We start from the raw sequence: 72,089 nt of genomic DNA on the forward strand, positions 1-72,089 counted from the left end.
ACTAAAATCTGAATTTATTTTCGCTCCTCAATTCAGAGAAAACGGGCAATTATTTAATCATGAGGGGAAAAAACATTCACTTTATTATTATTGTTATTATTTTAGGGATTCAATGACACCTATTTCATCTGACTGCGCTGATTTGTTTGTGTGTTTCTCTTTTGTTCTCAATTTAAGAAAATGTTGAATTGTGCGCGTGAAAAGCGGAAATCTGAATGATTCAAATTAATTTAAAATTAACTTGAAATTAAATCAATTCAGTGATTTTCAACAGTAGACCAAAAAAAAAAAAGAGAAAAAACCAAATGAAGTCTGGGTCCGTTTGCTCATAATAATAATAACAACAACAAAGAAATAACAGTGAAGCATCAGAATCTGAACACGATCATTCACCACAGTCACAAATTGTCACAACTCTCACGCTCGCGGACACACACACACACTTTTCCATTAAGGCCTATTGACGAGCGTGCACGATCATCTTTGACAGACCTGATCCGGTCCAGCTGCAGACACCAGGTGAGACCTGCTGGGGATGATGATGATGATGATGATGAAGAGTCACCACTGGTTCCGGTCTTCTCCGTTCCTTCCGGTGGGGGGGGGGGGGGGGGGGGGTCACTGGGTTTAACAGGAGTGAATAGAATATCATATTAGAATATTAATATCAGCATCATTTTACCGTTTCATTTCTAATGAAGCACCCAGAGACATTTTGACCCTCCGTGGCTTCCTTATCTAATAGACACCGCAGTGACATCTGTCCATCAAGCCCCAGGTTTATCATTCACGGGGGGGGGGGATTATTAAGCTACTTATTAACGTGTATCAGTGCGTGGACTTCAACTTGGGTGCATAAAAGTGCGGGATGGTACCGCACTGTCTGAGCTGAGCTGATAAGTTATATAATATTTTCATCATGTCAAAGTCTAGAGAGGCTGCAAGTTATGATCCAGAGAAGAAGAAGAAGAAGAAGAAGAAGAAGAAGAAGAAGAAGAAGAAGAAGAGGGAAGAGGAGGAGAAGATTTGAGGGAGGAAGCGGAACCGAAGGTGCGTTCACTGTCACTTCAACAAAAAGGCCAATTCGTGCGCAAAACAGCCGAACTTCGTGGTATTCGGGTCCCTGAGGAAGATCCGTCCCACAAACGGTATTCTCGGGCCAGATTGGACTCCTGACGCCCCCTCTGCTCCCTCCCTGCCTCCCTTTGTCTCTCCTCCCTTCTCTCCTCCCTCTATCAGTCAGTGCGCCCGTTGGCACGGTGAAGATTGGAAGTGACACAGTCCTGATTAGAGCCGGCTCCTCTGCTCTCTGCTCAGGTTTGTTGCTGTTTTTATCTGTTCTTTTCACGCGTTGCTTTTTGTTTCTTTATTTTATTTTATTTTATTTATTTTCGAGGTGGGGGGAGGAGGGCGTTTTTCTGTCTTCCGAGGATGAAGGAGGGAGGACTTTTGCCCTGAAGACGCTCTGCAGGCGGACAAAGCCGAAAAAAGAAAGAAAGAGAAGGAGGACTGGAGGAGAAAGCGCAGATTTGAGTGTGACCGGTCTGACAGGATCCTCAGGACCAGGACCAGGACCAGGACCAGACCAGGACCAGACCAGACCAGGACCAGACCTTCGCTGTCAAACTGTCTGTCGCATCCACCGTCCGGAGTCCGATCCTCGCTCCGCCGCTTTGCGCGCTGCCGTCGCTCCCTCACACGGTCCGGTCCGACCCCGAGTCCAGATTCAGCTCCAGTTACCAGACTGATCCGGGTCCAGGAGCCGAACCAAAGCCCAGCCCTGGATTCAATACTCCTGATCAATGGACAGAACCTCAGCGGCCAGCAGCGCTACAGGCACACCGTAAACAGTGAGTAGAAACACACACACACACACACACACACACACAGTGAACTTAACTTACTGTAAAACATTATGATGTATGCACAAAATAAAATCACTGATCAATCATCAAGTTTCCACTCTACACCAAAATAAATACCTCAATTCTATATTATTATGATCATTATTTTTAATTATTGAGGTTATTATTAGTATTGTTGGTATTATTATAGGACAGCAAAGAAATATTTAAAATGGCCACCTATTTGTGCATCACTGTATTTATGCTTACAATAATTAAAATGAGCTAAATTAAATTCCTTTAATAAACCGTGTTATTATTTGTTGTAGTTTTATAACACACATACACACACACACACACACTCAGTGTGTGCTCTGTGGTGCGTTCAGGTCACTGTTAGTATTTAGTTTTAGAACTATTTGTTTTCTAAAATCAGATATTAAAGGTGTAAAGATTTGTGAAATAAAAACGAGAACATTTATATTTAAATTAGTCTCCAAAAACTGAGAGCCGGTTATCATTTAGCTTAATTTATTTTTGTTATTTGAATTTTTGATAAAACAGAATAATTAACAGCAAAGCTGTAACCTGTGTGTGTGTGTGTGTGTGTGTGTGTAAATGCGTCACATCTCTTCAGTCCTTGTAACTTTGTAACTTTAAGAAAAATAATAATTAATGACCAATTACAGGGCGAGCTTTCGGTGACGTTACTAATTAACACGTGCACAGGTGAAACATCAGCGTCACGTTAAACCCGTTTCACCGCAGCAGGACCGGGACCTGCTGCCCGGGCCTTGAACCTCTGACACACTCTGATTCCGGTCCGACCGAGAGGCCTCGCCTCTGCTCCGGGACCTGACACCTGAGACCGGAGACAGACCTTCCTCCGGTCCTCAAATTTAAATCCTGCACTTTTTAACTAAATGGGGCTCTTAAAATGAACTCACAGAACTTTTAATCCTCGCGTTCACCCTCAGAATCTGGATCTGAGGCTCAGTCCTCCGGACCAGCACCGACACCGGCGAACTCATTTGATTCGGTTGTTGTGGCTGATTTCTCACCTGTGGAGGTGAAACAGGACCGCGGAAAAAAATATACATTTTAAAACATACCGGCTCATTTCTGTGGGATTATTACAATTTAAATTAGTCTAATAATGAATAAATAATAATTAAAACTAACAACAACACCGCGAGGCAAACACAAGCAGCGCGCGCAGTAAAGAACCGGATGTATAAATAAAATCTCTATAAATAGATTCTGGGTGAACCGGATCGGTCTCAGTCTGGGATGTTTGTGGATCCTCAACAAAGTTTCTCCACATGTTGGGAAAAAAAGGGGCCAGCAAAGTCTGACGGGACGTGAAGAGAGAGTTTGGAGGTTTTAGGGGTGAAACTCAAATTTTCTTTGGTTTTCACTGAACCTCAGTTTTTTTTTCTAACTGAGGATGAAGATGAGGAGGAGGATGAAGATGAGGAGAAGGAGGAGGAGGAGGAGGAGGAGGGGTGATGATGCTGAAACGATCTGTGGATGGTTCGGTTTGACTTTGTGCCCGAAGTTTATTTAGTTTTAATATCAACTCCATTGTGCCATTTATTTATTTATAAATTATTATTATTATTAATAATAATAATAATAATCCTAAAAATCTGGGATTAATCCAGATTAATAATCCGACCACAGACCTTCATCCTCCTCCTCTCTGTTATTAAACAGCTGATTAGAGACAGTTCATGATGCTCTGCACACTTACATCACTAACATCTCTTATTCAGCCTGTGTGTGTGTGTGTGTGTGTGTCTGTGTGTGTACCATGTCCATTCCCATTGTGGTGTGGCTGCTGAGCTGTGGTGGACTGGTTTGGACTCAGTTTGTGCGCGTGTGTGTAGCAAAGTTTAACATAACACCAGGCTGCATTTGTGTGTATGTGTAAGTGTTAGTGTGTGTACAAACTAAGTGAAAAGTTGTGTCCCACAGCTCCACAGTGATTGTGTTGCTGTGTGCTGCTCGTGCACGTGTGTGAGTCAGTGTGTGGTCCCTGGAAGTGTTAAAGCAGAGAGCCTGTGTAGCATGCTGGCTGTGGTTTGTGCGGCTTTGTGTCAGTCTGTGTGTGACGGTGTGTGTACGGATGAGGCGTTGTGTGTCTGTAGCTGGAGGGGCGAGGCTGTAAACTGTCCTTCTATCACACGAGTTGTTTTCCAGAGAGCAGGCCTCTGTGTGTGTTTGTGTGTGTGAGTCTGGAGCTACAAAAAAACTCACTTTTGTGTGTGTGTTTGTTGCAGTTACACATCTGACGGTCATAAATGACGAATTCCACACTAATGCCACCTTCCCTCAGAGCGATCATTTCTCATAAAGAGGCGTCTCGTTGTGTTTCCAGAAGAATTTCATCCCTCACACTTTCATCCCCCTGCACCTCCAGTGTTTCACAGGCCTTTTAATATCTCCCTCCCCCCTCCGCCCTCCTCCCCCTGCCTTCTTTTATCTGTGCTGCGGAGCCAAGCATTAACCAATAGCTTGATAACCCGGCTATAAAAGTGGATCTCGAACAGGAACAGCCGTATCTCTGGATATTTTCCTATAGGTGACGCATCCCGCTCTCCCCTGCTATCAGCCCTAATAATGCCCTCATAGGTCACTCTCTCTCTCTCGCTCTGCTGCTCTCCGTCTGGTTTGCATGTTAAAGGCACAAGCCTTTGCAGCGGACACGTATCGTAACGCTGAAGAACAGAGATACTGTGGAGGCCGGTGAGAGCAGAGCAGGCGATGGAAGTCTTCCCTCTCTGAGCGCCGCTCTGTCTTCGACTCTGCCGCGTTTGGAGGTCAGTTGGCGTTTCTTACTCACACTTTCAAACTCTGAGCGTCTGGCGGTGTAACCCGTGACCCCGGAACAGGGCGCTCGTATCCGAGCTGCACTTCTCTGCTCAGTTTGGGTTGTAAAACCTGCAGTGAGAGCTGCAGAGTTTACTCCTCTGCTTTCTGTGGGAGTCACACAATGACAATGAGGCAGTGTGTGTGTGTGTGTGTGTGGCTGGGAGTAAGCAGGGTTCTTCCTCATTGTATATTAAAAAGTGTGCTGATGTTTTGCATTTTTTGTGACTTTAAAACGGATTTGTGCGACTTTTTTTTTTTTTTTGACAAACTTTATCCCAAATGTGATACACACACACACACACACACACAAAGACACAAGAGAGTGACTGTGTGCAGTGTGCGTGTCTCCAGCCGTCTGATTTGTAGAGTTTAGACTGGCTTTGAATTACACGTTGGCCTGTTTGTGTGTGTTTACGTCTTTGAGCTGGACATATTGTTTATAGGTGTGTGTTCGTTGTCGTGTTCTATACTCTTCTATTTCTTCGGGTGTGTCTGCATTTTTTTTTTTTTTTTTTGCTCTGCAATCTTGTCTTTGGCCCTCGGTGTGTATTTGTTATGTCTAGAACGTGTAATAATGTGGAATTTGATAGTGGTTTATCATCAAAACAGCAGAATCAAACATTATGTGGGATAAGCACAGGGAGGAGGCTTTTCAACCGTTCACTGTAGGAATGGAGACTCTGCTTTTTTAGATTTCACTGAAACATGACGACGTGTTCAATGAGAATCTTTAATAATTAATTGCACCGTGCTGTGACAGCTGCCCAGAGAAGCAATAAATTGAGAAATGCCTCTCCTTATCAAAATGATATTAACATTGGATACTTGTTTTCAAAACAGATATGCAACAGCTCCTCTTATCACTTCATTAACTGCTCTGACTATCAGACCTTATCCAACAATGTGGATGAATTTAGGATGAAGCCGATAACGATCTTCCTCCTCGTTTGAAGCCAGATAGGTCCGCGATGTGTCACCAGCAGGCGTTTGTCAGAGCTCACGTCTGTTTCAGGACAGTCCTCACAACAAAAGGCTGTTGCTCAACATGGCCGTAATAATTGCATAAAGCAGATTGTTTATCAGTGAGTGGCAGTGGATGTTTGTGTGTCGGGGTGATATCTACACACGCACACTCAGTCTCTGCAAAGCTGAAATGTGACAATTTGTGCAAAGAATTTTTCCAATCAATCAATCACGCTGAAATTCGGACTCTGATCTGCTGCATCTTTACACTCGATGTATTACTCTGCTCTAAAACTATCTCTCTGTGATTTCATGTGGAAAAACGACAAGTTACTTCATCACTTTCGGAGTGAGTTTAGATGTTTGACATATAGTATAAAGTGTAAAGCACCAACTGCACTGAGGGCTGTATGAAGATTCACGGTACTGTTTTTTCCTTCCTTCTCTTGAGTTGAAACAAAAAAATAAAAAAATTAAATAAATAACCTAAAATCTGCAGCTGAGTGTTGTAATAAGAAAAGTCCTGTTTTGAAAAACCCAGATTGACCCCGAATCACCAGCAAAGTGAAATTAAAGTATGAGAAGAAAAAGCATTTGCTCCACAGCTGCTGATATTTCTCATTACTGAATCATTTGTCAAATATTATCTTCATTGTTGATGTAATCGTCACCCACACCGAAAAATTAAAGCCTTTCATGTATTATCGAAGTCGCGGGGTGAACTGACTAATTGTTTAATCAACTTAACATGTCGGTTATAATTCTGTTGACATTGGGCTCGTTTAGACGAGTTTAAATGCAGACAGCTGCGTTGAGCCTAATTTAGGGGCCGGGGCCCTCTTAGGGCTCCAAAGTTAAAGAAAAAGAAAATACAGAGCCCTCCTAATTCAATCTTTAACAATGGTTTGCGTTAAATATCAAACAACATTTGTATTCATTTTTATGTCAAATCTTAACGAAGAGATTCTTTCTGTCTGATTCACGCAGAGAAGGACGAGGAGGCCTCACTTCAATGGAAATGATCAAATAAACTACATTTACCATGAAGCTGAACTAAACCAGAGTCAGAGTAAATAAACTTAATTACTGTCCACCTCTGCTTGTCACTGCTCCGTTTAAAGCCTTTAATTAAGTGTTTCTAATATACTATAATGAAGCTCTAAACAAAAATAAAAACATATAATCTGTAGTAAAATTATTGGGAAAACAGAAAGATGCCTTTTTGGCTTAAGACTGAATAAATCCTGTGTTTTAGATCAACTATAATTAAAACAAAGAGAAGGGCGTTTGTTTTTATTGGATTAGACTTGAGGACAATAAGTTAGAAAGAAATGCACTTAAACTTTTGACAGTGCGTTGGTTGTTGTGTTTGTGCGTTTGTGCTGTTAGACTTTTATGTGTGTGAGTCACCTTAGGTCGCCTCTGGAGGGCTGGAGAGTACTGAAGCCAAACTGATATTTAAGTTTGTGTTACTACTGAAAATAACTATTATTGTTTGTCTGTTATTACAACGGTGATTTTATTATATGTTGGTCCATTAACACACGAGCCAAACGCTTCAACCTGCTGTCGAGCTCACGAGCTGCTTCTAGCTGCCAAACAGACGGGATCAAAGTCATTAGAATAAAAATAAAATGTGACCGTGTGTGACCTGGTAATGACTGGATGTGGCAATATTTACTGTTGCTGAGGTGGGACATCTTATCTGTGGGATGGCACTGGGGGGGTGGGGGGGGTGTGGGGGTAAAAAAAAAAAAAAAAATGCAGAGTGCGATAAAGTTCATCTTGGTCTCTTGGGGTAAATACCAAATGAAATGTAACTGAAGCAGGATGTGAGAGATTAGACCATGCTGGGAACCTGTGTGTGTGTGTGTGTGTGTGTCAGGTCAGATGGTGAGATGTCGGCGAGGGCAGGTCAGATAGGGATCATGGGGTTGGAGGGTGGGGGGGCAGGATGGGACATGTTGGTGATAAAGACAGATTCTCTGGAGGATCTTTTTTTTTAACAGGAGGTGAAAAATGTGAAATGAAAAGTGGTGCGTTCAGGTAACCAGTCGGCAGCTCGGTGGATTTCTGTGCCTTCTTCCGTTCAGTTGTTCTTTATTGCAGCTGCAGCATTGTTAGCGGTTGGGTTTATAAGCGAAGCCTCTTTTCTCACACTGAGCATCACAGCTTCCACTTGGCTCACATTTGAACCCGCGCTGAAACTCTTTTCTTTAACTTTTATTAAATTCTACCACTTGCTTTTTTCAGTCTTTGTCTCCCACACTTTTTAATCAGGCCAAAGCTAATGTTTTTAATTTATTATTCATTTTGAAATTTTGCCCGAGCTCTTAATACATCTCAGATTGCATTGTGTGTGTGTGTGTGTGTGTGTGTGTTTTTGTGGTGGAGAGTGTTTTTCAGACTATTGTTGCTGTTGTGTAAGAAAGAATGAGCTGCTATAGAAGGTAGAGAAGACGAAGAGGAGGAGGAGACATCACCACAACAGTTCAGATGCAGAAATATGAGTTTCACACTCCAACCCTAACGCATTCTTTGTTGGAGACTGTTTCCACAGATCTGCTCAGTCATTACAGACAGAAAGCCTGTGTGTGTCTTTCTGTGGACGTTGTTTCTAATCTCTGTCGCTCTCCTCTGTGGGTCACACATGCTGGTGGAGATCGTCCAGCAGCTCGTATGTAAATAAAAGCCGTCCATTTGGCTGCTCTTTGATACTTTGGCGTTCGTCCCCTCTCTGACCTGGCAGCGTTTCTAATGGCATTAGCTTGTATTAGACTTTTGGCTGATGGTCGGTTATCAGGGGACAACAACCCCGAGGAGTCACGTTCATATGGATGTGTGTGTGTGTGTATGAAACACAAAAGTGATCCAACACAAGAGCTCCTTCGTTTAAAGCTAATAAAGCTCCGCCCCTTTACCTCTGGTCCTTTTCTGCTGCGGCCCCGACACCCAGCGTCCTGTCGACCGGAAGCTGCTGCTCATCGGTGTTTCTTATTTTTAACAGACTCTGTAAAAAAGAACAAAAAAGCAACGAAGGGTCATGAACAATACAAACGGGACGGGAATCGAACTCAGCCTTCCTGTGTTTTGTTCTCCCGTCCAACCTCCCTCTGTAGCTCCATAAACGTTTCCGCTTGCCTCTGTCATTGTTGCTACAGCCACTAGAGGTCGCTTAGCAACAGAAACCAACTATGAGGTCATAAGAGCCTGCTGACGGGCGACCAATGGGATCAGACTTCCAGACTTTCTCTTGTTTGTTGGCATAAACCTTAAAATGTGTCACAGGTATGATTTTGCTGCAGTATTTATTCCTTTTTTGCTAAAAACTGAATCTTGGGGGGGGGACTGGACTATTTGCAGCCGGGGATGAATACACGCTTGGAGTTTCAGCGAGCATTTAGAGCTGAATCAAAATAAAATGTAACATCTGTGTTCTTTATGGGGAACGTTTCCTCCAAACCTCCAACTGCTGACAGAACCCTCACCCTCACCCTAACCCCACTTTTCATCCCTGCAGACTCGTTCTCTCTGGCTGGAGCTCCTCTGGGGGTCTGGAGGAGGATGGAGCGAGGAGGGGAGAGTCCCATCACCCAGGACAGTCCAGAGCGGAGGGGAGGCAGCCCAGACCTCAGCCTCAACCTCCCACCGCCAGGGAAGAAGGGCCGCTTGGAGCTGAACGGGAGCCCGACGGGGCCACGAGTTCGCCACAATGGAGCCCCACCGAGACCCCTCGGAGGTAAGACAGTCAAAGATTCAAAATGAGGACCGCGTGATCTTTTGTCTTTATGTTCTTATTGTATGAGGATCATTCCCTTGATTCCATCTAGACTTTTCCTCCATTAACACATGAAACTAACTGAAGTTAAAACACTGTTAGAAGACTCTGATCACGTTAAATCTACACACGTTGTGTTTTTGGATCATGCTCAAGGCGACAACACGTCCGCACACTGTTGCCGGTCAGTGTCGGCGATTTTCTTCCACACTGAACCAAGAGGCAGCGTTTGGCCGAGGAACAAGCCACATCCTGGCCATGAGTGGAGTTTGGCTCCGAGCTCTCTGTCGTAGTGAGGCAGCTCTGCACGCTGAGCTGCTTCCACACTGTTAATCTACAAGTCTGGGGGGAACTGTATAATGCAGGCTTTCTAAATAAAGGAGATTGGTCCATATAAACAAGATTTATAGAACTCACTCTGGGTTATCGATCCCTGCATTCATTCAGAAAGTTTCATGTTGGTGTGTGTGTGTAGGAGTAAATACGTATTGTCTGCAGCATCATAGATGTGTTGTGCTGTTGTTTCAACAATCATTTTTATAGTTTACATTAAATCCAAATCCAAGGGACAGTGAGTTTACAGCAGCGCAATCACAGCAAAAAGAAATATTCTTGTTATCTTAATTTATACACGTGTTCCTTTGAAGGGCCATATTTTGACATCTCTAGCATTTTATTTTGAAGGGTTGATGTCTATACGCTGTATTTGTGGTTTTAAGAACCAAAAACTATCTCAGGGTAGTTTAACTTTCTGAATCCAGGCTGTGAGACCTGTGATACTTTCACGACATCAATATAGAACCCAGACCTGATTTAGAACCAGACCACATGGAGGTCTACCTGTAGACTGTATGGATCTTTCATTTGTCTGCAGGGAAGCTTCTTTGGAATAACGATATACAATATTACAATATTAATATACAATAATGTTTGGACGGCGCGGTGTCGGACAGTTTTAGTTTGTAGGTGGCCTGAAGGAAGAATCAATGAGTTGATGTGTGAATGAATGAATGAATGTTTAAAGGTCACGAAAAGGAGGAACAAGAAAAACACTGTGAGAAAAAGTGAGGAGGAGGAGGGACGGAGGAAGGGGTTTCCTTTGCTGAATGGGTGGTTGGTCTGGATTAATGACGGGTTGTCTTTGAAGAAAGGAAACTCAACGTGTCTCCTCCAAACCACACTGCTGCCACGAGGAGGACACACACACACACACACACACACACACACAGATTTAGATACTCAAACTCACCATGTGTCCAGAGTCACAAATGTCTACGCTGTGGCGTTCACACCCAAGAGATGCTGCCAGAACACACTCCCACACACAAGATACTTTAATATCCCCGTTCACTCATCCCAATACATATTAGAGGGATTAGAGGTTTGAGGCAACATCACATCATCCAAACCAGATCACACAGCGTGCGGGCAAATCACAGGACACTGGATGTAAGAGAAGACAGAGGAGCGAGCGAGATAGAGCCACACAGAGGGGGAGAGAGAGAGGGAGAGAGAGGAGCGTTGGTCGGACGGAGCTGCTCTGTGTTGACAGTTATATTTCCCTGTTGGGGGAAATTCACTTACTTGAATTGGCACGGTGCTCCAGTGTGTAATTCACTCCATGAGAGCCTGGAGGACTGGGAGCAGAGTGATTAATGAGGAGGAAATAGAAATATAGGAATTGACTGATTAAAACAACGGGTGGGATGGATCTGTGTATGTGTGTGAGGGGGGTGTTTGCATGGGGCAGCATGTGCATGTGTGTGTGCTGGGAAAAGGAGGCATATGTGTGAGTATCCATGCAGTAAAACACATTGCCATGGCCTGTATTATTAGTGCTGGGACGCTGCCTAATGCTCACAGTCCATCATTTCTTCAGAGAGCTCTAATTAATTGCCAGTTGACAGGTGGCCCAAAACCAAAAGCCTTTTAGGAAAAAGGCTGATATTGGAGCGGTAGGATTGATATTAGTGCAGGGAGCCAAAGGCAGAGACAAGTTGGACACTGGACATTTACTCAAACCAGACACTGGGAAGAAATAAGTGCTGTCTCCATTTAAATGCTTTATTGCAACATGAGGGGACCGTAATGAACGAGCACTGACGCAGGTCAAGGTGTCTGGATACAAATAGGATGAAATATACAGCAAAAGGCCAAAAAAAAAAAAAAAAGTCCCTTCGCTCTCTTTGTCATTATTAAGATGACGACCACTTCTATAACTGTCCAAAACCAACACTCTGCTGATTATGGGATGTATTTTAAACTGTACTGTTCAGTCAACAGCAGATAGTGCTAACATTAGCTGTGTAGGAGAAGCTAAACTTCCAAACATCTCCTTTAATACTCTTTAATAAATGAGAGCAGCAGCTGCCTTCGGTGCAGTGTTCAGTTCATTTGTATACACTTTGCATGTCTGTTAGAGGAGCCATTGTTATGGCGGCGTATCTAATAGACTGTTAGGTAAAGTGTCTGGAAATCTCTAGAGGACAGTGAACAACACTGTTAGAGTTGACTTAGGAATGGATAGCATTTGTTTTACATCCTGGGTTGCGTGCGTAGCATATTGAGGGTTTCAGGTGTTGCAATACTCAACAGAGGGGTTGAAGTGATTACAGGCCGAGCCCACCAGAAACATGAGCCACATGTTTGGTGTTGTTGTGATCTCAGACGATGAAAAACAGACAGACGGAACCTTCCAGGTGTTTTCTTTCCTCCGCAGGTCTGATGATTCCCGTCTTCTGCGTGGTGGAGCAGTCGGACGGAGGGATCCAGACGGACGGGTGCGAGGGACGAGAGGAGCACGCCGAGTTCGTCCTGGTCAGGAAGGATATTCTCTTCTCTCAGCTGGTGGAGACGGCACTGCTCGCCCTCGGCTACTCCCACAGCTCGGCCGCACAAGCCCACGGTCAGTCGGAGACGCCACCTACGCCGTCACACCACAGCTGAAAGGCATTTCAAATTAGTCAGAGTCTTTCTTTAATTTAATTTCATGTGTAAACACAAACAAATACAGAGCAGGGCAGGAACGTATCGGTGAATCATGATTTAAAGAGTTGGGCAAGGACAAGGGCAAAGTGTTGAGAGTATAAATACACAAACATGAGACTATTTAATCCACCATGATGGTTGTGTCCTTAAATTAAAGCAAACTACAGGCCAGGCTTGGTTCCTACGGTGTCCTTAAAGGGATACTTCAGCATTTTGAGAAGTATCTGCTTCCTAAACAACTGTCACACATAAAGGAGGAAATTGATCGTCAACATGAAGCTACAGCCGGCAGTGTGTTTGTTCAGTGTGGCACAAAGACAAGAAAACAGCTTGTCTGTCCAAAGGTAAATAAATCCAAACGTTAGATCTGCTCAGTTTAATCTGGATAAAAACGACGAGGTCTGCTGTTCTAATCGTGGTGAAGGCAACATGATTTATTCTCCTTTTAAACAGAGAAATAAGATCTTAATTCATGACAGACTGTCTTTTGACAAAGCCAACACTAGCTGCTTCCAACCTGTTTTCAGTCCTTATGCTAAGCTAACTAGCTGCTGGTTTCAGCTACGTGTTTAACATGTGGACAGGAAAGCGACGCTGATTATCTCCATTTAACTCTTAGCGTGCATGTTTTCAAAAGAACGGGGTCGGCGGTGGTGTCACACTTAAAAGGCCGCTCAGTCTGTGGACTGTTGTCTATACTGTGTCTTTAAATTTATCTTTGGACACTCGTCATCTCCTGAAACGCAGAAACATTAAGCTTGAACTCACCTCATGAATGAAGATGATGATGAAGATGATGTCGGGTTGATGCGTCCAGAGGCGCCGGCCGTTGGGAAAATTAAAACTTGATGAGAAATGAGAAAGCCGAAGGAAAAAGAATCTAAGTGACTGATATGATTAGTCTGGCAGATATTGTTAGTTTAAATGGTTGTTTTTGCTACGGTGCTGCAGTGGTTTGCACAGCAAGAAGGTTCTGGGTTCAAACCCTCCTTCTTGTGTGGAGTTTGCATGTTCTCCCTTCAGGTTTTCAGCAGTCCAGAGACCTGCAGGTGACTCTAAATTTCCCGTAGGCCTGACCGTGAATGTCTCTGTTCACATCAATGTTGCAACACATTTGACCTTTATCAACAGCGTAAAAGGCGGCTGCTGTGATTTGGATATTGTGTCTGGTGGAGATGGAGCTACACACGAGAATAACTCCGACTTCAGCAGGTCAGCGTCACATCAGTGAACCCAACTGTTCAGGACAGCAGAGAAAAGTCTGGACTTAACAACGACCTCACTGCCAAAATCAATAAAACAGAGTCTCGTTAAGTAAACGTTAAGTCCTGCAGCATCATTTAAGACGCCTGAGGTCCAACTGCCTCTTTTCTTTAGTGTGACGACACTTTCATCAAAGACGTTATTAATACTCATGATTTTCCAGCCGCCGAGTGTCTGTCCCTGTGTAAACCACAGTGGGACTGACTCAGAGTGAAACACCCTGCAGCTCCAGGGTCAAGACCAGAGTCACCTCCCTCTAATCAGAGGCCTGGGAACAAAACTGACGTGAGGTTGTGTATTTAGAGCAGACACTGCGCTGTCACAGTGGTAATAAGAACAAGAATGTTTCAAAAAACACAACTAAGACACAGACAAAGCCTGTAAAACTCATTAGAGACACAACAAAGGAATGTCTCTGCAAGACAGAAATAAATTGTGTATGTGTGAGTCTACACTACGTGTGAGAATGTTTATGAAGCAGAGGAAAAGAAAAACTGTAATTTATTGTTGCACACATGTTAGTAATCTGCAGCAGGACAGTGTCATTTACTGCCGTCTCTTCTCAAGCGTGCAGAGCATCCCATGTTTCCTCACATCGATAGAAAACAACAACCAGGGCTGAACGATGGGAGATTCCCATCTGTTTGAGATCTCCACTGTGTTGATTCTCATTCAAAGGCCACAGACACGAGTGTGCGGGCATGGTTGTGTGTGTGTGTGTGTGTGTATGTGTGTGTGTGCGTTCTCACAGTCACAGGTAATCCCTTTACTGCCTCAAGGCCAGCAGCTCTTATCAGGCCTCCAGTGTACATGAAGCAGCCGTGTACTCTCGACCTCCTCAGTCTGTTTTCCCTCGACGTTCTTCTGGTAGACCCAAGAAAACACACTGAGGGTCAAGATTAACACAAAACAACTTTTAATTTATTATCTTTTTTAACTTACAACCACTTGACATGATCACGACCTCATCTGTCTTTCCATTCCTAATTTTAATCTTATTTATTTAGAGGAACAGCAGCTGACCAAAGTTCTTTACAAACAAGTAATAAAAAACAACAACAAAAACTATGTGGCACAAAGGAATTCAGCTCTGATTTCAATCAATCAGTCTTCATTTGCACAGCACTTTCCATACAAAAGTGTAACACAAAGTGCTACACAAAGTGCGCCTTAACACAGCAACAACAGAGACAGAGGACATCTGAACTTCGTGAATCTTAATTTGGAGGAAACGCTGAACACTAGGAAGTGATGAGAAAGAGAGAGATACAGATGAAATAATATAAAACAAAAGAAAAAAAAACAAAACCCAAAAAACAGGAATTGGAAAATAATAAAGCAGAAATAAAAGTAGGAGTAATATAAAAATAAAAATAACTGAATGGAACAAACTGCAAACTGGAGTCTTTCATACATTTAAAACTCTTTGATCAGATGTTTGTCTGTGAAGGTTTAGTATAAAAGATGATCTTGGTCTCAGTGAGACAACCTGATTACATAAAAGTTGAAAATCTAAATAAATAAACCTGAAGTCTGAGCTCATTTGCTCAGATGTGGCTGTTCGCTGTGGTCAAATACACACAAATGCAACATTGTGAAACCTGCAATTACTGATTTCTTTGATTTAGTATAATCACCCTCTAAAGGTGAAATGGTGAAATGGTAGACAAACAGTTTACCATTCACACAGCGAAGTGACGATGACTCACTGATTAGCTCTGTGTTTGGTCTCCACCAGCTGCTAAAAGCTGCAGAGTCAGGTGATCACATGAATGAATTCACCACTGAAGAGCAGAAGGTCTCTGCTGCAGCTTAGCAGCATGTACACAGTCAGTCAAACTGAGGGAATACCTGAGACTAAAAATATTTAACAGCTGTAAAACTCCTGAGAATATGACGTAATGAGTCATTTACCACGTTGTGTATGAACTCGTCCTCATCAGGTTGTGGTTCTGTCTTTGTTTTAGTGTCGTGGTTGTAAAATGCAGAGCTGCGACGGAAGCAGCCCGTCGAAGTGAGTTAAAAAGCAGGCAGCACGCAGAAGCACATTATCCTCCAGTGATGTTGAAACAGCCCAGCGGGCCGGACGGCGAGCGTTTGCAGATGAATGCCATTAGCGGCACTTTTAGCCTCCAATGTTTCTGCCAAGTATCAGGGGGGGTCTGCGTCTGCCCGTGTCATCAGTAAGTATAGAAAACAGCGACCCCCCCTCCATCTTTCCTCCTTCCTATGTCCACATCAATGCAAAAAAACAGAAAGACAACAGGCCACACCAGAGGCTGCAAAGGCTCGACAGCACAGGACGAGACTCGTAGCCACGTGCTCTTGTCGACTCTCTAACTCATGTGAAGGCGTATCTGCACCCGGAGATTCACACACACTCGTGCACCGTGTAGTATCACAGGCGCACACGCACGCACACACACACACACACACACACCCCCAAGCTTCTCTCAAATGAATACTTTTTGTTTTTTAAAACAAGCGTTTATGTTAAATGAATAATTTCTGGCTTAAATTATACATTTTTTCCCCTGCGGTCTACGACCAAAATTACACAGAGTCCCAGCTATTTTCTCCCTGTTTGAATTGTGTCCTGCATTCTTGTGTCCCAGCGGTGTATTTAAAGTGCCAGCCGAGGACCATGGCCTTTCTTTAATTAGCTGAGCCCAGTAATTAACTGGGAGATATTGTTTATTTCGATTATAAGGGTCTGAAGGCTTTTATAGAATGGATGGGAGTAGACCTGTACTTTACGGCTTTTAGTCAGTGAACAGTTAACAGTGGTCAGTGACAGAGGGAGGGAGAGAGAGCATTGTTGCAGTGCCACGTCTAACAGGCCACAAAGGGTCACTGCTGGAGAAAATGTCAGTTATTGGCCGGACTTCTGAGGGGAAGTGTAGTCCTGGTTCTGGTCTGGCCCTGTCACTCGGTCTCTCATGAGTCGCTCTCCTCTCCTGAAGGCATTAATTCTTAATAAAAGACTTATCAAAACCTTATAAATAAGTCATTTCTGGTGAGTATGCTCAACTCTTTGTCTTAAAAAGAAAACACCCTGAGATAATAATTCAGTCCTGCGTACTCTGTTACTGTTTAGTTTTATACACAGAAACAAGGTAATTGAAGTTTGGGTGTTTTCGGAGCCAATTATGCATCTTCAGATTCCATAATTAAGGCTTCGGGGAAAAACTATTTATATTCCTAAATAATTTTTGTGTGAACGCAGCATCTGACTCCTTCAGCTGAAGCTCCGGCAGAGAAAAGCCCATCTGACGGAGGAGACGTGTGCAAAGAGGGGCGGCTGTCACTGTGTTGTTTCACTTTGAGTCCGGTAGTTCAGCTAAATGGGGTCAGCTCCTGCTAAATCTCCCAGAGAGCAGTTAAACTGTTTCTGTCACTCATTCTGCTCAGTAATAAAACCGTAGAGAGGTCTGAGAACATGATGTCACCCACGTCGTCTGATAATCATAAAGCTTTTAAAGCTGCACCTGAAACAACAAACGGGTTCAATCACAATGCGACTTCTGATGTTTATTGTCCTCTGACAGGACAAGCCAAACTGTGCCGAACAGAAAACTGTCTGGATGAACCGTATGAACTGAACTCCTATCAGCTCATCATTGACCGACCACTTGCTGAGCATCTATCTGCTGCTTGACAGCCTGAATCCTCAGACATTCTCAGGCTCTTCAAAATGTGAATAAGTTGACAATTAGAGATTAAAGCAATCTGCGATGATGTTGAGTAAATAAAATACAAAAATGTGAAATATAAGCAGACTAAAGATTGTATGTGATAAATGGTAAAAAACACACTAAAGTATTTGAAGGTCAGTATGGGGACAGTTGGAATTGTTCATTAATGTCCGGAGTCAGTTAGCAATTACAACTTCTCCTTTAGTCCGTGAAGTTCGTCCTATAATATTATTATAGTTATAAACTGTTCCCATACTGTACTGCTCATAAATGTAAATACAGAAGGACACACTCTTAAAATTTGTTATTATTTAAGACAGCATGCCTAATTAACCGTTAAAGAAACTTCATTCAGGCTTGTTAGAAAGTTAGATATATTTTAAGTTAAACGATCTAACCTTTGCTGACATTTTGTTGTGTTTTTGTGTCCGAGGGCTGCAGTGTAAGAGAGAGAGAGAGCAGAAGAAAACTCCCAGGAATGAGTGAGTTTCTGAGGGTGGACTGGTGGAGGATAGCTGTGAGTCAGGCGCGTGAGGTTTCCCTCAGTGTGTACCTCTGGGCTGGAACCTGGAACCAGTTTGGAAGGAGCCCAGCACGCGGGTGCAGGCTGCTGCGACCATTACGTCTTATTCTAGCGTGGGACAATGGGATTACTGTGTTGTCGGTGGAGGTGGCGGTCACACAAAGGGCTGCGTGAGCGTCGACGAGAGGAGCCGGGGACATCGTTGGGTGTCTTGTGTATGGATTTGCGTTTGTGCGGATGGTACACACTCAGACATGAGCCAAGCCGCCAGCCGGCCACATGAAAGCTCGTCTCTGGGAGGTGGAATTTTAATGTGGAAATGGGAACAATGATTTCTACTTTTAAATGTGGAGGAGAAGCAGAACCCATTGAACACAAACCGAAAATGATGGATCAATTATTAATACATTTACCATCCCACTGTGAGCTGTGTGTGTGTGTGTTTGCATGCAAGCTGGTTCATGTATGTGTCCACTTCCCTGTGTGCTGTCATGTGTCCTCTGTGTGCGTTTGTGTTTGTCTGCTTATTCATGCGTTTGCTTCCACCCAACTTGGCATCAGTGAAATTGTTATGGCTTCCCTCTCAGACCTTCTGGATGCAGCGTGCAGGAAATAGCCAGCAGATACAATTTGTGTGTCTGTGTATGAAAAAGAGACAGACAGGAGGAGAGGAAGACGGTCTCAGAGTCATAAAATCATCGGAGTGTTTCGGACATGACAACTTCCCTCGCTGTAGCTGGTTCTGTTTGGGCTCTGAAATGCCTCCACGGTGGTCTTCGGTTCCTCTGGGGTTCTTCCCTGCCCCCCCGGGGCTGCAGTCCATTCACTGATGCTCCCCCTATGACCAAATAATTAAGAACACAGGCCGACGCAGCCTGAGTGGAATCAAAGATAGAGCTGAGCTGTAAACACAGAGCAGGGAAGAAAGAAATAAAGAAAGAGAGGGGGATGGGGAGCAGAGAGAAATATGAAGAAAGGAGGAGGAAAAGGGAGAGGAAGATATGGAGGGGGGAGAGAGAGAGAGAGACTTCTCGGGCCCCGTCTGGATCTCATTTAGAGGAGAGTAATGTGATTAGCTTTGTTTAGTTTTCACAGCTCCAGCCAGTCCCCATGAAAAACCTATGCGAGTGTGTGTCTGTGTGCGTTGGATTCTATGTGTGTCTGTAGGTCTGTATGTATTGTCTTGTGCCTCTTTGGATCCTTGAACTAGACTCAAATCCAAGAGAGTCCAAATTAACTCGTGATGACACTGAAGACACACAAACTCTGATTGAGTCATAAACACACAAACACACACACACACACAGACACACGGGGCTCTTCTCTGTGTGCGGTTTTGGAGAAAATGTTGCACTGACACACACCTCAAATTATACAAAAACATCAGATACAGCTAGAACACAATCCAACACAAAGACGTGTGGCACGATTCAGTTGTGGAACACAAAGCACCATGAAAATGGAAAAATCTGCAGACATTTTCCAATAATATTTACAATGTTTGTCTCCTTTAGAGTACGTGACCTATGAAGGTCTGCCCCACCTGAGACCACAAAGGCGTAAAGGAGAGGTTCTGGTCTGCAGCTGATTTTCATTTCAAACAAACAAACAAACAAAACGGAGGTTTGAAGGTCCTCAGTTTTAAGAGTTTTGTTGAACATATTTACATTCAACACTGTAATCTTCTCTATTGGGTTTGTTTGCTTTCATTACGGTCTCACCATGAATCTTGGGACATGAAGGAGTTTAGTCTGGACATGACCTGTCCATCTCAGGGACGGCACACAGAGACAACATGCACCATGGCGGACAATTCAAAGTCGGCAATTACATAGGAACTCTTGCTGTGAGGCAACAGTGCTAACCGCCGCAGCACCTGGAACCTAAACTGTAAACGGACTTCTACAGCTGGGAAATCTGTCCTCGCCCACTAACAGAAAATAAACACAACAATAACAAAAAACATCATGTCTGAGGGAAACACAGCCAAATCTAACATCTTTTTCTGACCCGACATGTAACAGAGGAGGCCATGCTGTTCTTACTTCTCTCCTGTTTGTATTTACGTAAAAAGTCAAGATGTGAGAACAAATAAAAGCGGAGTCTGTCCTGTCTCTGTCCAGGTATTATCAAGGTGGGGAGGTGGAACCCTCTGCCAATACACTTCCTGACCGACGCCCCCGAGGCCACGGTGGCCGACATGCTGATGGAGGTCTACCACATGGTCACACTCCGCATCCAGCTACAAAGGTCAGTCTACACTTTGACACTTCCACACGTTTATGACCCGAGAACGAGCGACGGTATGACCATATTTTAGGACTCTCCATCCTGCTGCATTGATTCCAGCAAACGGCTGATGTCACTGTCGCTTATTTTACCGCATTTATCACATTTGATGGCGGCAATATTGAAAGCCTGCAGCTGCAGCTGCGGCTGCGGCTGAAGGAGCCGGTGAGGATTTATCTCCTATCTGTCTCCGTCAGAGAGAGCCCGGGTGCCAGGAACTCCTCATTCCCAAGAATAAGTGAAGCAGGATCTTGATGGACAGATAAAAACTGATAAACTCCAGATGAGAGGGTTATTATTGTTATTGTCTTGGCAAATACCAGCCAGGTTGTTGTTTACATGTTTGTGTGTTTGTGTGTATATCCTTGGCAACAGCGGAGTGTTGCAGACTTTGTGTTTCAGTGTCAAAATGATTCACTTGAGGTTAAAATGGCATAAAAAGGGGATATAGATCTATAGGGGATGTTTAAGGGAACAGAGCTGTCAAAGGTAAATTTAAGTTTAGATTTTATGTCAGTGAAGCTACAGACAATAGCTGGTTAAAAAAAGTTAGCAGCATGAAGCTACTGCTAGCAGATGGCCAGTTAGCTCAGAATAAAGATGAGAGCATGCTGTCTGTTTAATTTGTTTAAAAACTGTTTCCAAGCCTCAGTAGCTATTTCAACCTTTCAGTGAAATGACTCCAACAAACAAGAAAACTTACCGATTATTCATTTGAATGATTTCCTATTAAATCTGTTCCATGTTAACGTAATAAACTTAATGAGAGAATGAAATGAAACTCGTTTTTTTCTTACAATTTATCAGTTACTAAAGAAAATAACAGCCAAACGTAATGATGATGATAATTGTTGGTTCTCCTGTTTTCTATTAATTGCTTGACACAGAAATAATTTGATTGAACAAAAAAAATGAAAGAAGGTTTGGAGACAGACTCCTCAGAACAGAATGGTACGGTGCAGTTTGCACTTTGATTTAAGTTAAGGTGGTGCTCCTGTGCTGGCTTGTCTCTGTAGTTTTTCGAAGCTGGAGGATTTGCCCTGTGAGCAGTGGAACCACGCCACGGTCAGGAATGCCCTGAAAGAGTTGCTGAAGGAGATGAACCAGAGTACTTTGGCCAAAGAGTGTCCTCTGTCTCAGGTAACTACTACAAGACAACACCTTTGGCTCATCCTTCTCAGACACACTGACATTCAGACTGAAAATTTGATTATTGATGCATTTGGATCAAACTCCCATAAACTGAAGCACAACCTCCTTATCCTGGTCTTATAATCACTTGTGCATGAGATTTATGTATGAGTGTGTGTGTGTGTGTGTGTACTGGAGCTCTGGTGGGGGTGTTGATCGCAGCATCAATTGCAAGCATATGTGTGTGTGGCTGGAGATTCCCTTTCTGCACTGGCTCAAGTTTCCATGGGTGGCTTCCAATCATGATTAATGTTTGTCTCTTTCTATTTTGTGAGTGTGAGTGTGTGTGTGCGTGCCATGTGGTTGTTGCGTGAGTGTAACAATTTCATACCATGCTGGTTGTTAATTATCTCCCCCTTCCTCTCTCCCTCCCTCAGAGTATGATTTCCTCCATAGTGAACAGTTCCTACTACGCCAACGTCTCCACTGCCAAATGCCAAGAGTTCGGCCGCTGGTACAAGAAGTACAAGAAGATCAAAGGTGAGCAGTGCAGGTGACACCCGGTCCAACGCCCCCACCTCCCAACCTCGTGCCGGTGCCTACATTACCCACAATGCAACCCGACCACTGAGGGTGCGGTTAGAGATTCAGGTGCACTCTGTTCGTTACAGCCGATGTGTCATGGCTGACTACAGAGGCCTGATAAACCAACTCCAGATTTACTTTTTGGAGCTTTTAAACTTTTAGTCTTCAGCCCCAGCAGACTGTGTCTCATGTGACATCACATCAGGTCAGTGGCCACACTTCCTGTGACTCCCTGAAGCAGCTTCAGAGTTTACACATGTTGTTACAGCCTGAAGTGGGGCCTCCCGCCCTTTTGTGCCCCTTTTTGAGTGACTGATGAAACCAAAGAGACGCAAAATGACTGTAGAGAAGAAACGACACAAACAAAAACAACCACAAACGATGTTTCTTTGAATCTGTGGCTCTTGCTGGTATGTCGGATGGATGGGGGCCCTTTTTGCATTTATGTGCTTGGGGTGGGTGGGGGGTTAATTGTGTCATTAAATAACAAGCTGCTCCTCAGAAACCAAATGACATGATGGAGAAACTGAGATAACAAGGGCAAGTGTTTTCTCCTCCAAATGTCTGATGCTGATGCCGATACAGTAGAATCAAGAGCAAAAACACAACAGCAGAAACCCGAAGGCGGATCTGCTGCATCAAAGCCGTCTCCATGGTAACCGGAGATAACACACTAACCGTAAACCAGGTGATGACATAGCTAGCTGTATCAGATAAGATAATCCTCTATTAGTCCCTCAGCAGGGAAATCTGCAAATCCACAAACCAACAGCTACACGGCTCACTGTCAATTTCTTCACCTGGAGCTGCTGCGCTGCGTTCAAGTGTCAACATGGACGCAGGATCTGCAGCGCAATGCAGCAAGATCAACATGCACCGTTCCAGCATCACCTCCTTTGGAAGTTGGTTCAGGGGGGTGATAATGGGGGAGGCTGCTGCTGACAGGGTGGGGGGGCAGTGTTCGGTTACAGCCGGTCTTTCCAGCATTAGTTCTACTCCTCGGCTGGCAGCAGGACCTGCACATGACTGTTCCAGATGTCAACACAAGCGTGCGCGCACACACACACACACACACACACACACACACACACACACACACACTCTGCTCTCTGATTGGCAGCTGCACACATCAGTTGCAGCCAGAAGATCCAGAACCAGCTGGACTTCTTGATCTGAATATGTTTCATGCACAAATTCGATGAAACTGTCTGAGGTCAAGGTCCATTTAGTGGCAGATTTGGAGATCTGGATCTCACAAATCTTGAAGGATCTGAAGGACTCCTGGTCCACGTTGAGCTTTAATTTCACTCTGTTTCTGTTTGTGTTGAGCAGTAGATTATCTGGAGAAGATGTGGTCTGGACGAGACACTGCTGACATAAAAAGTAAGAAGTCTAATTATTAGTGTGCTGATGGATGTTTAATGTGCTGTAAAGTACTTCAGTCATTTACGTAATTAGAAAATTTAAGGCCCTTGTACTGTGTTTCATTTTACTTTGAATCTACATGAAGATTTTACATTTAAAAACTTTAATTAATAAAACTAAATATAATGTAAAAGCAGTTATTACATCAGAGTTAATGAAACTTATTCATCTCTCTCCTCCTCTGCAGTAGAGAGAGACAACATGGCGGACTTCTGTGTGCTGGGCCAGAGACCGCCTCCTCACCTGGCTGGCCTGGCTCAGCTCGGTCACCTGGGAGCTGGTAGTCCACTTCTCAAACCTGGATCCGGAGATCCACAGACACCCACGCAGCCACCCCAGCAGCCTCCACCTCCCCAGCAGCAGCCCTCACCCCACGGCCCCCTCCACCACAGCCCTCCCCTCCGTAGTGGCCAGGTGCCCCCTCCGCCCCCGCCGCCTCCGCCTGGCGCCCTACAGCCCCTGCTGGGGCCAGGTGGGCTGCTCTCCCCTCAGCTCTCCCCACAGCTGGTGCGTCAACAGCTCGCCATGGCCCATCTCATCAACCAGCAACTGGCCGTTAGCCGGCTGCTGGCCCACCAGCACCCCCAGGCCCTCAACCAGCAGTTCCTCAACCACCCGCCCATCCCACGGGGTTCATCCAAAGCCGGCAGCGACCATCCTGGGAGCAACCCCTCGGCCGCCGAGGTCTCCTCTGAGATCTACCAGCAGGTCAGAGACGAGCTGAAGAGAGCTAGTGTCTCCCAGGCCGTGTTCGCCCGTGTGGCTTTCAACCGCACACAGGTAGGAAAACAGGACAGACTGTGGTCAAGAAGGTCAGGAGACCGGTGGGAAGGTGGTGGGGAGAAGAGCAGCAAGGCGGCCCGTCAGGGACAGGAGAGGATAGATAGAAGAAATGAGCCCAGGGTGGAAAATCTGACAGTAAATGTGGCGTCACCCAAGAATCTAAAACCCCTTCAGGCTTTACTAAAACGATCAGAGCTCCTGCTCCTCACAGCGTCTCAGGTGATTTTTAAACTTCTGTCCGATTTGATGGGAATAAAAAGCTGATTGACGTCACTGATAGACTGTAATTTTTCACACTGGCTTTGGCTAATTTTGCGTTCACCCACCTTGTAGTATTTTCAGTGGGATTAGCGGAAACATGGCAGGGTAGCTTGCTGGGTCATTGAGTCTCCTTTCCCGCCCTCGCAGCAGCACGAACAGCTGATGCTGGTTACCATATGCCCCATTAGATCAATGTAATAGGAGCTGGCTCATAGAACTACTGGTACAGAGGCCAGGTGTGCTTTAGTGAGTTGGAGTATCTGTGTGTGTGTGTGTGTGTGTGTGTGTGCGCCCATGTGCTCAAATTGTTTATAGCAACTTTATCAAACAATAGCAGGAGTATGACTACATATATTTTCTATACTGGTATTTTACAATTTTCTTTTCTTGTCCCATATCTATTTACTTTTTGCTTTAATTATTTGGTATATTTACCAGTTAAATTTAGTTTTGTTAAAATCTGATAAAATATGACTCAATGTGATAGATTAGAATATATATGATGAATGATAAGACAAAATCAATGTGCAACTCACATTTTGGGAATCATTTTATAAACATTTAATGTTTTAAATATTATTAAACGTCACATTCTCAAGATTTTAGGGCCCATATGGCCTGAATGTAGACCTCCATGTGGAGTGATTCACGACAATGCACACATCAGTTGAGGATTGTGAAGTAACAAGCTTTACTTCTGCAGATTTAAAGGTGTGTATGTGTGTTTGTGATACTCAGGGTTTGCTGTCAGAGATCCTGAGGAAGGAGGAGGACCCTCGTACGGCCTCACAGTCCCTGCTGGTGAACCTGAAAGCCATGCAGAACTTCCTCAACCTGCCTGAGAGCGAGCGAGACCGGATCTACCAGGAAGAGCGAGAGCGAACCATGAACCCTTCAGTCGGCCTCCCCGCTTCCAATTCGTCCAACCCCGGAACGCCACGTCTCTCACAGGTTGGTCTGGTGCTTTCAAAATGGCTGCCGTGTCACAACAAGTGAGAGAACAGTTTCTATAAACGATGGCTGGATCGAACAACTGATGGCAACACACCGTGTGTCCTGTATGTGTGTGTGTGTGTGTGCATAGAAAGTGTGGGAGAGGAGCTTGGATGACCAGATAACCCCTGATACCTGGGCCTCCATCTGGAAGAACAAGACTAAGATCTCCAACTCGGTGAGTTAGCTTCAATCTGTAACTTCCCTCACACAGATCGGCACATCATGTACTTTGTCTTACAGCCTCTGCAGAGAACTTAAAAGTTTTTATCTGCAAAAAATTCCATTTATGTACGTATTAAAAAAAGCCTCTTCAAAGCCACATACATTGGAGCATATTGTAAACATAAAGGACAATATAGAATTTGGGAATGTCTTTGCATGTGCACATAACAATTTAGCAGCATGGAAGATAAGAGCTCTTCCTGATGCCCATTCATGGCTCTGGGGTGAATGTGTGTGCGATCCTTATTATGTCTATGTAAAATTATCTCAGCATCGTTTACACTGAGGGAATGTAAGCTAGCTGGTCTGTACATGTCTTGTGGACGACTTCAAACACTGTGTATACAAGCTCTCTGAGAGCCAATACATGTTCATTCAAACAGAAACAACAAAGAATGACAAAAGAGAAGGACTTAATGACTTTGATCTGTAAACACAATTCATGTGGAGACGTGCACTGCAGATGTGCAGCTGATGCTCATACAGCGAACACAGTATGTCTGCTCTCAGAGCAGCTTGGCCTGATCGTCAGCTGATAATCTTCACTCATATGTATACACAAGATCTGCTTTCACAGACAGATATCTAGTTAGTCTGAGAATATAATATACAAATCCTTTGGGACAGTTTCAGGCTCCTCATAGCTGGTCCTCTGGAAATATTAAAGGTCTCATTGTATAGAAAGTCAGATACTCATGTGGTCTTTGATTCTAAATCAGGTCCAGGTTCTATATGAGTCCAGTGAGAGTATCAAAGGTCTCAGTTCACAGAGAAATGCACAGTCTGGATTCAGAGACTTTGTGATGCCACAACACAACCCTGAGCTGTCTCCTCAGCTTTACCCACCAAGTGTCCAGAATTGCAGGATTTGGGAAATCAGCTAAATGTTCTCTCTGTGATCCGAATGGTTGTTGCAAGAGCTCCAGAGAAGCAAAGTGAAACTGCACTGAGATGATTTTTGGCTCTCAGATATATCTTCTTATGGAGATAAACACTTGAGATAAAACAGAAGAAGAATAAACTACGGGACCTTTAACAGAGCAGAGTCCTTTCAGATTGTACTTACTGTGTATTAAAGCATGTGTCGGTCCTCTGTTCTCAGCCCAAACCGTCCGGACCTGCCCCAGACCTCCCGCTGAAGCTGGAGTCGCTGGTCAACATCACGTCAGGCATCTATGAGGAAATTCAGCAGGAGATGAAGAGGGCCAAGGTGTCGCAAGCTCTCTTCGCAAAGGTGGCCGCCAACAAGAGCCAGGTAAGGGAGGAGAGGGGATCACTGGGAAAGAACAGGAGAGAATATCAGGTCTGAGATCTGTGTCTGAATTAATGGGGATTTGGATTTAGGAATGAAGCACAAGTCAGGACAATAATATGTTCGGCGCTAGATGCCAAAACAACTGGAGGAAGTTGACGCCAAAAGCATTCACTTTGTCCTGCAGAAGTTTGTCATGTTGATTCAGGACAACATAGAGAACCACCGAACTGACACCAAATCAATCAACGTGCTCATTTTCCCAACAGGAAGTGTTGAAACAGGATTTAAACTGTCATTTTATTTGATTTCCCTTTTATGGCTCCATCAGTGGAAGGATCTGATGATTGATCAACAAGTCTAGTTTTAGTCACACTTTATGATAGAGAAATATTTTCTTCCCGTTCTTATCCATTTCAGAGAATATGACTAAACGATGGCCTGCATGTAATTATTATTTGTACATGAGGAAAAAGGTGATTTTTAAAGCCCTGAGTCATGTCTGCAGGTTATCCTCTACGGCTCACCAACATACATTAAACAGCATAATTACACTGATATTGATATATTGATTTTATATTTAGGGTTATAGGCTGGATGCTAGGGGAAATACAAAGCGCTGACATTCAATTTATTTTAGTGGAAAAACTGAATCGCTTCAATTACAGATTCAATTTGTTGTCATTCAAACACAGCGACGCCATCCTTCAGGACGGCAGCGTGCGGTCGAGGCAGCAGGTGTAGGCGTGAGAAAAACCTGTGTGTTATGTCCTATGCAGTATGTGCGTGCAGCCTTTTTTTTTTTTTTTTTTTTCTTGTGGCGAGGTCCCCCAGGTTGGCGGGTGTGGCGGTCGGCTTGGGGGTCACGGCTCAGTGCACCCATCTGCTGCAGCTGGCCACATAGACGGTGGCAGAGGAAGGGAGAGATGATCAGGCTATTAGCGGCACACGCTGCCCGAGGTGGCTGGTTGAACACAACAGCTGGTGCCACAAACTGAACCAGTCTAGCAGATATAATTGAATCTTCTCCGTCTCTCCTTCCACCTCCCCCTGTTTTCCTCCCCCACATTTACCTCACGCCCTTCCAACTTTTCTTATTTGGCTAAATTTGATTCTTTTTTCTCCTTATTTTTGCCCTGTTCTTTAACTTTTTCTGTTCTCTCATGGTGTTTATGTACTGAACCAGAGTAGCATCAAAAAGTGAAAACGTGGACATGTTCCATTAATTCCTACCTTCTCCCTGCGTCCGTCGGCCAGGGCTGGCTGTGCGAGCTGCTCCGGTGGAAGGAGAACCCCAGCCCGGAGAACCGCACGCTGTGGGAGAACCTGTGCACCATCCGGAGGTTCCTGACTCTGCCGCAGGCCGACCGGGACCAGGCCTACGAGGAGGAGTCCAGGCACCATCATTCCGAGAGGCTGCACACTGTCCTCCACCTGCCACAGGACACACAGGTAAGAACCAGGAGTCACTAACATGCAGATGTGCTCGGCCTGAATGGGCTGAAGTAACATCTGGAATCATCTCAAGTACTGGGCTGATGTACACATGCACACACGTTTATGACTTCAATAAACTGTTATTTAAGGTACTTGTACCTTAGTGAAGTCTTTTCTTTTGACTTCATATTTTCACGCCACAAGAATAATTTGACGACAGATATGTGAAAAGTTAAATCAAACAGAAATGACAAGCAGAGCTGAAACAATTAGTCAATTAATAGATCATCATCAATTAATCTCTTCATCTACCAGCCTGAAAATATATAACATACTGATACGAGATCAGCGGATCAGTTTTGTGCACTAAAGCAGCTTCATGAAAATATTTGTATCTACATAATTTTATCCAGCCTCGTCTCCTGATCGCGTCCCCGGGTGTTGAGGGTGATGTCCTCTGCACCTCCGCATTTAAGTCAGATACCTACAACACCACGCCACCCTGAACACACACGTACAGTACCCATACAGACACACAGCTGTGCGTCCAGCTGTGCTGTAAATCCGCCGACTGGGTCAAAGAAGTATGAAACTGTACGTCTCCGCCCCCCCGGAGACCACACCTGTCATTATTATTTACTCATTATATTCATTTCGCGTAAGTGTTGTACTCCGCCGTTTGATCTTGTTGTGTGTGCACATGTGTTTGTGTGTCTGTGTGTGCCCCAGTGGAGCGAAGAGTAAACAGTGTTGCTGGGTGGTGTGGCACTGGAGGAAATGCCCCATTAGTTTTTTTGGGGGGGCTGAAGGCGGGAGGACAGGAGGAGGGAGATCGATGCAGGAAACTCACTGATGTGTTGTCGTCTTTCATTAGCTGTTCATGATGAACCCGCCCTGTCTGTCTGTTGCTGCAGATAAACGCCTCATCTGCTGGTGATTTAAAGACACCGCAGAAATAAAAACATGAAAGGGATGAAAAACAACAACATTTCTTCGAGTAGTTTTTCCCCGATGCAGGAAATTTCTGATGTTCAGTTCTCTGTTATGGATGTGAATGTTTGTATTGTCTATGAACACAACACAAATTCTAATATCAGGGATGAAATTGACAAACATTAATAATTGCACTTGATGTTCAATATTTAGCTGTAAACACTTTAACTCTAGATATGGTTTCTTCTGTATTAAAGAAAAAAGAAAAACTAAATGCAGACAAAACAAAAAGTTTCCAAAACTTTTGGAAACACTGTGTGACATCACAGTGGGTTGACACTTGTTTGACACACAAACCAACATAAAGCATTGTGTGGTGCCTTTTAATCAAAGTTAAGCTGACTGAGACAGAAATGTTCTTGTCACTTATTTAAAAAAAAAAAAAAAGGTTTCTGAAACTGTGAAATCTTTTTAAAGACTGGCCCCTGACGAAGTCAAAGATCAGGATGAAGCTTAGTTTTCGTTTACTGCAACAAGTTTAAGCCTGACGAATTTGAGAGACAGCCCCATCCATGCAAAGTAATTATGTACCACATATACCATAAACCATATGTCATAAATCAAAAACAGCCAAAAGATGAAACTTCCCGTTTTACATCCTGACACTAAACGTTGCACACACCGCACAGTTTCCTGTTCTCTTCTTGTTCAGAGCTGAGTGTTCAAGGAAAGATGAGGAAGGGGGGCTTTGGGAGCATCATTAACACATCCCCTGCTCCTCTCATACTCCACAACAACTCAAAATAAAGTCCCCTCACTCTCACAGACCACGTTTAACCCCCCTCACCACACACACACCTCAACAGGCCCAGGGAGATGAACTGTGGTGAGGCACTGCTGATTTATTAATGGGACTTGAGGCGTATGTCTGTCTATAAATGTGTATTCGTGTTGTTGTCTTCAGACCCCCCCGCCCCCCCAACTTCTCTGGTCCCAGATGAAGCCCCCACCAACCTCAGGCTCCAGCCAGCCTGCCACCACAGACCACACATGTGTCCCATCTGCCACACACACAAAATCTCACACCGATAGCTGGTAATGTGATCGCTCCTTTGTGTTTGGACAATAAGACGGTCTCTGAAAACTGTCCCAGCCAACCACACTGGACTCAGAGCTGTTCGCTAAATCATGCCCCACAATCTGTGAGTGTGGAGTGGATTGCATGTTTCTGCATGTTAGGGGCTCTGGGAGAACTCTGACCGGGTCTATTAAATGTGTAGGTGCTGTGTCGTGTGTGTGCGTTCATGTCAGCAGCATCACATTTCTTCATGACTGACACGGTCCTGGTGCTCGCTCCACAGCTCTTATTCATACGGTTTTAGCAGTTAAGTGCATCCCACAGCTAATTTGGCAAAGTCTGCCTGGCCTTATAAATTATTTCTTTATTGTTTTTGCTAAATTGATTCCTACTGCAAGTCGAGGTGTGTGGGTGTGCGTGTGTGTGACCACTTACTGTGGCTGAGACCCCAGCAGTGTTGGACTAGAACAAGAAGCAACAACTGCTGTGCCTCTCCTTCCTCCTCCTCCTCGTTTCTGTCCCATTTCAGTCAAAAGGTGCTTCACTGGCATCACATACGAAGATGCAGCAACAAATGGCTCCTGTCAAAACACAAAAATATTCCCTTTTAGGATATTATGTCATCAGTTTACTCAGATCACAGTTGGAGAAGATGGTCAGTTGGCCGTCGTGGTGTTTTGAAACCAGAAGAAACCACATTTGGAGGAGAAGAGCTCCATATTAAACCAGATCGGGATCAGGAGTCACCATCTTAACTCAGTGACGAGAGTCTGAACGGATCCATCAAAAGGGTTAACTGTGAATAATTCTAAAATATCCATCCCATCTCCAGAGACAAACGGTACAAACACGCCATCATGTCCCTTCATTACACTATGAAAACGCCATGCCCTGATGTGGTAGTGTAACGCCTGATCTGAGACATTACATCACTGATGACATCAGGATTTATGAAACATCCCTCCTTTCTCCAGCTCAGTCACTCATCCCATGACGAGTGAATCGATTTTGATGTGTAAAAACCAGCCACACAAACTTTAAAATCAGACGGAAAACAAACAAACAAACAAACAAAAAAAAAAACACCCTCGGAACACACCTCGACATGTCAAACACACGGCGGATGCTTCAGTTTCAGGATGGTGTTGGATCATTGTCTGTTTATTGAGGCTCTAACACAGAACAGATCCTGTCGGTGGTATTGGTGACACCTGTGACACCTACTCCTGCCAATTCAGCGTTCACTGTTGGATCAACATGGAGCTCAGGTTTCAGGTGTTTGTGCCACAGTGTCCTTGAGGACAACAGGCGGTCTGTCGTCGATCATCTTAAACACACACACCAAAGCCAAAGCTGAGCCATCAGGGTATAAATATAACACACATTTACAGGACGAGCCGCAACATAAACCCAAATGTGCATCAATCCTCACGTGAAAATAGTCCCACAGAACGAAGTTCTCCAGTTTAATCCAGTTTTAGTAACAAATACTAAAATCTCAAGTTCCCAGCTGTTTGAAGAGATTTGTCCATTTTATAAAGAAACTAATGGGCTTTTGTGAGGACCAAACAAACACACTGTTGGTTTTGATCTTTTGTTTGGATTCACTGACAAAAGCTCCAAAACACGTGAAACCCACTGATTACTGAGCCACAGGGGTTCTGGGTTCAAACCCCAAGCCTGGGTACTCCCACAGTCCATAGACCTGCAGGTTTACATTCACCGGTGATCTGTCCAGGGTGTACCCCGACACCCAGCTGGGATGGGCTCCAGCTTACCATCATATTCAACTTTAGCATCTTGAATCTGAAATCATCTGAAAGTGAATGTTCCTTCTCATAAATGGCAGATTTGCAGTTTTCTGTGAACAAAACACAACATTTGATGGTGATGATGATGATGTCTCATGTCAATCTATAGTGAATTAGAAAAGAATGAAGGTGAAACAATTAATACAGATATAGTGAAAATAAGAAAATGACCAAACTGCAGGAGCTGGGAGGCCTCACAGTCAGCACATCCTGTCCTCCAGAAATAAGTCATTATGTGAAAATGGACAAAAACAAGCATCAAGCATTCCAACTCAAACCAAATCACAATATGGATTATTTTTTTGCATATACAGCCCAAAACATGTGACATAGCTGTAAAAATGATTTATACATCAATATCAATAACTCCCCCATTAATTTGAGATTTGAGATGACTGCAGCTGCTGATGGGTGCTAAAATCTGTTGTAGGTGTTACTGAAGTCTTGCCTTAATATAAACTTATGTCATATTTGTTCCCTCAGAGTAAATATCTGCCTCCCCTGATTTCTCCAGATCATCCCGGTGGCCTCTTATTCACTGGAGCAGGGAGGAGTTTGGGCTTTTTGGCAAACCACAATTAAGTTAATTGTTTAATTGCAGATAAATGGATTGAATACCACCCACAGTCTGAATGAAAACACACACACTACACTACACCACAGCTAGCCTCAATAACATTACGTGTGTACGCTTTTTCGAGGAGGAAACATTATTTTACTTTTATTTGTTTAAAAAAAAAGGAAAAAAAAGGAAAATGAGCTGTGACTCATCTTCTCCCTCGGCCTGGATCACAACCACACACACTTCTTCAGATACAACAGGGCGAACGAGAGAGAGAGCGAGAGCGAGAGAGAGAGCGAGAGCGAGAGAGAGAGAGAGAAACAAGGAGGAAGTAAAAAAAAAAACAACCACACTGATTAACAGGAAAGGTGAAGTCATGCAAAAAACTAACAGAAAAGTGATTTTTGCTTCATTACAAATTTATCTCTGTGTTAATGGTGTCTCTGGTGGTCACACAAAGAGAGAAAGAACGGAGGAAGGGGAGAGAGAGACTTCGGGGCCCTGGAGGACCAGAGCTCATTAAGGAGAAGATGAATATTTCATGTTCTATAATTCTTTCATAGTTCTGTGTCGTAATTTGCCTTGATTTACGTTTAAAAGAAAACTTTTTCATTTTACTGCAGAGCACTCAGAGCGCTGCCAGGAGAGAAAGAGAGAGAGATGGAAAGAAAAAATGGGTGGGGGGGAAAAGCCGAAGTTTTTCAGGAATATTGAATCATGCCATGAGAAGAGCCGGTCTGGCCCCGGGGCTCCAGCGCTTGTGGTTTTTGGGAGAGCAGGGCTGCATTGTGTTGCTCTGAAGTGACACGCCGTCTCCTCCAAAGACGTGTAACAGCCAGAGAGGGGAGGAGATGAAGGTAGGAAGGCGATGAGGGCCAAACATACTGAGATTTTCTGTTTTTACGCTCAGCGCTCGAACATGCTGGGCAGATAAAGAGTCAGTCGAAAATGACGAGTTGTGAAATTAATGGAAAAAGTGAATAAGCGTAAATCAGTGTGAAGTCACTCCCGGGAAATTAGGTGCTGACAGAATTAGAGCCGCTCAAGTTTAAAAACAAAAAGTGCTTATTCTGCATAAAAGCCAGTTTGGGCCATATAGATAATAAACAGAAGGTAGTTTCTGAAACAACAATAACAAATTTAGATTTTTCTTCTGTGAAATTGAAACATTTCAAATTGCATCAAACTGCAATTGGAAAAACCTGCCGAGATGATCGCAACATGACATTTTTATGCAAATTGTGCAGCCGTAACTTTTACGTGTTGTTGATATATTTATTGACAGCAGCTGCAGTTCACTTATTGTGTGATTAATTATATTAAGCAATACATTTCATATTTAAAGTCCTAAGCAGCAAAGTAACCAGTGAAAGTAAAATGAGTTTGGCTGAGATATTATAATATAATGTGACATTATTAGACTGCTGAAGGCGGAGCTGCTGTTTGGTTCTCAATCTGGGGGGCAAGGCCCTCCAGAGGGACACAGTTGACTGTCAGGAGTCATTTCAAAGGAATTGATGATTATTTTTGGACCATGTGATGTTATTGATCATTGACTGAATGGATTTATAGACGTATGTGATGTGTTTTCTGTGGTAAGCTTAAGTAAATGTATTAGAGCAATTTCCCTCAGTACAAGTATAAAGTATCAGAAAAAGAAAACCTCTCAGTAAATGTCAGTTGTTTTTTTTTTGAAACCATGACCTCGATCTTTTTCCTAAAACCTTGACCAACCACTTTGGGTTTTTCATTTTTAGACTGTGATCCTTCCCTTCCATTAATAAATGTTTTGGTTTTTTCTTACTCAAACCATGATCTTTGCCGGTAACCCTAACCAAACCCCCAGACACCAACTCAACCTTAACCATTCAGAAATGTCATTTGACTCATTTTCTGTCATCGGATGAATTTCAGACTTGCTGTCCAGTGAACTGCAGGGTCATCCTGGAGTTTGAAAAGTCCAGAGCTGGAACACGTCACTTTCTGAAATATGACTAAGCTTTTTTTTTTTTATTCACATCCAACAGTTTAATGAATTTAACCTGGATATGATGTCATCTAATGGCAGACATTGTTGTGTGGTGGGAAAGTGCTTCAGGAAAAGGAAAAGGACCATCGTTATTATTGGACCCCCCCTCCAAAAAAAAAAACAAAAAAAACAACTCTGTCCTTGGAAGGTGTAAAAAGTGGGGGAGTTTCAGCAGTGAGGAGGGGGAGGAAGAGTAGGATGGAGGGAGGGAAGGAGGGGAGCTGCTGGCATCCACCAGTTCTGGGCTGATTTGGACTTGGAGTCATGTTGGCTTGGCAGGGGCCCACTTCATTAGTGTCCTGATGCATTAGACCTGAGTGGGGGGGTGGGAGCAAAAGAAGGGAACAGGCAGAAAAGGGGTTGAAGGCAGGAGAAGAAGGGAGAGAGAGAGAGAGAGGTTGAGGAAGGGGATCAGCCTCTGTGTGTTCGCCGCTGCGCTCTGACATCATCATTAGGATGTGAGCGAGACCAGGCCTCGCCATCGATGCCTGCGTGTGTGTCTGGCGATTGATCCAAGTCCTCGCTGTCAGACCGAATAACAGTAGAAATGATGAGGGTCTGTGGAGGGTGGTGGTGGGGGGTGGGGGGTTAGATGTGGGTGAGACTGGGAGGTTTCACAACCGCCCCCCTCCATGATTTACCCTCAATTTAGTTATTAAGTGTCTCAGTTAAGTTTGTATGGGGGATGTTTGTGGCTGTGTGGTCCTCATTAGAGCCGGCAGATATCTGCCTCTCCGTCAGTAACTCTCTGATGCCAGTTCCCAGAATTTAGAGCCTTTCCTCAATATCCTGAACCGTCACTTCGTGTGAAAGAAACTTAGGATTTAGGAGGGAGAGAGAAAAATGACAGAAAAAGGGGGCGGGGTGGGGGACCTACTGAATTCCTGTAAACTGGTCGGTCACCCCCCCACACCCCAAACCCCTGAAAATAAAGCCCCTGCGAATGAAATTGGAGCAATTTCATGGTCTGGCCTGCCCTCAATATTATTTAAGTAATACCCTGTTATTATTGAAGAGAGCGAGAGAAAAGCGAATGACTATTATCTTTATATGGGTCCTTTAATTTTAATGCGCCACAGATTTATAGCTGGGCATTCCAGTGGGGAGGCCCCTCCCTGCTCTTAAAGCGAACGGGCGGGACACGACCACAACGCTCTCACAACAGCCACCACCTCCTGACAAACAACCAGAGTTCCCACTTTCCCTCCCAACACTTCAGGCTGCCCTCTGGGCCTGGTCCTGAGACCAGAGGGTGAGGGTGTCAGGACCCTGACAGCTCCACATCGTCGTCTTCATTTACGTCCTCATACTGATCCTGTCCCCTGAGTTTAGCTTCCCAGAATGCATAAAAATGAGGTTTTCTCAAACACCAGTTAAATTTAACCACCTGTATAAAAAAAAAACAAAAACCCACACCATTCATTCAGTTTCTATTCAAACTAGGGGGGGTAATAGTTCGAATTTTAAAAATTGCTACAAGTGCATTTACTGTCCGTAATTTAAAGACACCAAATAATAGTGATCTAAAATAAAGGTTGAAAAAAACAAGAGCTTTTATTTTACTTACGAAACAAAGTACCTGAACATTTCTATATCTACCCAAAACTTAGTTAATAAAAGCAAATAAATGATCCTGTGTTTCACCATCAAACTGGAGCTAACTGACCCAAAAAGATGATGCCTCTGCTCCGCTCTGCCTCTTGATTGGACTGGTTAAAAAGTGATGGGCTGTTGTAAATTTGTAAATGAGAGACTTCCTGGCAGACAGCTGGTTGGTGTTTTACTGGAGCTAATCTTACACACATTAGGTCAAAGGTGTGCTGGACTCATGGAGGCTCAGTGGTGGCTCTGGAGCTGGTTTATGGACCGTGACACCCTCCGGGCTGTGATGTTCTTCTCACCCTCGGCTCACCCTGCAGCCCTGGCTACTGTTTGCTGGAGGCTGGAATAGATTACTGGTTCTTATATAAGATGTGTTGCGACACACAGAGTTACTGTCTGCTGTAGATTTTACTTAACATGTATAATATATTTATTTTGGGCAGAAAAAGCACTATAGACTAAGCTTTTCTGTGACAGATATATATATGTGGACAAATTCCTCCAGATGTTGAAATATCAAGGGATTTGTGTAAATGAACAAACAGATCGCATTTCATTTAGTTTTTTTCCCTGCCTGAATCTTGATCAGGGGTCACTGTGCCCCATTAATCAGCTCTATTGTCTGTCTCGTCAGGCCCTTCACAGGCCCCCGCCGACCCCCATGAAGGAGCACCGCCTGTCTCCGATGCATGAGGAGCCATTGTCGGCCCCGGGCAGCGAGGAGGGCTCACAGACAGTGGGAGCAGGAGCTGGCGGTGGCTGTCCACCTGGGACTGGGAGCAACGCTGGGAGCAACAAGAAGCCCCGATCACGCACTAAGGTAGAGTCTGTCCTCATCTTTTCTCTGCTCAGATGATTATGCATCTATATGGTCTATCTGTCCTCTCTGAACCTTAACCCCGGTTCTGTGCACTCTAGATTTCCCTGGAGGCCTTGGGTATCCTGCAGAGCTTCATCCAGGATGTGGGCCTGTACCCTGACCAGGAGGCCATCCACACCTTGTCAGCGCAGCTCGACCTGCCCAAACACACCATCATCAAGTTTTTCCAGAACCAGCGCTACCACGTCAAGCACCACGGCCGCCTCAAAGAGCTGGGGGAGGGTGCTGCTGCCAGCGGTGGCGTGGACGTCAGCGAATACAGAGAAGAAGAGCTGCTCTCGGGTTCAGAGGACCCGGAGTCCAGCGAGGATGGAGCTGAGGAGATCTACCAGTCCACAGATGGGAGCAGCGGGGGCACGACGGGGTTGAACCAGGCTCCGCCCTCTGCCAGCTCCAACTCCAGCCAGTCCTCCTCAGGAGCCAATGTGCCTCAGGAGGAGGGAAAGGACAAGGGGCATGGCCGGCCTAGTGGGGCCATGGCCCCCGGGAGCTCCTCATCCAGTCCCCGAGAGCAAGCTGATTACCAGAGGTAGAGACTGAAAAAAAAAAAAAAAATAAGAAGAAGGGGGGAAAGACAGAGAGACAGAAAGACAGAGGGAAGAAGAAACAAAACAAAGAAACGGTCTCTGATCAAGAAACGTCGATGTAGGCACGGAACCCCCGAGACTGAAATACTGTACATCACTCAAACGACCAGACAGACTCTTTTCAGCGACAATCTCTGACAGACATCTGTGAAAACCTGATTTGTGGAGTGAAATTACCTCAGAGAGAGACAGCAGGTTTGCAGTGCGCCGTGACACGGCAGCAGTTGTGTAACTGTGAAACAGTTTTCCAAGAAACGCTCCAATAATTCACTCCAGGCTTCATTAGCAGATAAATTGCAAACACACACAAAGACACAAAAAACGTAACTTTTTATCCTATCAGCCAATCAACAGGAGCGACACTCCACGGAGGTGGGATCTCATCGTTTTATCCCCACGCCTCCTCTTTAAAAGCTGAGCACAGTCCCAAAGGACACGGTCCGTGAATGCTGGGTCTGATTTCCAGACCGGATCCTTGATAACTCTGTAAACCCTCAGGACACACACTGATGATGATAATGCTGTTGCCTGCCTGAGAACACGGACAAACAGGTCGACCTGTTCGTCCGTTCATAGCCGAGGAGAAAAAAAAGAAAAAAGAAAAAAGGAAACAATCAAGTTGTTGCCTCACCATCACGTTCCAAACTGAGCACTTATTGTTCACACAGACACCCGCCATTTTGTGGAAGCATTGACCTCTGACCTTTAGCCGTGCATCTCTGCTCTTAGGGACTCACGAAAACACTAGAGCTTCGGAGGAAAAGAAAAAGGTTAAAATAAAAAGACTCCAGAGGAGCACGGTGGACGGTCCTGCAGTAAGACAGTGGACGGACATGCAGAGGATGTGGCGTGGCTCTGAGCCAACACCCGAGTTTGTGTGTCGACAAAAAAAAAAAAAAAAAAAAAAAAAAAAAAAAAAAAACGACAATACAAAACAAACAAACAAAAAAAGTCAAGAAAAGAAGGACAGAGCGGAGATTCAGCAAACAATCAGTAACTTTATGTGCAGTAGTCCAGCCCTTCCACTCTCTCCTCCTTTTCCTCTCTAATTGGTGCCCACTGTCTTGTGTTTCACCACACCTACCCGCACTTAAACTTCACCAACCCTATTTATTGCTATCTTTATCCATGATTATTATTATCATTATTGTTATTATTGTTGTTATTATGGATAGAATTGCTGTCATCATGTGCTATTTTTAGTTTTTATTTCCATGGTTTTGCAATATTGGTCTGTCAGAACTGGGTGGTTGTTTGGGTAACAAGAGAAATACCGAAATACAAGGAGGATGAAGAAAAGGGAGCGGCGGGTGAAAGAAAAGAAAATAGAAGCAGTTACTGAGTGTTAAAGTCAGTCAAATTAAAGTCCTGTCCATGTTGTATTATGATAGTTTTTTTATAGTTATTTCCCAAAAGAACAAGTAAATAAAACTTGTTGAAAAGAGAGATAGTGAAAAGCCAAACTGCTTTTTGTGCTGCAGTTGATGACAATCGACTTGTTTTGAGCCATTAAAGAAAAGTGGCAGGTTTGAGTCTGTTCCTCACTTTTAATGTCTGTAAATACCCAACATGGGATTAATTATTACTGGTATACTTTTTTTTCCATTTTGTTGAGTAACTTTTCGTGTTTGAGCCAGTTTGGAGTGAGAGAAGAGGTTTTTATTTCTGCCTTTGGACAACTCAGTGAGATTCATTTCATGGTGCCAGGCAAATCAAATTAGAGTATTTAAAAAGAATTTTTTTTAAAATCTGACAGCTTCTTTTTTACTTTTTGTTTTGTTTTGTTGTTTTTTTTGTTGGATGTTTGGTGCAGTTGTGTTTAGATATACATTCTGAGAACGGATAGTGGGTTGTCTGACTATCCTGATCAGCTGCTACACTCGAAACAGACGACTCTGTCTTTCAGTTTTAACTCTGTATTGATAGAATTGTGCTTTTTTTCTGTATGACAGGAATCAGGGTTCAACTCAAATGCAGTTCTAATGAAATCTTAATTCATCCAGTGTTGAAGTCAATAAAAAATTTCGTGAATTCAGAGATCCGTGTGATTTTTATTTCACTCCTTCACACACACATGTATTTTGCAGCCCTGGCCAAATCATCCTCTGAGCCAATCAAATAAAGGTCTGTGTAAAACCACGGGGGCCGGGGATTCTAATAAGTGTGTGGGGAGGGACAGTAATTCACACAGGAACACAGCCAGAGCTTTCTCTCCCATATCAGATTAGAGCTACTGGAAGCAGCGTGGTCCCACTTCACCCAGCAGACTTCAGAGAACAATGAGTCTGTGCTGGGAACCGGCCCCACACTGCTGCACATGTTTACTTCCCTCATTGTTTCACATACAGAAACACTGCGGCACTGATGGATGAAGTATCCAGAGCCTTCGCCAAGCTTTCATTTTGAAGTGTTGATATTCATAAGAAGATGTTTTTATGGTTTTAGGAACCAAAACAACCACCTCAGTGTACTTTTGCATCCCCGCTCTCTGGAGCTTTAAAAACAAAAGGTCAAGACTGTTTTGATCTGATCCTACAAAGTTGGATGGAGGGTCCAGGTGGGCAGGGGCACGACAGAGGGCAGCGACTACTTTGTTGTGACATCACAAAGTGCCAGAAGTCCTGACGGCTGGTCTAAATGCTCATTTTCTGAATGCAGACTGTGAGCATTTCTCTGTGGACTGACTTTAACAGGATTAATACAAAACCTAGTCCGGATTTATAATTAAAGACCACATGGAGGTCTGCCTTTAGACCATATGGACCTTTAACATCTTCAGACCTTTAACTTAAGGCACCAACACAACTCCCATGAAAAATCTGACATTGAGAATCTTTTCCAGATAAAAAGCAGCTGAGACCTCACAGACCCCTGGCCCAGTGTCGGCTGGGATCAGCTCCAGACCCCCCTGACCTACTAACCCTGATGGATTAGTGGCACAGATAATGAATGATGTATTATACAATACAGTACATAATTAAATTTTTAAGACTGATGCAACAACTTGTGGGCCGCTCCAAACAGTCACCAGAGAAATTTGAGCGGTTTTAGAATTATTAATGTGTTGGAGAGAAAAAAAAAAGAAGCTCTGTTTAATATATTTACATATTTCCTGCCTCTCAGTACTTTCCTATCACACTTTCTCATCTGTGGCTCTCAGCCTGTAGCCCAATGGTTCCTACTGGAAACATAAATCTTAATGAGTAAAACATTTATATGTTAATGAGCATAGTATATTTAGTAAATGACAATCAGTTTCCAACCAATACAGTTTGTCTGTGATTATTTTCAACCAACAGATTTGGTGCAGTATCAGCAGGATGATGAATGTCAGATTAAAACTACACTCAATGAATCTTGGGAAAAGTTGGGCCGTGTCAGACCCGTTCATTGGAGCCCAGGAAAATGGGGACATATTTGAAGGACCATTTGAAATGAGACAGTCTGGTCGTGCAACTGTGACAAATTAGTCTTCAAATGCAGCGTCTGAAGGATGTGGCCCCTGCACAGAACCGCAGCTACAGTGTAAGAGGTTTTGGCTAAACACATAATTCTTGTAGGATCACTTCAGAGTTAGTTTTGTTGTAAGAGAAATACAAAATCTCACCAATCAAATAAAAAAACATGCCTTCTGGGGCTGTGGTTTCAAGCAGCTAAAACAAAAATAATGAAATGTTCTGTGTCTGCGCAGAGAGAAGAAGAAAAGGACAGAGTATTGTGACGGCTTTCTGTCGTCTTGTGGTAGTTTTTCCTCTTTTTTGCCATCATTACTCATCGATTAATGAAACACAGCTATTAGATCAGAGGAGCAGGGGGAGCAGGGTGACCAAGTCCAACATCAGAGCTCAGAAAACCAGACTATGGTCTAACGTAGTGCATTTCGTAAAAGCCAGTCCCACATTGTGGTTCCATCACTTAACGCTCATTTGCAGTGCATTCTGGGTAAATAATGACTCTTTTCCCAACTGATGCAGTAGATTTTTCTCTTGTTTCTTGCTCTGTGTTTTTATCAGCTGAGGACTACTTTTGTCCATTTTAGTTACACAATTCCTGACTTCAGAGAATCAACGGAATTACAACATTTATTGCGCAGAAAATCCAAAACCAGTATAATTTTATGACTTGCCTAACTTGCGTTGCAAAGCCGTGTAAAGGGATCGGCTGTCGTGCATCTGAACAGCAGGGTGGCGCAGTCGGGTGAGTTGGGAGTAGTGGGGGGGTTGAAACGCAACAATTTGCTGCACAAGTCATCCAGCAAAGGCTCCATCAGCTAATCAAGTACATCCAAGCACGCTGTGTTTCGGCTTTTTACCTTGGGATGTTTGTAAGAAAAGATAAAATAACTGCTGCATTGAAAACTATCGTTTCTGAGCCTGATGAACTTTTAACCACATGGGTGTGTTGCTCCAAATCCCGTCTGCATTATATTTCCTGCAGATGCCTCCATAGTTTAAACACAGAACTGTTGGAACGAACGATTAAGAAGCTACAAACTACGGAGACATGAGAGAATCAAGTCATGCCGTGTCTCAGACCTTCAGCAGGATATGAAATGCCTCGTCATCAGCACAGTTGATTTTAGTACGTGGCGTCGCTAAAATCAACCTGGGTAAATGAGTAAAATGAAATAGGCTAGCTCACGACAATCAGCCACACAAGCACAAGCACACACACACACACACACTTCAACAGCCTCTGTAATGAGTTTCAACCCTGATGAGGTGTGGCAGGTCAGAACAATCTTGATGTTTAACCCGCCACCAAGGGTCAACCATTTTGTGTGTGTATTTATGTGTGTATCAGTGGCTGCGCGCATGTGTGTGTGTGTGTGTGAGTCTGCTGGACTCCCTCAGTAAACAATAGAGCCTAAGTGTAGGTGATGAGCTGGAGGGTTGAGGTCTTCCTGCAGAAGCGTTTTCCACTCAGCTCCTCTCTCCTGCTGGAGGACAATCAGCTCACACTGGGATCCTGCCATTGTGGGGTAATTATCCCTGCTGAGATGCACTGGTGTTTCTGCATGCCCCTACACCCCCGCTGCCACCACCACCGTTACCCCTTCGGAATATCCTGCCTGTCTCCCTGCTTTATGCTTCACGGGGCTAACAGTGTTTTAGCTGCACTGCCTAAACTTCCTGAAGAATGAGATGATTAATCAGAGCTCCTTGATATGGAGCAGGTGTCCACATTGTCTTCTCCACTAACTTCAGTGGATGTTTTCATGAGCTGAGCTCCATCTTCTATTTCTTCTCAGCATGAACAGCTCATCTGAGAGTTTATGTTTCGCCGTCCAAGTTAACCTTGGAACGACTTGTTTCATGATGTTCAAAGGCTTCCAGACGGTTTCAGAGCGCCCTGTCTTTTGAACAATGTTGTGCATTGTGTATAAACTTAAACAGGGCTTGGCTTGAGGGAGCACACAGTGGTGGAGGAGGGTGGAGAGGAGAGGGGGGCAGGCTGGGCTGAGTCAACTACGTGGCCACAGGAACCAAATATTGCTTCATTTGTACATGTACGCAATCAAAGAAAACCAGGAATGGAAAAAAATACAACCCAAGAGGCTGTTTTGGGTGGAATTTACTGGAAATTGTGGATGACAATGCAGCTTCCTGTGTTTATATAGTAAGAGAATACACTGTTAAAGGCAATATTACTAAAGAAGGGTGCAATGGAAGTGCCAGGAAATTAACAAATAAAACCAGGACAAAGCGCTGCCTGGCCAACACACAGTTGATTTGCTGAGTTTTCATTTCGACGGCCCAAACTAATCAGAATCAAACTTCATAAAAGGAGAACATTATGCAAGATAAAGCTAATAAGTGGCCAACAACTCAATCTCAACGATGATGTTATTCAAACCTTCCAATTCTTCTGCAAACGCATTGGACCTGAAATTGCGTTACTGAGGAGGCCTCTATGGACGTTCTGGGAAATTAAAAAATAAACCTCATCAGACTGTCGCCGAGCCGCCGCGAAGCGATAAACACCAGAACGCACTTTTTCCTCTTAATGGTCCAAACTCATCGGGCTAAATATTATGCAACAACAACTTAATCTGAATGTAAATGCTCCTCTCACCCACGTGAACTTCTGCAAACGAGCAGGACTGAATGGTGCTGATGAAGACGTGATTTCCTCACACTGATGACATTTGCTCCAGTAATAATATCTGGTATCTTTCTCACGACGGCTACTAAAAGCATATTACATTGTGAGAGCAGAATGGGAATATCACAATGGCACCCGGGTTTCTCACCCCCCACCCCCCCCCCCCCCCCCAAACCACCGTTACACTCCAACACACAGCCTCGCTGCACTGTGGTAAGCACCTCTGGTTTTCATTCAGTACCACCCATTCCCTTTTTCCTTCCACCTCATCCCTAAATCTCCTAATTCAACTCATTATTCGCTCAATTGGTGGGTTTAACCCCCCTGCCTCAGGTCCTATAGAGCTGGTAGTCATTAGCAGACAGGATTTGTGACAGAGCGCAGCACGAGGTAGCAGGCCCAAACTCCCTCCCTCCTTCCCTCACACAGAGACACAGACACACACACTCACTCATATATAGATATATGCAGTGTCATAAAGCGCCTGAAGAGCCTGCGGGGTGTCGCTGCAGTTAAACACAAATCAGCCTCCCAGGGTTAAACAGCAGACCCGTCAAAAGTTGGATGGGAATCAGGTCTGCTTGGTCAGGACAGACAGACAGTAACACACTGCCAGACCACCCAGAGCTCTGTGGTTCTCAGAGATGCTCGCTGCATCTGTGTGCGCTCAGCATCCGCCCGGCTGATGGCTTCTGGGAAGTCTCGAGGGAAACTGGGGACGCTAATTCAACCATGTTCGGGAGATTTTTTAGCGGCAAAGCTCGAAACTGTACCAAAGACACACAAAATACACATATGAACACACACAGACACACACATATATTTTAGAGTGATTATCAGCCTAGGTGTCACAATATTCAGTAATCTAACAATTATCAAAACTATTTGTCCATTTTTTTAATCTATCCTGATTGGGTGGGACAAACTGTCAGTCACACAGTAGCCCTGCCCCCAACCTCTCCCCTCCTTCCTGGTCTATTTCCCTCTAAATAGAGCATCATTTAAAAAATTATCAGAATGTTGTATTGAAGACTGTAAACTAGAGACTGAGACCATAAACCAGGAAAACGTTTACTAAGGAGGAGGAGGAACATTTTCCCATAGACTTCAATATAGTTTGCCCTCTGTTTGTGGACAAAGGTTTGGGGACCTGTTTTAAAGTTATAAACTCAGCTTGGCAACACGTTAAACTCATAAATCTGGACTCAAACTGTGGCTTGGAGAATGTAATAAATTTCCAGAGGTTTATTTTTCCTGCGTGTGTGTGTGTGTGGGAGATTGACAGGTGTTGATACCCATGGCCCCTCAGACAGCTGTGAGGGCACCACTGCAGGGTATTAGAGCTGATAGAGGAATGATTAGAGAACATTAGAGGTGAAGGGGGGGCACAGCTGTTGCTTCTAATCATTATCACCCACAATGCAGCCTCAGAGGGGGGGTTCTCTGCAGAGCGAGCTCACACACCTGTGGCCTCCCACAGTGTTCAGGAGAGACAAGTAGTCAGTGTGTGTGTGGGTCAATAACACATATCAACTGACACACACACACTATATATAGACACTGACAGAACACACAATCACACTCATGCAGTAAGTTGTCATCACCTAAGTTCACCACACATAACCCAATAATGTCCTGTTAGCTGGGACAAGCGAAGGAAGTGAGAAGTGCATATGTGAGGACACTACAGAGGAAACATGGAGTGACCTCCCAAGAGGGCTTTGCCACAGGGCAACATGGGGTCGGGGCAGCTGGTTGGTTTGTGGCGCAGCGGCGCTGTACGTCAACTCTAATGCACTGAAGAAACAGAAGCCCGCGGTGGCAGTCACTCCAGGGGCAACATGGAAACAAAGAGTAAACAACAGCAGACATTCAATTAGCCAAAAGTTATGGTGAGATTAACGACCACTTGTCAGGACGAAGCCTTTCATCGAATCCTCGGCAAATATGAATTCTGACGTTAGCTGTTGATCAGAACACTTTCAGATGTTGCTCGACTGGAAACGGCTGTTGTGTTGGTCTGATTAGACACGTGTGTTTGAGTGAATGAATTAATTTGGTATGAAGCTCAGCCACCGAAAACTCTGAGTTTCGTCTGTGAAACGTCAAATCGCGTGTGAATAAAAATGACGTGGGTTATCCAGGGTCAGATTTGTCTCATCCAATCTGGGTCTTTGTCAGGCAAGATCTTCAATACGAGAAGGCAAACAGCTGCTGTGATTAAAAATAAATCACACTCAGCATTTCTCTAAACCCTGGAATAACTAATCTGGACTGGGACATGAAATATACATGAGGGCAAATGTAATGATTTCATCCATCAAAGGATTTACTTAAACACTTTAAACCAAAGTCTTGTCTCGAATACGCTCAGATAAAGCGCCGCCGCAGCTTCAATAGTGATGAAGACAATATTGGTCTGTGGTTGTTGGGACTCTGTCTTATGGAATTTTGGCAAAAGCAGGAATCTCTTTGAAAAGGTTACTGAACATGTAAGTTAATTCGCAGATTGTTTTCAATTAATTGCCTATCAAAAATATATGTATATATTATTTTGATATTTGATTATATGATTTAAATAAGTTTTTTTTTTTTTATATTTCATTTTAACTATGTTATATGGAATATCTTGCCTGCTTGTTTAGAAATAGAATGCGCTGAATCAATCTTGGAACTTCCTGTTCAAGTCAGTGTTTCCAATGTCTCATTTTCCCAAAGATCTCTAGTTTATCATTATGTGTGAAAAAGAATAGATTTTTAAACCTGAGAAGGCAGAAACAGAAAATATGAAGTATGAAGTTTAATGTCCTGAAAGTTTTGAAATGTAGCGTGGAGGAACTAAACACCTTCATCTATATCTATAATTCTTACAGAGTCCAGTCTATCACAGGGATGACACACAGACAAAGAAACAGTCACACCTTTTAGAGTCACTGATTAACCTAATGTGGATGCCTTTGGACTGAGGGAGGAACAAGGCGATTTAATTAGTTAAATAGAAAATCCACCATCAGAGTCATAAAGTGTACCACTGAACACGATGCTGCTTTTGAGGTCAGGGCCTGTTGAGTCCGGCACCAACAGCCAGTCGGTCCCCACGTTAAAACACAGCAGAAATGGACACGACTCCAGCCGGGTACAAAAACTGTTTAATTCCCTGAAGCTCAGTTCCTCCCACGTGACGGCTGTGGTGGAAAGTCTCCTCTTTACATTGTTTTAAGGCTTAAAGGGTTAGGGTTAGTGAGGGCGTGGCAACTTTGAGTGACAGCAGGGTGAGTGTATGTTCAAAGCAATATCTGTGTTCTTGCTGTTGGTAGAATTAGGTGGAGTCAGACTCTGCCAAGATGTCAACTGAAGATCAGATTCAGAAACCCGAATCTTCATTTATGGTTTACCTGCATCACCAGTGGGAGCAGCGACTGGACCTGATCGTTCTGACAAGGCCACGGATCGAACATGGAACATTAGGGGCCATAAGATCAGCCTTCAGTTACCCCCATTGGCCCGGGGCACTGCCCATTCTCCCCCAGGCAGCGGCGGAGGGTGGGCAGAGGGCCTGGCATGCTTAGCCAGCGTGGGCAGGGCAGGTGTGTGCAGAACGTAGCAGCCTGAGGCCGTCCCCCCGGCGCCGTCCTCTGCCTCACCCAGCGCTGATGTTTCCTGACAGAAAAGCTGGAACAACTGCAGTGATGAGAATATCAAAGCAGAGCTGGTGAGCCGAGACCGAGCGATAAAACAAACCTCAGTCAGAGTCTCCATCCTGCTGCGGATCTGGGGCGGCAAACAGAGCAGCACCTGTTGTTACTGTATAGTTACTGCAGTCACACTGGAAATGTGTGACCTGTCTCTAACTCTCGCTTGCCTCCAGGTGTGTCCTGTCTCCAATAACAGGTGATGTGAACATCACTTCAGCAAACATTGCAGCCTCCACACCTTCACCTTAGCTTTATGTTCACTAGCGTCTCCTTGATAATCTTTATTCTGAAATGAAAAACCCTGAAGGACAAGGGGACAAGGTCTCATAGGTCCTGATCTCAGGCGTTCACATCAAGGGGCCAGCATGACGGCCAACAGCGCTGTTGTCAGTCAGTAACCGGCCTCCTTGGCCACGTGTCAGTGTTGGCAGTAGATTCTCATTAGCCATTAACTGCATCAGTAGCCTATTGAACAGCATGGCCTGGTTGAATGGACATCTGTCACTGATTGCCTCTGTCTGTTTATCTTAATGTGTCCAGATCATTCAGTAGATTGGCAGACCATCGGTGTCCAATCGACACCGCTGCCTTCCAGCTATTCATTCAGAACAAAGACAAACAAAAATCATTCAAATATTTACTACTGTGAAAATAAGTAATGAGCACAGAGTGTGCATTAATGTCTGAGTGTATAGTCGATGTGTGTCCGTGCATGTGCTTGTTAATAAACTAAAATCAGGATGAACACGCAGCTTCTATATTGCATGTTTTCTCTCCTCCCTTAGAAATCATCGTTCAGAACTTATCACATATTTTAAAGATGCAACACACAAACGCAGGCATGCAAACACACATAAGCACACACTTGCAGAGATTAACACGGGCACACAGTGTATTCAATATTCATCACCACAAGCTGTCACATAATTGGCTCCTTCCGCTGAAATAGTTAAACAGCTGACAGAGCAGTAGTACACACAAACACACGGTAAATGACAAAATGAAAAGAGACAGTGATATGAGAAAAAAGAAGAAAACAGAAGGATCAAATGAGGCTAAAGCTCTACAGGCATGCTAGCAGCAGTTAGCATGCTAGCATTGCTCCTCCTCCTTGATTTATCAGCTCAGTAAACATTTTCCTGATTGGTTTATAGTCTCAGTCTCTATTTTATAGTCAACACAACATGATGTTGGTTTTTTTAAATGATGCTCCATTTAGAGGGAAACGGACCAGGAAGGAGGGGAGGGGTTAGGGGGCGGGGCTACTAGGTGATTGACAGACTGTTCCACTCAATCAGAGCAGGTCAGATCCACCTTCTCCTCCAATTGTGGATTCTTCTGGTTTCTAGAAAAACAATATGGCTGACAGCTAAATTACAAACTGTAGAATTCAGAACAGCAGCTCGCAAACCAATGAGCAACATCACAGTGGGCTGACATTTGCCTTCAATTATGCAGAACTTTACACATTTAAACAAGTGAGTTTCAGATGTGGTTCCCCTGAAAATGGAAATTAGCTTCAGAGAGCAAAGATGTTTTTAGTCCTGTAAGGCTGTACATATGTTGATTACCGTTTATTTCATTTATATTAAACACTCACTGTTAGACTCTGTTGGCCATTAGATGAACTGTTGGCCTCATTTTTAAGCCCTGAGGTTGCTGCTTTGTCTGGGCCAAAACAAAAAACAAACAACTGACAGACCAACATTATCATCCTGAGAACAACTCAGGTAGCACATCTGACAAAACAAAGTGCTGCTCTGGAGAAGGTTTCTGTGTACGTGTTCCCCCTCAGCTCGCATCTCCCCTTCAAAAAGGTGTATTAGCTCACCTGCCCGGTGACAATACCAGCCATCTCCGCTGTCACGCTAAATTAGCCATCATTGGGAATGTACACACACACACACACAGACGATACCAGTGATTGGGTGATGACAGTAGTGATATGACTACACTCCTGTCTGCCAGGTAACGATGCCTGTCTGTTGATGCCAGCATGGATAACATTCACAGCTCCACTTCTAAGTCTTTCATCCACTCTCATCTGGAACAGGACATACACACACACACACACACACACTGAATCCACAGATTTCCTCTCAGTTTGTTTGTGTACTTTTCGTTGCGTTGGTCCTTATCTCACATTATGAGATGATACAGGCCTGGAAATAAAACCAAAAGGAGCATACCAGTGCAGCTTTGCAGAGAGAACCAAGGAGACTACATATTCAAAATAACACTCCAGTATAGGCACCGAATGTCTATGAGTGAGTCATGGTGTCACATAGGAGGCCTGTGGGAGTGGGCCGCCCCACTGCCAGATGCTATCACGGGCTGGAGTGGCGTGTTGTGATCAGTGACTGCTGGAACTCAGCCACATGTGACATCGGATCCGAGCTGAAGGTGAGGAGGGCAGAGCTAAAGGAAAGGAACGACGACTGAGTGATGTGTTTTTAATATTTCCTCAATTTTCCTGGCCTCAGTAGCCAACCACCACCACCACCACCCCAGCAGTGCTGGTGGAAAAGTACATTTAATCAAATAATGTAATGACAGCCACTTTGTACTTCACTACAATTCACTGCAGCGGTTTGTTTTTATTTTTCAATAACAACATCACTGTTAAAAATGTTGTCTGTGCTTATGGACTGTTGGCATGCAACCCTTCAAAATAATAAAAGATAAAGACGCTGGTGGAGACCAAGCAGAAGCTAAAGAGAGGGAACATTAAACTGGCAGTCATCAGGTGACACAAACACCAATTCTAATATATAATTCTGTTACTCTTTAACAATTAAGCTCACCATATAAACTTTGTGTAAGTATTGTTACATAGCAAACATTAGCATTAGCAGCCGTTTACACAGACAAAAATGTAATTCCTTTATTTGGCAGAAGCCATCGCCACTGGTGGGAGCAAAGTCAACATTGTTAACTCTGGCTCCGCTTCCTTTTCCATCATTTATTTTTTCCTGCTTTTTCTCTCACTTTCCTATAGTTAGTCACAAAAAGCAAGACTGGTGAGTAAACAGTGTTAGCTAAAAAGTAACAGTAAAACTTGCAAATATCTTCTTTGAGACAATGACGATACTTTTTTTTGTTTACAACGTGTTTCGAAGAGGGAATTTCAATTCAACAAACCTCCTCAGGTACAAACACATCAGTGCTAACAGATTATCTTTATGAGTCCTCTCACTTTCCCCCAATTCACCAGGCTACTGCAGGTCAGCCAATTTGGTCACTAATGGGCAGCGTTTGAAGGCCGGTGAGTGAAGCGAATGAGGAAGTCCTCATTAGACCTCCACTCCTATTTCTTCTCCCTCACCATTCTCTGTGTTACCTGCCTCCATCTCCTCTCCTCCTCTGCTCTTTTCCTCCCCTCCCTCCCCTGTCTCTGTTTTCTTCCCTCCCTGTCTTTCCTTTAACTAGGCCGTGCCAGTCGGTGGGATCAGGCCCGGGCCTCCGAGCCTCGCCTCCCAGACAACTGCAAACAATTAGGGAAATTAGTGGCTCCAGCATCACCATCAGGAGGCCTGCTTGTTTATAATTTAATCGGGGCGCATGTCAAAACAGTCAGAGCTTGAGAGAAACAAGATGCGTCGGCTAGATGAAATTCAAACTGCCAGCCAGCTCAAAATATTAGGACTGTTTGCTTAATAGCGTGCGACCAACTGGGTAAGAGCAAAACGTCAAGGGTTGTGACGGGTGGGGGGGGCAGAAAAGGAAAATACTAATGAAGACATGAGGTATGAAAATAGCATGGGAAAAATGAAGACGCATTAATTTAGTTTTTTTTTTTTTTATCCATTCCACATTTTGTGAGTTAATGTGTTTTTATTTTTTATCCCTTGGCTGCCCCCCCGCCTCCACCACACTTCTTTCACTTAGCAGTGCTCTGGGAATTTCAAACGCTTGGATCTGTGCCGCCTTTCAAATTCATTATAAAAGCTTTTTGCTAACTAAATAGAGAGAGGGAGGGAGAAAAAAAAACTGCCACATTCATCTCTTAGCCCCTGCGCTCCCTCCTCCTCGCCCCCTGACAATATATAAATAAACTAGAGTGACCTGATTGAGATGTAAAAGGCAGGGAGTTAGCACTGGGACCCATACATTACTTCCCAACATTAACAGTAGTGTGCTCAGCCAACACATGGTGGTGGGAGTGTGGCCCCTGGGCAAATGGAGAGGTTAGAACTAATGCCCCCCGCCCCCCCCCCCTTCATCACCACTACTCTGCCCCTCCTGCTCTAACCGCTCGCCGGTGCCCACACCCTTGGAAAGTATGGGCTCCGGTTGGCAGCGCGATGATACTGACATATTTCACATCGAGGCTCCCGGCTGTGGGATCCATTAATGTAAAGAGTTATCATATTCAAACCACTTTCCCCCAACAGCTGCTGACTTCACCCCACAAAGGAAAACACTGAAGTCATGATTCACACAGACTCATGAAGAAAATCCTGAATTAGAAAAGGGCTTGTTAAACCGGACCACAGGTCTTCTGACACCTGCTGTGTCAGAAGACCTGTGGACTCGCAGGTCAGATCACGCCTGTAAGTTTCACTCAAAACGGCTTCTGTGAATCTACAGCTGTCATTTCCATGAAACCATATTCATAAAAAAAAAAAAAACATAAAAAAAAAAACAACTTTATTTAAGATCAGACAAACAACTGATGACTGTAAAAATGCTGACAATCACAGCCTGATGACACATTAACACACACAAGATGAAAACCATAAAGAATAAAACATTCATCTACTGTGCTCTGTAAACAAACTGTGGAATTTCAAAGTGTCTTGTAGTTGACAGGAAGGAAAAAAGCTGCTGCAACCTAAAGATGTTTGACAGAGATGATACTAAAAGTAATCAAAGAGATGGCATCAAATAAAAATGTTACCAATAAAACTTATCATGTGCTCGTTGAGTAACGGAGGTGAAAAAAGGGAACAGGAGAGTTAAATGTAAATAAATCAACCGTTAGCTTATTGTCAGCTTCCTCCAACTGCATCGGGCCTGAACTCCTGGAATAAAATCTTTCATTCTGCCTGTAATGTAACAGCAGTTTGCAAAGAAAGACAGCACTTGGTCGTCTTATCACGACAGAAGTAGATCACAGTGATTGGGATGTTTATTGTAACTTTCACCCACTGTTTACCAATCCCTTAATAGTGCAGATCAAGCAGGAACCTTTCATTTTTTCAAATCTATGCATTCAGCCAGATCAGACAGACCGTTGATTCCCATAATTATAGACCTCTTGGACCCCCCCAGTCTACACCCCCATAGTTCTTGTAGATCACTCTCTGCAAACTCTGAGGCAGAGAACGTGAGTATAGATGGAGGGCGAAGGGTGAGGCTGATAGAGCCCTGATGATGATGGTCTCAGTGGAGCATCATTAAGCTGATGAGAATCACAACAAGGCAGTAATTGGTGATAGGATGATGCATGGTGAAAGTGATCCCGAGCCAGGGATCATGAAACACACACACACTAACACACACCTCAGTGACAGACAACCCAGCGAGCAGACTGTGAGGCTGGCAGACATGCAGGATCCTGGTCAAAGAGCATTATTTAGAGTACACGGCTGCCTGCAGCGCGGCACCAAACGGCTTTCATTACGCCGGTCTGCTAGCCCTCTAATGCTCCCCCTCTCAGCCTCCCTCCCCCCAGTTACCTCGGCCGGCCACTCAGTCAGACACACAGGCCCTGACCATCAGCCGCCAGTCCACGCAATCAGCCGCCTGCTATCAGCTCTCTAATTGGATCAGTGGCACGAATGTGATTACAGCAGGCGTATTTATTTACATAATAATTATTACCGCCCTCCCCAGAGGAGCCAGGGGAGAACGCTAGGGTCCGGGCGAGAGATGAAGGGTGGGATAGAAGAGAGAGAGAGACGGGGGAGGACAGTGAAAAGAGCAGGAAGGGTGAAGAGTTTTCCTGTTGAGAAAAACAGATGGACTAGAAGACAAACAGGGGAAGACGCACACAAAACGTGTGTCCATTTAAAAGGAAACGTCACAACGGCATTGTGTTGCAGTGACATGACAAAATTATTAATTGTTTGATTTTATGATGAAGTGCGCACAGTTTTACCCTTTTAATCTAACTATTCATTTTGGATGAACCTTCACATGACTTTAGCTAAAATGGGCTAATTTAACTAATCTGTTATAATCCATAATATAAGCCACAAAGAGCCATAAAGAGATGGCTAAAGTGGGTCTGGCTTCACAAACATCCCACTGTTGTGTTCTTGACCAACAATTGATTTTACAGCCCTCCTGTGATGGAGCTGACTGCGTTTGTGTCTGAGTTTAGGCTCCCCAGATTAACCTGCATGTAAAAAAAAAAAAAAAAAAATGGAAGCAGGTTGGCCGTTAGCATGCTAACGAAGGAGACCTCCGCTATGAGTTTTGGCTGTTGACCCAGAATCTCTTCAAACGCATGCACAAACTCAAGGTCACATCATATCGCTGTTAATAATTTCACGGCGCGGGAGAGGGGTTTCAGATTTTTCCTCCAACACATGGATTTCTCATGTTGCCAACAGTTGGTGATGCTATACATCTTCACTGTTTGACCAACAGCGGCCCCCCAGGGAGTCCTCATCCAAACTCAATGTAAATACAACTTTGTGTTTCACTAACACAGGCCGACAGACGGCGAGAGAGACGCAGCGAGACACACAGAGAGGGATGGAGGGGCCCTGGGGACGTAGTCGCGTTTACGTTTGCTGCCATTGAAGTTGTCCAAAGCCTGGCTTTGCTCGCCGCTTAATGGTGCTTAATCACGGAGCTCCTAAAATAGGCCATTATATCAGCGCTGAGCTCTAGAATTACACCAAGCCCTCAGGGCCCGAACAACAGAGCTTTTGTTAATAAGCTGCCATTAATCAGATCCGTTACGGAAGCCACTGGTTCACCGGGCGGCACCGCGTTTGATAAATACCTCAAGAATAAAAAACAATTTACTCACCTAGACTAAACCGCAGCTGATATGCAAGTATGCGTGTGTGTGTGTGTGTGTTAGCAGCGGCTGGGTGGGACAGGAAGCACGCAGGCTGACTAAAGACACCCAGAGGACTGGTAGCAGAGCTGGTGTAAATACTCCTCCGTGTGCTACAGATAGAGATTAATACCGCGCGCTGATTACTGCCGAGCTGAAACAGCAAATATCTGCTAACTTCGTTTTGACTGAAGACAGCAAAGGGATGAAACTCTGTGCCGTAACTTACTGATGGACACCATCATAACCGCCACCTTCATCACGAAGACTTCTCTGTCGGGAGGGCAAACAATCTCTAAGGGGGGATAATCAAATATTTGGCAGCCCTGCTCTTGTTAACAGATTTGTTTTTGCACCCGTCTTCACCGATCTGCACTTTTCAGTACTTGTAATTAACTGGCCGCGAACACACCCGTCAAGTTGAAGGACAATCAAAACAGCTGATTGGAACGTGTGTTTGATTTGTGTTAAAATATTGAAGGACGCACAATTCTTCAGTTTACAGTTTTGTCACACAAACTTTTCACTTTGTCGATCAGTCAAAACGTCATGCACACACACACACACTCCACTCATTACTGCCACTCCTGTTAATCAGTTGTGTCTTTCCCATCAATCTCTCCCTCCTTCTCTCTTTCAACCCCTCTCCTCCCCATCATATCCCCACCCTATCTGTCTCTCTCCTCTCGGTCGGAGACAGACGCAGGGCTCTTCATAGCAGATAAAGCCGCTAATTTCATTAATTATGAACCAATATGTTACAGCGTGTGTGTATGTGTCTGGAGCGATGGGGGGATTGGAGAGTCTCTTGAACTGACATCTGGTCCACTCTGGCATCCAGGAGGGAATAGAAAGGAAGAAGGAAGAGACGGCAGCAGAAGGAGAGAATAAGAAAGAGAGGAAGTGGCTCAGTTTGAGGGAAAAGGAGAAGGGGCCGGAGTGGAGACGGAGGAGCCGACAGTTCAGTTCAGGAGTCACAAATATAAAGTAGTCTGTGTTTGTCAGGGAGTCTTTGAGTCTTTATGTGGTTTTATTGTTGTGCGGTGGCTGCTACAACTCTGTCTCCTACAATTTACTCATAAAATATAAAACTCCCCTTTAATTTACAGTTACATTCTGGCAGGAACATAAAAACCCCACATATATCTCCTCTGGGATATCAGCCCTTCAAAATAAAGTGTAAATATGTGACTTTTAGACACAATCAGACTCCTCATCCTCGCTACACCTTCACCTTGCAGGGTCACTGTGATGATCTCGCCTGTGAGATTGGATGCTGTGGATGTTTGAGTCTTACACTTTTTCTTCTGTGTGTCCCTAACAGGTGTGTCCCTCACGCTACACTGCCTCCTGCCTCTCTCTCCAACACACACTACACTGCTCACACACACACACACAAAGCAGCCCAATCAGTCGCGCTTCACATCCAAAAGATGGCACACGGTGTGAGCTGGGTAAATAACAGAGGCACATGTGTCTTTGGTATTATTAGTAATTGTGTGCGTAAACTGTTTCACATCAACCCACTCTATTACAACAGCTGCCCTCCAAATCACCACAGGCTGTGGCAGCTGATGACTTGTGAGTGCGTTTGAGTGTGTGTTGCATGGCGGGGAAAGCCTCCCTAAGCACATCCACATTCTAACAATTATGGACTCATGTGACACATGTGTATTTTATTTGACAAAGGTGACCAAGTGCACTTTTATCGGAGGATTATTGCCATTTCATTGGTTGATAAATAAAGGTTTAACCGCCCGGATATTGGACGGTATTGTATTGGATGGGTGTGTTGTGTGACTTCTACACCAGAGGACAGCCCAGGTTGTTAAATTGTGCTCATAAGTCAGCAGTTAAATGTTGGTTAATGATGCGCCCAGAAACACAGAAGGACAGAGCGCAGCGACCTTTGGACTCTGCAGAGTGTCCTCGGGATAATCCCTGGTCATAAATATCACCCGATTCCCTCCGCACGTACTCACAGCCACGCACTGGTACACTATAAAGGAGACAGAGAGTCCTTATGGTCCATAATGGTCAGCAGTGGTTGTCCCAGTCGTCGCCGCGCACAAACACAAACACCGTGTCCACCGCCACGGCCACAGACGCCTAGCCATGCCTCATGATTAGCATTGCTTTGCTCTCGCTTTTGTTTTTCTGCTTTGTTTGTTTGCCACTGTGCAGAAATATTTCAGTGGAATCTAGCGTGATTGCACCATAGGTTAGCGACACCCATCTATTACAGCAAAGGAGAGCCTTGTATTTAGACTTGCCTCAGCGGCAGCTATATTTATCAGCGCATGCCGAGCTGGGGCCAGACGCAGGCCCGGCCACTGCACTTTACTGCTCAGCTTTGGCCGCACATTCCAACAGCCGTCACGATACGCAGCTAAAACTGGACTGGAGATTAACAGCAAATCCACAAAATCGGTGTCTGTGTCGCTTAGCACATGGAAAAGAAACACTCATTCAAAGCTTAATCCAAGTGCACTGTAGAATGTGGGACTAGTTCTTTTCTAGTGCAGTCCGACTCTTCCATCTGTCCAATCACCTTCAGCGGCTGATACGTACAGAGTCAACAATCAGCACTTCCTCAGCTGCTTATGGAATCATATAGAGTCAATATTAGACCGTCCATTTTTCACCTCGTCAATAAAAAGCAGAACTGCAGCAGCGAAGATCGATTCACAGCTGTTCGTGGCTGTGGACTTGGTGGACTCATTCACCAGACTCTCTGTAATGAATGAATACTGAATCACTGATGTATAACTCATGGACACGTATCGCTCAAAGACATCACTAAGTGCTACTGACAGTTCTGTATAGTTGCTCTGCTGAAGCTTTGGATGCTTTACATGTTTATATGTGATCATGAACAGCAAGTCAGTCTTCAACGCCCCACTCCTGCTCATCTTTATTGTCTATAGTCACTTCCATGTCTGTTTTTAGTTGGTTTTCTTCTCATTTTTACTTATATTGTGTCTTTGTGGTTGTTTCAAGTCTCTGTAAGGTCGTTTTAAGGTCCTTTGCTGTTCATTTGTGTGTCTTGGTGGTTGTTTTAAGTCACTTTCAGGCTGTTTTGCGTCTTTTCGTGGTTTCTCTGGGTCTTTTGGTGGTTGTTTTGCATCAATTTGTTTTTGTCCATGTAGTCATGTTTGTATGTGTGTAGGCATTTTGCGTGTAGTCATGTTTGTTTAATGTCTGAGGCCACTGTGCATGCCTTGTACTTATTTCATTGCCCATACAGTTGTTTTGCACCTCTTCGCTTCATGTGTCTCTTTGGAGCTCTCACTGACCCAATAATATTAAAATAACAAAGTAACCTGCCTGTGGTGACGTGTACAGATGGGACAGTTGGAGGTGATGTTTGATCATGCCGGTAAAGAAGAAAGAGACTTTAGATTTTTGGCAGCTAAAGAATGGCTATGTTCCTGCGTGGCTCCAGTGCCCTCCCCCATTATTGCCTCACACAACCCAACACTCTTGTTTACCGTGTTTGCAGGCGCTGATTCTGTAAATAATGCAAGATGAGAAGGGAGCAAGGAGATGGCTCGTTGTGTGTATGTGAATCTGCATCTGTGTGAAGGTGAGTTTCTCTGAATGTGTAGGTGTTCAACATCTATGTAAAGTTGGCATGTGGGAGTATATTCAAAATCCAGGACGATGAAGTCTGAGTAAAGGGAGGCAGGAGGAGGAAAAAAAAATCAAAGAGGTGGGGAGAGAGAAGAGGTGAATCAAGCAAATCATCACTTTGACTTAAAAATGCACTCATTACGTGCAGTCATGAATAATTTTGTACCAAAACACTAATTTTGCATTAGACTTACAGTACGCTGATTCTGCAGCTCAGGAATATTCATACACTCGTGGGGATTTTTCGACCCACCACACTGTGTTTTTTTTCCCCATTTAGTGATGCTTTTCTGGCACCAAGAGCGTTGCGGTGAATATAGGTCATATACGGGTGGCACTACGGATGGCGCTGCAGGTCTCCAGGCGACAGAGACAGCACCAGGGGAGCCCCCTCTGCACTGGCTTGGCTTGTCTACACACACGCACGCACACACTCACACACCACATTGCTATTAATACAGCCACAGCCATTTTAATATTTAATTGCGTTGATGGACTGCATCTGTGCTGCTCTGTGATGCAAACATTATTATACATACTAAGTGGCTTAATTGTAATTAGAGCTGAAAATTTAATTAAACTCAACAATAAAGGAGATCACAGCTTTTTTTTTCCCCTCAGCAAACCCTTCCTTCCCCCTCGCTGCATTTTAACTCCTTCTGTGCCGCAGAGCTGCTCATGTCCAGATGCCTAGGCCCGGTTGGTTGGTTTCATTACAGACAGACAATGTTTTGAAGAGAGTTCATTTGAAACAAAGCAGGACTTGCTGAATGGTACAAGTAGTAGTGAAGTCTGAATCCCGTTTTTACTGTTTCTGTCAAACAGTGAGTTTATGTCCAACAGTGCTTGATTCTTTGGCCATCAAGCATTAAAAAAAAAAAAAAAAAGCCAAAAATGTTATTATTCTAACAATATATTTTCACGTTATGACATATTAACTTCAAACCCAAATTGGAATGAGGAAATAATGTGCTGAGAATAAACTGAATGCAGCTTATTTACAACAGCAGTTAAGTTCTACTTCATGCTCAAGTTGAGACATGAGAAGTTTCTGTTATGCCAAAAATGACCCCTCTGTTTTGCCGTAGTGAGATAGACAATGAGCTTAAATCTAGTTTTCATCTGAACTACCTACTGTCTGTGTGGGAGAATCAGCACTGCTCTCTGCATGCGGGCAGCTGACACCAGTGTACAGCGATTATCACGTTATAACATTATATATTTGACATTTTTACAACCAAAAATCAATGTATTATAATCACGACAAATGTATAGATCCAAATTATGTGAAAATTATTTCTGTCATGAAAACTATATTGTTAGGCCAAAACTTTGTAATAGCGCGAGGGTTTTTGTTTTGTTTTTTTAATGGTGCAGTAGTGTATGAGATACACATGTATTTGCATTTAAAGAAGGTTTGACAAGAGGATCAATACCCCTCAAATATCTAGTGAAGTATTTATTGTTGAGACAAGTGAATATTTTTTTAATTTCTCTGAATGTGTGTCCAAACTCGACATTTTCTGTCTGTAGGTTGCAGCTCTGAGGTCAAACAGAACGAGGCAGAAGAAGCAGAGAGGGAGGAGACGGAGGCGCCAGGTTTGCACCCACAGTGACCCGGACTATGAAGAGACTGAGCAGAATCACTTTTTCACTTTTCCATTCAAATTTTCACCATATTTATTAAAAAAAAAATAAAAATATGTGAGAATTTAGACAGACATCCTATCTACCATATTGGCAGCATCCAATGCTCAGGTCCGGTCTGTGGATGATTTCTACAAAGTAAACCACAAAAAAAAAAAAAAACGTAAAAGAGAAACATATACAACTGCAAATGTCCTGTGTCTCATATTTCCCCTTAAAACTGCCATTACAAACACACTCACGCACACACATGCATGCAGCAGTGGCCGTCTGGTGGTGTGTGTATTATTCATCAGGAGCGAGGCGTGTCGGTGTGGAGTGTTTGCGGCCTGGTGTGTAAACAGCTGTGTGTTGCTTGACATGCTTTTGCACTCTCAGCTCAGCGCTAACTGGGTCTGTTGGTCCTGATCGGACCAGAGCTGAGGCGACAGGACAGCCTGCCAAACAACAGCCAACCACCGGCCTGCCCCACCCCAACAAACACACACAAGGAAACAGGCACTTAAATTGTCACAGAAATTGACAGACCCTCACGCACAGATAAATATGAAACACACACACATAAACACACGAGCTGAGTCTCAGTAACAAATCAGCACGGCTTCACAGTAATACATAAATAAATGAAGAGAGCTCCAGTCTGTCGTGGTTTTTCTTTTAACTTACAAAACTTCAGTGAAGCCGCTGGCTCTGTGTCTGGAGGTAATAGTTGGGTGCACACCAGAGGAAATTTTCTACAATAAACTGAGAACAAAGACGCATTGACTCCCCCCCCCCCTACAAAAAAAAAACAAAAAAAAAAAAACAATGTGGCACCTGGAGAAGAGTCTGGAAACAGAGTGAAAAGGAAATCATGATCATCTGCAGATCATCTTCTTGGCTGCCTTTTCAACTCTGGCTCCTTCGCCTTTGGGGACATTAACCTTTTTAAGCCAACAGACGCAGACAAACTGTTTTTATTTCTTGAACTAGAAGATTTGACACTTCAATTCATAAACTGGTAGTTAGTCCAGATCTAGATCAGTCTGAGTCTGACTGGAGCTCTGCTGCTTTACTTCAGCGTGTGTATCCGTTCATTCTCATCCTCCATCTTTGATAGTGACATCTAGAGTCACGTCTCTATATCAGACGCTCCTATTGGCTCCGGTGGGTGATGTCACAGCCAATCAGAGCGTCTCTGGATCAGTCCTGTATGTTTCTGACTTTATTGTGTTGACAGAATAAAGATATTTAGAGCATTAGAGACTTTGGAGCAGATTTTTCATCATTACTGCTCCAAAGAATGAGCAGAACTCCTGATCAGATAATAAACAGAAACTTTTCTTTGGTTATTTTGGTTTATCCCAAAAAAATAAGGGAAAATGTAACATGTATTTGTTGTTATTTCTTGTTTTCTGAGCTACTATCCCCTTTTACAGTGAACAGTCTTTATGGAGTGTCGTATATAATGAACTGAGGTTTAACTTATTCTGAATATGATGAGACTTGGTGAAATTTTTTTTAAATGACAACTTTCTAAGGAAGAGAACAAAGAGATAAAACAAAACAGCCTGACTGTGATTCTAAAAGGGTTAAAAGCATACGAAGAGGAAAGGAAAAATGATCTGTTGGTTCTGTCTTTAGGTTGTCAACCAGCCTAAAGATGACGACATTGCTTTTTTAGCATGAGGGTATGTGTTGAATATTCAACCCACAGATATTGCTTTAGGCCAGTGATGGACCCCCCTACCCACACCTTCGTTTGATTACACTTCCAGGAATGTGTTTCCCACGGGCAGCAGTTAAAGCGAAGTGGCGAGCATGGCGGCCTTTGCGTATACAACACTTCAGGTACTTGAAGGAAAGAGTGAAAAGCAGCGAGGATGATTGACAGTGGAAGAAAAGGGGGGGGGGGGGGGGGGAGACAGGAGGGAGATGAAAAAGGGGAAAAGGTGGGAGGAGGGAGGTTAAATAGAGAGAGAGAGAGAGAGAGAGAGAGAGAGAGAGAGAGAGAGAGAATAAAGGCAGGGAGGGAGTGTTTGGAAGGAAAGGTTCAAATCGATGCAGTGACTAATGTATTCAATGCCCACTCTGTTTACAGAGCATGTAGCAGGCCTGATGATATCCAGACTTTTGGCTACGATCGAATGAAAACCTTCCACCAACTGCTCCTAATGCTCGTGTCTGAGCGGCCCGAGCCAGAAGCCTCAGCTCTGCAGACGTCATGTGAACGGGCTGTTTCTCCACAGCGTGCTACAGTGGGATTGTTCCCGCCGTTTTATGACAAGGTAGGAGGTGTTACAGAATCAGGCAGCCTCAACATGGTGGGGTAGATTCTGACTGGCTGGAAGGTGTTGATGAAGTCGTATTAGCCCGACAGTATAAACGGACACCTGAGGCATGAGTGTAAATGAGGACAGCAGCAGAGAGCATTTCTCAGTCCACCTGATTGTAATGTGCATTTTTAAACTTGAGTGGAAAAGATGAAAATTAAAAACATGAAAATGTTTTCCCCATGAGTTTATAGTCTCAGTTGCTAGTTTCAGGTCTTCAACACAACATGTTAATTTTTTAAATGATGCTCCATTTAGAGGAAAATAGACGAAGCAGGATATGGATTAGGGGGTGGGGCTACTGTGTGACTGACAGACTGGACCACCCAATCAAGTTAGAGTACAGATCTTCTTGTTCCGGTCTTATAAAACAAGATGTTGACAGCCAAGTGTGAAACTTTGGACTCCAAAACAACAGTTCATGAACTGATGGGTGACGATCGATGAGCTCAACAATTTACACACCAACACAAACCTTCAAACAGTCCACGATACAGACAAATATTTATTTTCAACGGATTTAAGTATCACCACTGTTGATGCTCACACACACAGGTCGAGGAGAATCAGTTTCACACCATGGCTTTGAGCCCAAAATCATCAAACTCTGTCGAATCTGATGCGGGTAACAAAAAGGAAAAAAGGAAATAAATAAAAGGGGAGCAGAACAGTCAAAGCAACATTTATCAAAAGGTATGTCGAGCAATGAACAGGTCCAGGAAGTACCTTTCAGCATCATTAGCTAATTGAATCCAGTATTGATTCTATATCAGTAATAAGTGATATATGGGGCTCATATTAGTTATATTAGGTTAAATAGGCACCCATAAGGTCATTTCGTATGCAGTCATAAATTGATCTGCCATGTTTTATTAGGCTGGTGTGTTGCAGTCGCCGTGTGGATTCTTATTAAAATCACAGTGTGGTTGATGCAGTGCAGATGCTGGGACTGGAGGCATTTTTATAGTAAATACACTTAAGACATATTTTCAGCTTTTATCACGTTTTATTTTGCAGACTATATTTTAATATTTCGTGGGGGTTTTCTGCTCTGTTATAAAATAAGGAAATAAATTTAATTTTGAAAAATTAAATTCTAAAGGGTTTTTTTTTTTTTCAAAGCCAGTGATTATTTGATTTAGTAAACAACAAAAATTTAATATGAAAGCATTTTGATCATTGTTTTATCATTTCTGTCATTTTCCAGGCAGACATGTCAAACATTGTTTGTTTTCAACTTCTATAAAGGGAGGACTGGCTGTTTTTACTTTAACAACCAGTTGAACATATTTAAGATTTGGCCTGTAAGAGATTGTAAATGACATTTCTTTTTTTACATTTCATAGATTCAATGATCATTGGACAATAAAAATAACTGTGCTTTTGTGCAGCAGCTCTATCTGCGATTGTGATCATAAAATTTTCATCTGACTTGGTTGTTTGAAGAACCTGTGGTCAGCACAAAAATCGTCAATTTTATTATTGGAGGCTGTTTAAAAAAGGGGGGGGCGGGGGGATCTCATAAAAAATTAGCTGGCTGATACTCTTCTTGTAATTTCATCCATTTTTATAGGCTGGTCAAGGTTTAAAGTGCATAATAACCACTGCAGCGATGTGTTTTCCATGTGTTTATGGCAGTTGAGTATGATGTATTGGCAAACAACGTTGTAGTTAATGACAGCACTGTTTTATGAGCGGTGTCACTTGTCAATGCAGTGCATAACCAAACCCACACTTTGACCCATGAGGGTGTGACACAAACATCGCTGAATTTGTGTGTATGTTTTTGTGTACATTGTTGTGTGTGTGCCCATTATGTTCGACGCTGCGCCTTAATAAACACTGCTCAATGTAATTTGACCATTTGTAAGCATTACCGGATTATCGTGGCCAATTATCTGCCATCCTCAGCACTGATATGAATAAATGCTGGGATCCATAATCTCAGTTTAATAGACGTATGTTGGGTTGATGTATCACACTGCTAATTTTGTGATTACATTTTCAGTGACCAGACCTTTTCCTGTTTGCTAATTGCTGCAGGTTAAGCAGCAAGGAAGGCAATACGAATCTATTGGGTCATGCTCGAGGCACAGAGGTCTGTTCTCTGGGTGTACTGGCCCCCATCAATCCTCAGTGGTGTGTGTGTGTGTGTGTGTGTTTGAGTGTGTGCGTGCGTGCTTGCACAACTACTCTGTGTGAACTCTCACCTCCTCCTATCAATGGTTCTCATATGACCACCACTCTATAAAGCAGCATCTCCATTAAAATGAAATACATGTTCAGCAGGTATTTTTTTTTTTTTTTTTTTTATAACTCCAGTAAAAATAAAAAGTGTTTTACAGCGTTTTGTTTTCAGGCAGGGGGTAATGATAGAGATGAGATATTTTATGGGTATTTTATGGGGGTCATCTTTATGGAGAATTTAGTTGTTATAGACATAATAAAGGGACTGATTCTCACGCCTATCTCATGACCTGGTGCAAACGATTACAAATTTTGTGTAACAAACTTGATCGACAGTCTCATTAATCACCAGCCAACTCCACCATTTAACTTCAGCTTATTGTGATATAAACTCAGACCAACTTCTCCTCACTGAGATCAGAAACATACAGGACTGATCCAGAGACTTTGACAGCTAGGCCTCTGAATGACCCAATCTGATTGGCTGTGACATCACCCACCGGAGCCAATAAGAGCATCCGATGTAGAGAGGTGACTCTAGAAGCTAATGTCAAAGATGGAGGATGAGAATGGACGGATAAAGACAAACAGAAACACTCCAGTCAGACAGTCAAACTGATCCAGATCTGAATTAACTAATTGACAAATCAGGGTTTGCTAGAAACAGCTGATCCTCTAGTTAAACGAGAAAAAACATCATCTCTGGATCAAACCATTGCAGAGTAATAATACTATGTATACACTTCAATGGGCTAAATATGACTGACAAATAAAATCTGGTTGCTGTCTGATAAATTCTACAGAACAGTCTTAACCTTACTTGTATTTTGCAGGTCTTTGGTGTGAATGTGGGCGGCATACAAACTTTTCCTCACCTCCACTCATTTCACAGGTATCTTTTAGAGAAAATGAGCTCTACTTTGGAGCCGTGAGCGTGTCGATAACTCCAGCGGCTGAGAGAGCGATTTCAAAAGGAATGGAGAACTGCAAATGCTTCTATTAATGCTTGTATGCATATTTTACAAAGAACATACAGTATTTAAATTAACGTAATTAATAAATGGCTCAGAATCGGCATGAATTAATGACAAGCATTGACGATCAAAAGGCAGATTCAAAGTGAATGCATTAATTGCTATTATTTAATTCATATTCATTTAGAATGTAGAAAACCAATAGATGATTATGAATGTCTATCATTAGCTGATGGATATTGAGGGATACATTGAAGACAAGCAAACTCCATCTCCAGACAGAACTAACTTGACTCTAAGATGAAGACAAGGTGGCTTTACAGCAACTTTTCTTTCTTGTTGTTTCTTTTTTTTTTTTTTTTTAAATAACACACAGTAGCTCTTTCAACGATTTTTATGTTCATTCAGTCATCTTTCAATTACATTTCTCTTTAAAAGCTTTCTTTATTATAGAACGCGTGATTATACAACGCCGTTTAAAAAATAAAGCAATTCAAATTCCATTTAAAACACTGAATGAAACCAATCACAATAAACGGGAACGATGGGTAAATGAATGATCATCATAGTGCAAGCTTAATTAAAGAAACAAAAAAATAAAAATAAAACACTGTGGAAGAGGCTAAACATTTGAACCTTATTTGAAGGAGTTTAGAAGACTAGAATAATCTAAACCAAAGGCTGATTCTTCACTGAATCGAGCATCAAATCTTTTTTTTTTTTTCCCCCCAGGCATTTGTTGTAAAAAGTAATAAGATATATAAAACTAATTTGACTGGAAATAAGTTCAACTAAATCTTAGTTTTTATTTCAAGTTTTCTTATTTAGAATTGTTTAATGCTGACCACGTCTAAATAATTGACCGCAGTTTGAGAGTGTCAATGTTCTCCAGTAAAAACTGTGAAGTGGAAGTGGAAATAAAACAGCTCTCGGTGTGACCTCCATCTGTTGGGGAGTTTTTCCAGTGAATCTGAGGGACTTTTCCTCAGCTGTGACCGAGCCTGTGAGCTAAAGTCGAGGTCAAATCATGAAAATGATGGCGGTAAATTTGTTTTAAGGCTTATTGGTGATTGGTACGTTCTCACCGAGTGGTGGATGCTCACGCATGTTTCTGTCTGGGGATGAGAGCACAAGCAAGATAATTCTGTGGTTGAACCCCCCCTCGTTCTCCTCCTCCTCGTCCTCCCCCTGCGTCCATGTTGTTGTCCGGTGTGTTTATGGCCCTCCATTGGCCCAGACTAAAGGCGCCTTTGTGGATCAGCTCTAGTTCCTGCCCCCACCTTCATCGTCTTGACCACAGCCTGCCTAGGCCAGTCCGGACACCACTGCAGGACTAAGTGACCGGAGCCTGGGAACAAAACTCCACAGTTCAACACATAAAAGCATCAGCAGAACAAGAAGGTGTCAGAGGCGTGGCGACGGTAAGTTAATCAGGCAGAGGAGAACACACGGAAGGTGAGGGGAAAGAAATGAAGGCTGCAAGACATCAAATGCCTGTTTTCAGTCAACAGTTTTTCTCTGTGGAGCATAAACTTCCTATTGAGACTGGCAGCCAGCCCAACCCGGCAGCACCGCACACGCACACAAACACACAAGGACACACACATACACAAACACACTGGATCCAAATCTGAATATGATTTAACACACAACTCAGGATAGCATTAGGAATATTTTGATCAGGTCACCACAAGTAGCACTTATCTAAAATTATATGATGACTGATATCACAATAAAATCTTGCTTTGATGCTTTTCTTTTGTACTTTTTAACTAGAATTTCTTCTGAGACATTTATTTGGAAACTACAGATATTTTTTATGGTTGATGAATTTATTTTTCTGCTCCATTTTTATGGTTTGGTACTTGAGTGCAAAATGGAAAATATTTGGTTTACGACACTACAAAATGATAAATAAAGCAAATTAAGCTGCAAAAAAAAATAAAAATTAAGTCTGACATTATTAGTTGCTTGGTAATTAAAAAGTATTTAATTCTGCATTTGATATCAATCAGCATTCTACAATGTGAATAACTGATCGATTCAATAAAAGTTTCAACACTTGTAAAAAGCACACTGGCTCTGAAAATTTAGAAATGACAGGGTCAGATTATCTCATTATCATGAAGGAATCTAAGACTTTCGATTCAAAATGTCCTTTAGTCTAAAATACATCAGTGGTATTGTTGAACTGCTGCTAATAGCAGTGATGACCGCATGAAGGATTAGATTTCCCACATTAAAAGGAATCGGTCAGGAGACTGTGGTATGCCAAGCAGGCCACCATGACATCCCCTCACGCTCGTCGCTCGGCCGATCAATTCCCACAGGACACATATTCTAACGCATACTAGTTATCATAAAACATTTGGCGGAGCGGAGCAGCGATCCTATACTTAGCAGAGTAATGACGGGTGCCGCTTCACATGGACATGTATTCTGATTAGGCTGTCATTTGGAGGGATGTCTGCGGCGGCCACAAGGCCAGCAGATACAGTTCACATGGAAAAACAACAGAAAAACAACGTGCATGCTCTGACTCAGACCTGCTCACTGTCACTCACTTTCTCTCTCTTTCACACACACACATCCATCTGTCACATTTTTTAAGCCGGAACTGTGTACGCAGTGTTGTTGAGAGATATTTCACAGCAGCCTTTTCTCCCTCTCAACACGCCGCCGCCTGATTGGAGATCGGAGAGTCTGGGCCAAACGTGGAGGCCGGCAGAGGTGAGGATGGAGTTTTCTGTGGGTCATTATTAGGAGCACAAGCTTTACCAGGACTCTACTGCTCCCTGTTGGCCACAGAGGGAACTTCCCCCCTCACAGCTCCGACCCTGATTCATCTGTGCATTCTGGTTGAAGTGTTTATGTTCTTATGTGCTGTGCTCATGTGTATCCCTCCTCAAATGCATTCTACCTCAAAAACCTGCGGCACTTCTCTTCAAAGGCCCCCCACAACCCCAGACAGAGTTTATTTGATTGTCGGTCAAAATATGTGGTGTCAGTGTGGGATAACAAAGCCTCTAACCCTCTTGCATTACAGAGCGCGGCACAACACTCCGCATGCATCCACACAAAGCAGCTAGAGTTACAGCCAATGGCCGCCGCAACCTGTTATTCAAGTTTCTCTCCTGTAAACACACCGCGTCTCTCTGGCTTTGCCGTCTTTCATCCCGTCATCCTTCTGATTGTTGTGGATAGGTGCTCAGGAGAGAGACTCCCACCCACCGACACACAGTTATTCCTCTTTGTGAGAAACAGCGCACAAATATGTACACTTGCAAACATGCAAACGTGGTCCAACACAAATATAAACTGAGGGAACAAACATGAGGAACTTGAAAAAGTTGTGTTCATGTGCGTCCACAAAATCTTAACAAGTATTTTAGTCTCAAGTTGTTTTTTTTGTTTTTTTGTGAAAGTGGAAACAAAAAGGATATGAAAAACCATCTAGAGTTTATTATTAGAAAAAAGCAAGATCATCAAAAAGTTTCCTTTGGAGAATGTTTGAATAAATGTTTGAGAAAGACTGAAGTCGTTTACTGAACTCCATTCTAATTTTAAAAGGTCCACTACAGCGCAGACACACACACTGCAACGCACATATATGTTCTATATTAGGCCTACGTTTAATCTTTTTCATTTTAATTATGTAAATAATAAATATATAAATATTAACCATAATAGATAATATGCATAATGTGTGATATTATAATTCTATTAAAGTAGATTTTGCTGTTGAGTTTTTGAAATGAAATTTTTTAAATGTGATGCCCCTCAATTTGTGAATAGTAAATTTCAATAGATTATTATTACTATAATGTGTTATATAAGTTATAATAATTTAAATTTCCCTCCAGTCATAAATGTGTTCCTTCTGTTTGAGCTTCTCTATGCCGAGGTTAGAAACTTTCAATATTCTCACCTTTAGTCTGAGTTTAGAACATTTACTGGGGTTTTGTGACGTCATAATGTAATTTAAAAACCAATCACGGTCCAGCATGCAATGTTGGCAAATGTGATCTGGGAATATGAGACCTCCTGTGTCCATACACTGAAAAATGAGCTTTTCAGTAAAGCAGGAGCGCTCGCGGGACAGCTGTTTAACAACAGTGATGAATCAAGGTCCTGATGAATCTGTATGGTATGGTACAGAAAATGTTACGTTACTATGAAATATGAAAAATCCTGCCCTGTTGCAGCTGTTGAAAATGGGACTAATTATTTCTATCAATATTATTTCATTTACCTACGGAGCAACTTGTGAATGAGCAAAAGCACAAGTTTTTTTATTCACTTTTTATATTCTTAATCTGAACCTGTAACAAACTAAAGATTTTTTTTATAAATTCAGAATAATGGTACAACATGGTAATCAATTTCATAAAAAAATATATATCTAGTACAATACAATAATATAATAATATACAATAATAAATATTTCATTTTATTCAAGCAAAGTACTTGAGTTAATGTTTCCGTCACCTCTTTTACAATAAACAGTGTTTGATTATTTATAGATTTGGGATTTTTCGATAAGGCATAGTAAGGATTTTTTTTTTTTCTGGTGAAGAGCCAAATTACAATTAACAACTTTATATTTAAAATATGGCTGAAGGGGATCTATAAGGAGCCAGTCTGGTTACTTTTGATTTCTGATTTCTGACTCCTGCCTCGTGTTCTCTACCGTTTATTACTTCACTATCAACAGGTAGTAAATGTCTAACAGCATTGGTGTGTGAGAACCAGAATCAACATCAGAGTGTGATTTCACTCCTGCCTCAGAGCTCCAGTCTTATCAGAGGGACTATCTGAGTGCTGCCTGCCCAGGAGAAGAGGCAGGGAGGGGTGCAGTGGAAGGTATGACACACTGCCTGGTCTGAAGCCCAGACACCCAGCTCCAGTTACCAATGAGAGCGGCATGAAGAGGGAGCACAATGGTGGTGGCAGGAGGGAGCATGGGAGTGCAAGCCGTGTGTGTGTGTGTGTGTGTGTGTTCCAAATTCATGGCTGCGTCCACAATTGAAGATCTCTTTCACAGTTAAGTTTTGAATTCTTGCTCCGCCACTTCTTCACTGTGTCTTTTTATGGTTTGTGGCCGACACTGCAAGCGCCTGTTTGCATGCATCATGTGTGGATGTACACATGCACACACATGATGTGTGTGTCTTTTTGACTGCCCTGATTGATATATTATTGCCTCTTGGTATCCAAGAATGCCCCCCCCTCCTTGTTTGTGTGTCACTTGCCTTTGTGTGTGTGTGTGTCTCAGTTTACAAATTGCTAAGACTGAGCTAAAATCCCATTTGAAGTCAAAGCCACATTAAGAGCAGGAAGTTGTGAGAAAACCATCAAAGGGAAAGAAAGACGCGGTTGAAATTGACGGGGGGGCAAGACAGCAGAAGAGAAAGAGGGAGAGGTGGAGGAGAAAGAAGATGTCGAGTCAGAGCGAGTTGGTGACATGTGTTATTTATTTCCCCCATGTAAACAGAGAGAGCAGGCAGACATAATCAATAGGAAACTCCAGATTGTAAATAGACGGCTCTAATAGTCTAAACACTGGCCACTATAGTTACACTGACACTCACACACACCAGCAGCACTTTGACTCCACACAGAGACAAGCAGGGAGGCACTGCAGCGGAGGAGAGGGGGGAGGGTGGATGGATGGATGGATTGATGGACTGATGGGTGGATGGAGGAGGAGACTTGTAGGAGCAAAAGGAGTCAGAGAAAAGGGGGACCAGGCTGGGCGGGCCACGCTTATTTACCAATAAAGAGTGCTGATGAGAAGATAAACACACAGGAGACAGTCTGGGCAGAGGGAAGGAGGGAGGGAGGGGGGAATTTGAACTTTTTATCATCTATTTTGTTCCAGCAATAAATAAGCAGCAGCGATGACAGAGGGAAGGTGTGCAGACTTCAGAGGGCTGTTTTCATCCTTAATGGGAGACATTTGGTCGAATTATGTTTCATCATAATGACTATTTCATCATTTTCCTATTTAGTCAATTAACTGATTATCCTGTCAGATGGTGAAAATGGTGAAGGAGCTTATGTTGCTCCTCCCCAAACAGACCATTTCCAAAAACAGGCTGAATCTGAAGCTCATTAAACAATTAATACAAAATTCAAATATAATTAACCCTAACCATAAACTGGTCAACATCCAAAATCACAGGAGCATTTTTTTTTTTTTTTGGGATAAAGGCAAACTGCTTGTTAAACATTATTCTGTCTCCAGATGTAAAGAAACATGTTTGTTTGGTAAAAGGACCAACGAACAATTCAGATTATCACAGTTTAAAAATCTTTTCCAGTAAAAATTAATCAAGACAAGGATTCAAACTGAATGTACATCACATAATAGCAGACCATGTAGTCACAATATATCTTCATGCAGCTCTAATTCTACAGTAGTTTGCAGTTTAATTTCTGTCAATAAATTAATTCATTAACAAATACTATTAGCTCTAATTTATCCCATATCAACACAGAAGATATTTCAAACTCCTTGACAGAAAACTTTTTAAAAGGACCAATAATCAAATGACTTGAGGGTTTTTACTGTTTAAAGCTAACCACAAATCCAGAGTGACTTCTGGGTAAACATGTACAAAATGAGGCAGAAGGCATTAAGAATATTTACATTTGATGGACAGAATATAAACATTATACAGCTTCAGTGAAGATCTGGAACGAGCCAATACAGAATGAGATTATTTTG

At 43.4% G+C, this 72,089-nt stretch overlaps 1 protein-coding gene across 4 annotated transcripts; it reads left to right on the top strand.

The window, feature by feature from the left end:
* The first annotated feature begins 1,452 nt into the window (after nucleotides 1-1,452).
* On the top strand, nucleotides 1,453-38,713 carry satb2 (SATB homeobox 2). 4 transcript variants are annotated; one of them, XM_029529706.1, is made up of 14 exons: nucleotides 1,453-1,850; nucleotides 9,202-9,420; nucleotides 12,179-12,364; nucleotides 20,052-20,178; nucleotides 21,234-21,357; nucleotides 21,786-21,888; nucleotides 23,266-23,316; nucleotides 23,546-24,138; nucleotides 25,141-25,353; nucleotides 25,487-25,573; nucleotides 26,723-26,875; nucleotides 28,130-28,324; nucleotides 36,938-37,144; nucleotides 37,243-38,713. In XM_029529706.1, the coding sequence occupies exons 2-14, from the start codon at nucleotides 9,246-9,248 to the stop codon at nucleotides 37,735-37,737; spliced, it is 2,709 nt and encodes a 902-aa protein (XP_029385566.1). In that variant the 5' UTR covers nucleotides 1,453-1,850; nucleotides 9,202-9,245; the 3' UTR covers nucleotides 37,738-38,713. The 4 variants fall into 4 exon arrangements, with proteins under 4 accessions (XP_029385566.1, XP_029385567.1, XP_029385565.1 ...); XM_029529707.1 differs by having other exon boundaries at nucleotides 36,959-37,144; XM_029529705.1 differs by having other exon boundaries at nucleotides 1,719-1,850; nucleotides 23,546-24,066.
* The last annotated feature ends 33,376 nt before the right edge of the window (nucleotides 38,714-72,089 follow it).

This window comes from Echeneis naucrates, chromosome 21 (assembly GCF_900963305.1).
Source record: "Echeneis naucrates chromosome 21, fEcheNa1.1, whole genome shotgun sequence".
NCBI lineage: Eukaryota > Metazoa > Chordata > Actinopteri > Carangiformes > Echeneidae > Echeneis > Echeneis naucrates.

What these genes read in the sequence shown, in the direction of transcription:
- satb2 (XM_029529706.1), top strand. Translation starts at nt 9,246, where the DNA reads ATGGAGCGAGGAGGGGAGAGTCCCATCACCCAGGACAGTCCAGAGCGG. An exon ending in CCCACCGAGACCCCTCGGAG is followed by an intron (nt 9,421 to 12,178) that starts GTAAGACAGTCA and finishes TTTCCTCCGCAG; the next exon opens with GTCTGATGATTCCCGTCTTC. An exon ending in CTCCGCATCCAGCTACAAAG is followed by an intron (nt 20,179 to 21,233) that starts GTCAGTCTACAC and finishes TTGTCTCTGTAG; the next exon opens with TTTTTCGAAGCTGGAGGATT.